This window comes from Manihot esculenta, chromosome 11 (assembly GCF_001659605.2).
Source record: "Manihot esculenta cultivar AM560-2 chromosome 11, M.esculenta_v8, whole genome shotgun sequence".
In the NCBI taxonomy this organism is placed as follows: Eukaryota; Viridiplantae; Streptophyta; class Magnoliopsida; order Malpighiales; family Euphorbiaceae; genus Manihot; species Manihot esculenta.
Genome location: NC_035171.2, coordinates 32952748 through 33024384, shown reverse-complemented (window position 1 = coordinate 33024384; position 71637 = coordinate 32952748). Strand labels below are relative to the sequence as shown.

General features: G+C 39.4%; 5 protein-coding genes across 7 annotated transcripts; 4 read left to right on the top strand and 1 right to left on the bottom strand.

The window, feature by feature from the left end:
• The first annotated feature begins 218 nt into the window (after positions 1–218).
• On the top strand, positions 219–1320 carry LOC110625988 (uncharacterized protein At1g08160). The gene has a single exon (XM_021771703.2). The coding sequence runs from the start codon at positions 353–355 to the stop codon at positions 1079–1081; it is 729 nt and encodes a 242-aa protein (XP_021627395.1). The 5' UTR covers positions 219–352; the 3' UTR covers positions 1082–1320.
• Positions 1321–28757: 27437 nt separating this feature from the next.
• LOC110626299 (NDR1/HIN1-like protein 1) lies at positions 28758–29612 on the top strand. The gene has a single exon (XM_021772121.2). It carries the CDS (start codon positions 28862–28864, stop codon positions 29492–29494), a length of 633 nt encoding a protein of 210 aa, XP_021627813.1. The 5' UTR covers positions 28758–28861; the 3' UTR covers positions 29495–29612.
• A 17405-nt stretch (positions 29613–47017) lies between these two features.
• Positions 47018–54229, top strand: LOC110626568 (transcription factor E2FB). Of its 2 annotated transcripts, none has more exons than XM_021772551.2 (14): positions 47018–47594; positions 50556–50748; positions 50949–51005; positions 51148–51233; positions 51306–51394; positions 51538–51592; positions 52075–52127; positions 52217–52267; positions 52368–52416; positions 52543–52608; positions 52695–52771; positions 53360–53585; positions 53688–53754; positions 53834–54229. In XM_021772551.2, exons 1-14 carry the CDS (start codon positions 47400–47402, stop codon positions 53965–53967), a joined length of 1398 nt encoding a protein of 465 aa, XP_021628243.1. In that variant the 5' UTR covers positions 47018–47399; the 3' UTR covers positions 53968–54229. The 2 variants fall into 2 exon arrangements, with proteins under 2 accessions (XP_021628243.1, XP_021628242.1); XM_021772550.2 differs by having other exon boundaries at positions 52692–52771.
• A 222-nt stretch (positions 54230–54451) lies between these two features.
• Positions 54452–55728, bottom strand: LOC110626569. 2 transcript variants are annotated; one of them, XM_021772552.2, is made up of 3 exons: positions 55339–55728; positions 54897–55091; positions 54452–54804 (listed from the first exon to the last, which is right to left on the bottom strand). In XM_021772552.2, the coding sequence occupies exons 1-3, from the start codon at positions 55558–55560 to the stop codon at positions 54646–54648; spliced, it is 576 nt and encodes a 191-aa protein (XP_021628244.1). In that variant the 5' UTR covers positions 55561–55728; the 3' UTR covers positions 54452–54645. The 2 variants fall into 2 exon arrangements, with proteins under 2 accessions (XP_021628244.1, XP_021628246.1); XM_021772554.2 differs by having other exon boundaries at positions 55212–55438.
• A 2172-nt stretch (positions 55729–57900) lies between these two features.
• On the top strand, positions 57901–58813 carry LOC110627142 (transcription repressor OFP8). The gene has a single exon (XM_021773387.2). The coding sequence runs from the start codon at positions 58004–58006 to the stop codon at positions 58553–58555; it is 552 nt and encodes a 183-aa protein (XP_021629079.1). The 5' UTR covers positions 57901–58003; the 3' UTR covers positions 58556–58813.
• The last annotated feature ends 12824 nt before the right edge of the window (positions 58814–71637 follow it).

The following is a 71637-nucleotide window of genomic DNA, read 5'->3' as shown; positions in this document are numbered from 1 at the left end:
AGGTTTAGAATTTTGTATTCTATTAGATAAGTTATTTTTAAAATCGGTTATAATTATAATAAATTTAAATTTTAGTTTTTTTATTAACTGAAATTAAAAATTTTAAGTATAACTGCAGTGAAACCTAAAATTTTAGTAAAAAATAAATGTCATATCAGGAAATATGAAGAAGATTCCAAATTAAAATTCTTTCATACTCGTTTATTTATTTCCTTGGCAGTCAACAACACCAAGAAACTTCCTACGACACAAGACCCAAATCGAAGGTCTCTCCTGCCAAGAAACCCATACTCTCTCTCCTCTCTCTCTACTGTCAATTCAACTCCGCCTCCCTTTCTCTTTAACATCCATCATGGCAGACCCTTCTCGACCCGCTACAGGCTACCCTGTTCCCCCGGCCCAACATCCTAACGGCTACCCTCCGCCTCAATCTGCCACCGCTTATGCACCACCGCCTACAAACCCCTACTATTACAATCAACCGCCACCATATCCCAACCCTCGCACTGCCCTGCTCCGCCGCTTAATCGCAGCTCTAATTGTCATCACCGTCCTATTTTTAACTATTCTCTTCATTTGCTGGCTCGTCATCCGCCCCCACCGCCCCCAATTCCATGTAACCTCACTTTCTGTCACCAACTTGAACGTTTCCACATCCTCGCAGAGGCTGACAGGCTACTGGAACGCCCGCCTCCAGGTTTATAACCCGAACAAGAAATTGAAGATCTCCTACGATGAAATCGCGTCCTCGATTCTTTACAAATCGGAGATTTTATCACAGACACGAATCCCACCCTTCAAACAGGATACAAAGCATCTGACTACTATTGATGCCGAGTTCTCGGCGGTGGATTCTTACGTGGACGAGAGGGTGGTGAATGGTATCAACGGGGACAGGGCACGTGGTTCTGTCGGTTTCAATCTGAGGGTGGTGGCTGATGTTGGATTTAAGGTAGGTCGGTTCAGAGCGCGGCGGCGGTTACTAAGAGTTTGGTGCGACAACGTAGACATTGGGCTTTCGGCGAATGGTGGATCAGGGAACTTGACCGCTGGATCAAAGGAATGCAAGGTTTTTGCGTGAGTAAAAATTTAGAGCCGTTAGTTTGATATTGTTGTCTTGCTGACTAACTTGGAAGTATAATATCCTTTTTTAGATTAGGAAAAGTTATGTCTTTTGATGCTAGTGTCTGATGAGTTTGTATATGATTTAGGCTTTTGAGGCTACTGAACATCTATTTTTATTGTTTGTGTAATGGTTTTAATTGATGTTAATTTGATTTATGCAGTTTAATTGCATATTGCTACTAAAATTGATCTTAATTTCCATGATATCTTTTCTGTACCGATGAAAATTGGAGTGTAAGCAGCGCAAGCAATGAATTTTGGAATCGATGTGGTTGTTTCTTTCCCCTTTTTTCCTTCCTACCTTTGCTTAATAAGCATACAAGATCCTTTTTTGCTTCCATCTAAAGTATGTTATGGTCTTATAGAAGCATATTTGCATTATAACAAGGCAAAGCATTGCTTTTAGACTTGATGTTAGGTGATTAGTTCCAGCTTGAGGGTATTGTTCATTTCTACAAGGAGGTTGAACTTGACGCGTGATCCGAGTTTAGAACGTAGGATGACATTATAGTTACACTTTGGAGAAAGTTTGGAGTAATTTGCTTATAATGCATGTGGATGGAGTTTTATTGTTGTCAATTTTCAGTGATCTTTCCTATGGATCTTGCTCATTGCATGATACGAGTTTACTGCCTCTGACGACCATGCCTCAGCTGTCGGACCTCCTTTTTCGACTGCTCCGCTTTTACATAGATAGTATTAAGAATTCTAAGCAAACTTAAAATTGCGATATTGCTTTTGTTCTCTTCCCTATTTCTTAACCAACCTATCTCCCAACTCATGGGGAAAAGAAAAGAAAGGGTTGGGGTGGGGAGGGGAAGGGGGAATGAGAAGTGGAGGGAGTAGAGTTGCTGAACGTCCTGTTTGTTGTGGTTTTTGCTGGGCCTCATCCCCCTGGACAAGGTTAGGTCCAAGTGAACTAGCTGGCCCAAAACCCACAAAACCTCTTAGGCTAACCAACTCAGCATCTCAGGCTTCGACCCAGATACGTCGGGCCGGATAGGTTATCTGCGAGCCCAGATCCAATAGAAAGAAGTCTAGCTCGGTGATGTGATGCGAGGGAGAGAAGCTGGTACAGTCACTTCGTACCACTGTCCACACGCTCGCCAGAAAATTAAATGGCCGCATGGCATAGAGAGGAGGTCTGACACGTCCGTACGTATGGGTCTAAGTGACATAGACAGGTAGCATAATAGCAGGGGGCCGAGAGTCACTGGGAGAAAAAAAGGAGGGGATATTCTTTTGAGGAGGTCTTCTTCTTCCTTCGGTTTTATGGGCTCCAGGATTTATTTTTTCTCTGCAACTCTTGCCTATCCATACTATTATAATTCATTAGTCTGACTTGAACGTCGGAGGGTTTCCACTGGAGCATCCCCGGTGGACCCTTGACCATCTTTCCTTATTTTGCAGATCATTTTCTCAAATCGAGCATTGATGGACCCATACGATGGAGTAAGAGGAAAGCCAGATTTATCAATTGGAGTCGTTTGTGGAAAACGAAGGAGATCTTTTCGTCACTGGAGTTTCCATTTCCATAACACCCACTGAGATCCACATGGCCAATTACGGTGAATATTACACCGAAGCCATCCCATACGATCTAAGCTCTGCTCGGGAAAGAACGCAGTTTTTATTCTCTAATTCCGTGGTGTCACGAGACGGGAAAAGACCCGAGAATTACCACATATATCAAAAGTCACACGGCAAAAGTTGGACAGAGGAATATGCCGATATGAAAAGAAGTGCAACGCCGGGGTGATTCATAAATCGTGGAAGAAAGGCATCATAACTAAGTCGCACGGTCACTTCTTTAGCCCAAAATATTTTCATTATCATGATTAGTTATAAAATTAAGATTGTAAGCGAAAGCCCTATGTGTATGAGACTGAACCTGATGGTATACTAAAGTAGCGTAAAGACGTGCTGTTGAGAAAAAATTGTAAAATGAGTCAAGCATGAGAATTATTATTTAATGAATTCTTTAAATCACATAAAAAGAGAGGGTTGGTCAAAATTAATATTTATATTCACTTGTAATATACTCTATGCAAGCTTATATTTTGCAGGAAAATATTAAAAAAAGAGGAAGAAGTCCTCAGTGAGGTAGCTAACCGGTTTCGGAGCATGACCGATGGCACCACAAAACTGGCTGAAAGGAAGAAGCCCTCAGTGAGGTAGGTGACCGGTCTCGGAAAATGATCGCCGGCACTACAAAACTGGCTGAGGAGAAGAAGCCCTCTGTGAGGTAGGTGACCGGTCTCGAAGCATGACCGCCGGCACCACAAAATCGGCTGAGAGGAAGAAGCCCTCAGTGAAGTAGGTGACCGATCTCAGAAAATGACCGCCGGCACCACAAAACCGGCTGAGATGAAGAAGCCCTCAGCAAGGTAGGTGACCGGTCTCAGAAAATGACCACTGGCACCACAAAACCGGCTGAGGAGAAGAAGCCCTTAGTGAGGTAGGTGACCGGCCTCAGAAAATGATCCCGGTACTACAAAACCGGCTGAGATGATGAAGCGACAGTAAGGCTAAAGAGTCCGAATCTTGAGCAAGGCGTCAGTGAAGTAGGTGACCGGCCTCGGAAAATGACCTCTGGCACCACAAAATCGATTGAGATGATGAAGCGACAGTAAGGCCAAAGAGCTTGAATTTTGCATAAGACCTTAGTGAGGTAGGTGACTGGCCTCGAAAAAAGATCCGAGCACCACAAAACCGAGCTGAGAAGACGAAGCGACAATAAAGCTTATGAACCTGAATCCTAAGAGAAGCTCTCAGTGAGGTGGGTGACTGGCATCGGAAATTGACCCCAGCACCAAAAAAACCGAGCTGAGAGAATGACGAAGCGACAGTAAGGCCAAAGAGCATGAATCTTGAGCAAAACTTTAGTGAGGTGGGTGAGCGGCCTCGAAAAATGACCCCTGGCACCACAAAACCGAGCTGAGAAGACGAAGGTCAACAAAGGTCTGACTCCGGCCTCACATAAAAAAGCTTGAACAGCACAAAAACAACATGTAAGAACACAGTTCCGACCTTACATAAAAAGATTGGGGCACAGGACCATAAATGAAAAGTTAAAATGCGACCCTCCAACGGAGTGCGGGTCGCAAGGTAAAGAGACTTCGATCTCGCACAATAGCCAAAAGTGCTAAAGCGCCATGTTGACCTTAGGAGGGTGTTGGAACAAAAATAAAAAATTTGGATCCAACCTCTCAAAAGAACTCGAATCACAGGATAATAAGACCTCGATCTTGCCAAACAGCCAACGTATAAAAAAAAAATTAAACTAGGGCACCCCAACGCCTGTTTCATGTAGTCATGCGGCTTACTAAAAGCCAATTTAAGGCTCACGGAGCCAAAGCACCAAAGCGTCATGCCGATCTCAAGAAAATGAGCTCAGTACTGGTAAAGCTAATAGGCAGACCAAATTAAGGCGAAGCGAATCCTAAGCGAAATGCATACCGAGATAGAGAACCAAGCAAAGGACCAGGGGCAATCATAAGAGGCACTGACCTTGAGAATTAGCCGTTGGTACTAAACTAGCTCGGCTGGCCTAGAGAAAGGTCTAAGCAGCAAAGAGTCTACGAAACGCTTGAGGGTGGACAGCCCGGAGAGCACTCGGGGCAAAAAATCCAAACAACCGAGACATGCCCGAGAATCAAATACTCAAATAAAGATCAAGGGGACAGAGCAATGTAAAAGGCCAAGTGAACCATTCTAAATGATCGGACGGGGCAGTAGAAAGCCTTGACTCATTGGATACAAAAGAATTGAACCCAGTGATAGCGGTTGTCGAAGCCGTCAAAAATAAATCTATTATCAACCAACAAAATAAATTGCAGATAGTGGTAATAGGGTCGAACCACAGGGATTTGACACTACGAATTTTTCTATTAATGACTTGGACAAGTAAATAATAAATAATTAAAAGAGGGGGTTTTGATTTGATGAGTAATATTAAATAGTAAAAGAAAGCAATAATTTAAAAGGATAAGAATTTCAATGGGAAAAGGATTCTAGTTGAAGCATGGATGAATTTCAGTTTGTTTAGAATTGATCATTGACTTTTTGATACCCTTATTTATTTCAATAAGTTAGTTTAGGACGTGGAAGACGCTTCTCACAATCAAAATTCCTCCTTAGTTTTAGTTTGATTAGGAAACGTTCACTAATCAAACTCTAGTTAACAAGTTGCCAAGGAACGTCCTTGGGGCTTTTAGCATCGAACAATTGTTAACTGCATTAGGATTTAGAGAAACTCAACTCTAACATTGCCAATCGCGTGGTCAAGTTTAGATTATGCAACTGATTGTACTTGTGTTTAAACAATTTAAACAATTACGGACCTAAATCATTTAAACAATTTATTACTCATGCAATTAAAAACAACAAGTCTTAATTAATTCTAAAAGCAAAGCAATAATTTATAGAAAGATCAAGTTGCATAAATATTGAAAATAAACAAAAGTTTAATAATGGAATATTAAATCTCCCAATTCATCACAAATCTGAAATTTCCAACTTCAACTAGAAAGGAGAATTGTTTAGTCATTCATGGTGGACAAAAACACAAAAAGAAGAGAAGAAAGGAAGAAAAGCTGTTGTGCTTCTGCAGAATTTTCGAAGGTGCTGAGATGCCCTGGTGGTCTAGATGCTGTCCTCTTTATAGGTGGAGAGTCCAAATTCAATTAGGGTTAGGAGATCCCAATTTTGACTTGGTTTTTGTGGTCTTGAATTTCTCTTTTGTCTTTGAATTTTATTGTGGATAGAATTCCTTTGGTGAAAGATATTCCCGTGGCTCTTGGGACTGGTATGGTGGTGTTTGAAATGGATTTGGACTTCTTTGCTTTTGAATTTCAGTTTTCTGCACTTTTCCCGCTTCTGTTGTATCTCTGCGTCAATGTGATTTGGGCGGGTGATTTGGACAGATCACTTGCTCAAATCGTTTCTGTGTGTTGCCTCCAGATTCCTGCCTTAGCTTTCTGCTTCTGATTTCTGCGGGTGATTTGGCCAAATCACTTTGACCCAATCACTTTTTCAGCTTTTTCTGCATTTTTTCTCAAACTTTCAATTTTCTTCTTTTTCTACAAAAACATAACAAAAATATAAATTAAGCTAGAAAAATGTGTAATTAATCAGTGATAAATATAATAAAAATGTGGCTAAATTATGCTTGATCACCCAGTATAGTCAAGTTCAAAACAGATAGTCCAATCTCTTCGATCCGGAGTCGATCTCCCCAAAAGCCTAGAGGGGCCAGACATACCTCCCTGTTGAGCCTTATGTCTGTACCGGCGAGGCTATAAGCCTATAAAAGAAAAGTTAAAGTTGAACCAATAAGCAAGTAGGCTGAAACATAGCCTGTATAAGGCTAGACAAGAAAGTAAGAAATTAAGTCCAAATTCACAAAAGAGCTCAGGGCACCAAAGTGAAGAAAGCGAAATCCCGAACTCCCGAGCTCGTGGCATCACAAGCTATAGGCATAAAAGCCTAAGTGACTCGCGGTTGTCGAAGTCGGTCAAAAATAACATTTCCGGTTATCAACAATCTTACATCTGTAGATAGTGGTGAAATGATCGAATCAACAGGGAATTGAGAACTTACATATTTTCCTTATCAAGATCAAGAGAATTAACTGAAACAAAAATAAACTGAAAGAGAAATAAACTGAAACGAGATAAACGGAAAGCAAAACAAACTGAAAGCGAAATAAACTGAAAGAGAAATAAATGGAAAGCAAAATAAACTGAAAACGAGATAAACTGAAAGCAAAACAAACTAAAACGAGATAAAATTGAAACCAACTAAATGCAAAGCAAAATGGGGGGTTTTGAGATTGATCTAATTAATCTAAAACTGAAAGCAATAAAAATAAAGAGAAATCAATAATAAGAAAGATCTAGTTGAAGAGTTGGATCCACTTCAGTTGTTGGGATTGATCATTGACACTTAATTTTCCTTGATAGATTCAATAGATTAGTTATGGAGATGGAAGACGTTTCTCACCACCATGTCTCTCCTTAATCGTAAACTAATTAGGGAACGTCCTCTAATTAATTACTAATCAATAAGTTGCCAAGGAACATCCTTGGGTCTTAGGCATCAAAACAACTGTCAATTGCATTAAGAAATAGACAGATCCAATCCTAGCTACCCAAACGCATGGAGATGTTGCTAGATCATACAATTTCCTTAGTTTTTACACCAAGTGTTCTTGTGTTTGAACAATCTAAGCAATTACGGACTCAAAATTATTCAAACTAATAATATATTACCTTGCAATCAAAAATCAAGTAGCCACATTGATCATAATAACAAAGCAATAATGAAATCAAGCATGAAATTGTATAAATATTGAATAATCAAAAGATAAACAATATGTGTTCAGATCTCACAATCCATAAAACAACTCAAGTTTCAACCAATCTTCAACTAGAATAAAAGGTTTCAGCCTCTCATAGCTGAAACAAAAACTAAAAACAAAAAAGAAAAAGAAAGAAGATGAACCGAATGGTGGAGATGGAGCTTGGTGCGGCTGCCCTTCTTGGCCGAATGGGAGTGGAATTGCTCAAGGGGCTGTGCGGCAGCCTTGGAGATGAATTTATAAGGTTCTTGTGATGCCCTAGTGGCTGTTCAAGCTGCTGCCCAAGTGCTGCCCATATTTTGCACATTAATGAGGTGGAGCCTCTCTTTTGAATTTTAAATTTTGAATGTGCAAGGCATGTGTGGCATGTGTGATTCTTTTGCTTCTTTGACTAACATCAATGCCTCCACTCGAACTAACCAAATTCAGTTCATTGATTTTACATTTTCTTCGATTGAGTTGATAATAGTAAAATAAAAGTCAATAAATTATGGATAAAACTATTTGAATTCAGAGGAGTACAACATATTTAATACTAGAGTTATTTGCTTTCAGTTTTAGTTTTAGTATGATTTTTGTTAAAAATCAAAATTAAAATTAAATTTTAAATTCTTTAATTTTTAGAAATTATATTTGAAATTAAATTTTAATATGATACTAGTCCTTGTTTTATTTTTTTTTTTAATTTTAATTTTAATTCAATTTACATTTTGATTTTTACAAATAAAATTATGATATTTTTATGTTTAATTATTTAACTCAAAATAATAATACTAATATTTAAATAATAATAATTTTAATATTAATGTTTATTATATACAATTCTCAATAAAATTATTATACTATTTTATATATAATTATTAAGTATATAACTTTAATTAAATGATGCATGTGTAATTAATATATAAAAATATATTATAATAATAATATGTGCTTTATATAATTATTAATTATAAATTAATTAATATATTTATGGCTAAAATAATAAATACATACATATATACATGATAGAATAAATTATAATTCATTAATTATTAAATTATTAAATTATATTATTAAAAACCTTTTATAATTAATTAAAATATATAATTACTTATGATGATCTGAGATCCAATAGAATAGGGTTTTACAAGGGTTTTTGTTAAGAAGAAAAGCTTATTCTATCTCTCCCAAGGGATACCCCTTTTATCCTTTCTTTCTGCTTGCTGGTGACGTATAACGGCTCTCTTCTGATTGGGCCACGCGTCTCTGCCATACAGATATGGGCGTACGAGGGTATCAGGCGCCTGCTCCATGCGTAACGGCCTCTGATTCTCCTCCGTGCGTACGCTCGAGCGGATCTGCCAGGCTGTATGACGAGTCTCGTTCTGGATCCTGGGCTGGGCCGAGAGCTGGGCTGGACGCGGAGCCCAGGAGGGGAAGGAATCCGTAGGGAGGTTATACGGGCTGGGCCGATCTTGATGAGGGAGAATCTGGTGGAGTCCGGCCTCAGGGGTCTGATGATCCAGGCTTGTTTTGAGAGGGCGTGCGGACCTTCCTTTCATGGGCCGTGGCCGTAATCTAGGCCCAGGATTGGGGGTAGGGAAATCCAGCGGTCATCAATTGCCCCTTCACCTTCTTGGCAGTTATTGCTCTGACTGCCGAGGGGGTGAATATCGAGAACCATTATGACCGCGTCTGTTCGCGTACAAATGCCTTTATAACTCCCTTTCATCTTTTTGTCATTCCGCATTTTTTGAATCATATCTGCCTCTTTCCCTTTCTGACCTTTCCTGTAATACCCGGCTAGACTCTGGTATCAGAATTCCTACCGTCCGGTGGAATCTCGGATGTCGGAGACCTCTAGAAGGGTAAAACCACGTTTTCATGAAATGTTTTAATGTTTTTGATGTTTTTAAGTAAAGAGGATATGAGTTTTGAATGAAAACAACCTTAAGGAAAAACTCAGGTTCGGCCGCCGAAACTCGAAGTTCGGCCGCCGAACATGCATGCGTTTCGGGTGTGCCTTAGGCCCCCAAAGGCATAAGTGAGGGAAATCCAGGTTCGGCCGCCAAACCTCAAGTTCGGCCGCCGAACATGGCATGCATGCGGAGGCACTTTCGGCCCCCGAACGTGGCCTGGTCAGCCACTATAAAAGGGTCCCTTAGCCGAAAACGGGCGAGCTTTTCCCCATTTTCGGCCAAGGTGAGTCCTTCCGCCATTCCTCACCATCCTTGAGTTCCTTCCTTCCAATCTCTCTTGATTTTCACAAGTTTTTACGTGGTTTTGAAGATTTTCGAGTTTAAAGCAAGTTTTGGAGCTTTGAGGTTCAAGAACTCAAAATCTCCCACCTCCGAGTTTAGGACGTCTCTCTCTCGATCTTCAAGAGGTAAGAGCCGATCTTAAGCTCATTTCATGTTTAAAGTAAGTTTTATGCAAGATCTATGGGGTAGAATGCATGTTTAGCTCATAGTTAGGTTTTTGAGTTAATGTTATGTTTTGAGCAATGTATGTTGGATTTGTGTTGTAGTTGGGGTTTAAGTTAGTTTGAAGCCCCTAGGAGCCAATGTATGTATATTTGCATGTTTTGGTTGAGCTAAATGCATGATTGGAAGTTTTGGAGGCAAATGTGCTTGAAGGAGCCAAGTTTCTGCCCTTTGGCAGAAACCAGGTTCGGCAGCCGAAGGAACTTTCGGCCGCCGAACATGGCTGGGGAGGCAGGCCTTTCGGCTGCCGAAGTTGCCCCCGAAAAGAGACTTTCGTCTCTGTCTAGGACTTTCGGCCGCTGAACCTGCCTGGGTTTCGGCTCTGGAGGGACTTTCGGCCGCCGAAGGTGCCGCCGAACCTGCCCTGTTCTGCCTTCCTTTGCATGTTTTTGCATGATCATTTGAGGTGTTTTAGGGGGTTTTTGGGAGATATTTTTAGAGTTATGTTCTAGTTGTTTGGTCCCTCATTTGAGTCCACCTGTGTAGGTTCGGACCCGAGGAACCGAGGACCCCAGCAGTGAGTTCAGCTGCTTCTGAGTCGGTAGAGCTTCAGCCAGAGGTGAGTGGAATGACTTTTATGCTTTAAATAAATAAACCAGTTTTAGCATGATTCACGCATCATGAATGCCATGAGATATAATAGGATGTTTGCATTAGAATCACGAATATGTTGCATTGCATATTATGTTTGATGATGTGGATGAATGTTGAATGATCTTTTAGTCCCCATATGTTATGATGATGATGATACGGCACGGAAGACCAGTGAGGCCCATTCTACGCCCCTGGCACCATGTAAGAGAAAGACCAGTGAGGCCCATTCTACGCCCTTGGCACAGTTGGTCCATGCTATGTTATGTTATGTAAGATAAAGACCAGTGAGGCCCATTCTACGCCCCTGGCACAGTTGGACCATGTAGGGGGCTATTGGTGACAAATTCATCCTTGATGTGATTAGCTGTGATGTGATGCATTTCATGTTATCATGTGTTTTAAATGTTTTTATTATTCTGCTCACTGGGCTCTTGTAGCTCACCCCTCTCCCTTAATCCCCAGGCTTGCAGGTACAGGGTAGACCAGGAGGTCAGCAAGAGTAAAGAAGTCTTGTGTATGTAATAGTTAGAATGTGGACATGACAAATTGTATAATGATGTATAGATATGTAATGTAACGATGTTGAGGTTAGAAGTGTGCTTGACCATAGTTATTGTAATCCATTTTTGATACATGATCTTAATGTTTATGGATGTCCATGTTTTGCCAACTCAACATATGTTATGCCACCCATTGGGGGCATTGATGAGATCTCACAGAGGGGTCAAGTTTATGTTTATGTATATGTTCAGTGCATGCACAGGTTGAGTTTGGCGTATGATAGAATGCTTGAAAGAGAAGTTTTAATTTTTATGTATGTTCTTGATCATGTATGGGATTAAACAGGTTTCCAGGATGTATGTTTGGCTTGCTACAGGTCCCGGCGGCCTTAAGTCGACCCGGATCCTAGCGCCGGTAGCGGTCCGATTTTCGGGTCGTTACATTTCCTTACCTTTCAGACACTCTGTTCTTCTTTACTTCCTTGTCGTTGTCGCCTGAACATGCTTCTCTTTCTTCTTCCGTGAATATCTTTTAAAGATCCTGACATCGTGGGCTTAGAGTCTAGAGTTACTTTGCGCCAAGACTTCGGATTTTGAGTATATATCAGTGTCGACTCCTCTTCACTTCTAGGTCCCTTGTCGGAGAAAGGGAGTCTTTCCTTCTAGCGAGGTTCTCCTGTTTTTTCTGCAAAGGATCTACTTGATGCCTTCTTCAAACGGATTGAGGTGAGCCTGGGGCTTCATTGCATTGTTGCCCCAGGGGTTTGCTTTAATCTTGCTTTCACTACCTTGACAAAAGGTTGACTTGTCTCTGTTTGGAACTTTTTGCAGTACCTGAGATAAAGATGGGTCAGTCCAAACCTCTTGAAAACTTGATATTACCTCGAGAGAGTCTGAAGGTTGCTTCTGAGGTCCTTCCAGTAGGGCGGTTGATGGGTGGAGTCATTTGGCAGGTCGTTGAAACTGTTTTACCCAGATCATCTGGCTGGCCTCCTCCTCTGGTTGTTGTTCGAGCTCCAAAGAGGCTATGGGCTGTTGGAGGGTCTGCTTTGACTCTACCTTCCTTCGAAAAGGAAATTTCCCCGATGTCCATGTTGTCTGCTTTTGATATAAATGGAAGTGGCGAAAATGATCAATTTATTGTCCCCTTTGGTGTGAAGTACCAGTATTATAAGAGGCTGAGATCTGCTGTACTCAGTCAAGCTTCCGTCGATGCCTTCGAATATATGCTCTGTGATCTTCCTGAAGCTGTAACTCGAAGACTTATGTTTTTCATGCGTGACATACGAACAGCATATAATATCTGAGCTTGTTCGAATGTACCGTGCATCACATTTGGGCAACCGAATGTTTGTCCATAGGGGAACAGTGAGAAATGCTTATGGGAATCAACTTGTTCAGTTCTCCTATAATAACGAAGCAGGGTTCGGCCGACCTACTGAGCTCGTTTCCCATATTCAAGAGTTCCTCTGTATCGAAAACTAGGATAATGATAGGTGATAGTGATGTAAACGTAGACGATGTATCTGGTCATGTAAATCCTCTAAGGATAGCTTTTTGTTCTGTAATGTGGGTATTTGTAACGCGCTGTAATGAAACTTTCATTTTTTCGTTCATATCCAAACTGTTCTTTATTATGCATGAGATGAGACTCTTTTCTTCGTGGTTTTCTCTGAGAAGTCTACGATATTGTTTTTTCCTTCTTACTTTTTAATTGATCCGACCTGGAATCCATTTAGCCCGTCCGAGTTTTTAGTTTACTCTTTCCGAGCTGTGCCGACTGACCTGCGAGTTTGCTTTCGGTTTACTTTGTCCAAGCGAGACTAATCCGACCTCCGAGCTCTGCTTTTAACCAAAGGGTTGAGCTTCTGATCCATAACTCACTTTTCTGTTTTTGAGCTGGACTATCCGGCCTGTGAGCTCTGTCTGTGTTCAATGATCCGAGCTCTAAGTTTCCTTAGCTTTCGATTTTACTTTTTCCGAGTTGAACTGACCGACCTATGAGCTTTGCTTTTAATCAATGGGTTGAGCTTCTGACCCATAACTTTGTAAGATTCTGAGGTGTCTTCATCGCTTCGTTCTGGGCTCCTGGCCTTTGCTTAATGATGATCCTTCTTAGGTGATATGCCGGTCTGACCTTTATCATGCTTCCCCCTGTTTGTCTCCTTGGGTCTTTCTGTGACTCTCTTTTTCCTTAGTTTTTACTGCCTGAGTGGTGATGATGTGCATTTTGCGTGTCAGGTCGTCCTGAGTGAGAGATTCAATTGGAGCTCGGTCTCAAGGTTTCGACAATTTGGGTTTATCTTATGCAGATAGCGTGTGGGCCTTCGGCTGATGGGCTATTGTCATGGGCCTGGCCCTTTGTAGGGGTGGAGAAGCCCAGCGGTCATCTCCTTGCCCCTTTACATTCTCGCCGGTTATTATCTAACCGTTGAGAGGGTAAACTTTGAGAGCAATTAATGATCGCGCCGCTCCAAGACAAAACTGCTCAGAACAACGTTTCATCTCATTATTGTCTTTCACTTCGAATTCTCCCTGTCTCCTGAAGAAACTCGCTCTCTTCTACTCTCTATTTTTCTGCAACTTCTTCTGTTTCTTCCATCTTATTGTGCTTTCAGGTACGCTTCTTTGCTCTTCCATGGAGAGTCCAAGGCTCCCGGATGTCGCTAATCTTAGGTCGCATATCACTTCTTCTACCATAAATAAACATATTTCTCGGAGGTATCTAGATACTCCATTGTATCTTATTCGAGCGCCTTTCCAAAATGAGAGGATAGTTCTTCCAAACCCTCCCTCCCTGGTTTGATGGATCCCCAGAGGGGGCGTTGTATAATCTTTTTTCTCAAACAGAGGGATTTCGGTCTACCTTTTCCTTTTACTCCTTTTTTTATAGAGGTTTTTCGATACTTCGGAGTAACCCCTCGGATGTTATCCCCAAATTCCATTATGTTCATGAGTTGTTTCGAATCCATCTGTCGAAGCTGGGGTTTTACACCCACGGCCTGTCTATTCGTCACTTTCTTCCGTCTCGTTAGGGCGGTTCAGAATTTCTATTATTTTTCCCCCCGTAGTGGGTTGTCTCTTTTCACGGGCTACAAGGATTCTATAAAGGGATGGGTTGAGAATTTCCTTGTGGCGGAGCTGAAATTAGAATCCGCCTTAGCATGGGGAGTGGATCTAAATTGGGAGGATGTTCCTCCGGGTTGCAATGACCTGCCCCGGTTGAGCCTTATTGAGCAGGTGGGATTGCTTCGACTGACTTCTGTTGAAAAGAAGTATGACGTCGAGAAGTGTATGTTCGTGTCTAATCTTAGGGATATCCGGGACACGGGTATAGTGCCTCGTCCAATGACTCTGTTTCTTCGTTGTAAATGATATTATAAAATGCGCTAATTCTTTATAGTTTCGTGTTTTTTGCAGCTTCTGTCGTTGAAATGGAAGAGATCAGGCATCCGAAGAATTTAGTCCTGTCTCGGGATAATATGCATGCAATTTTTGATGCCCTTCGGGCTGGGCGTTCTGTGCCTGAGGTCGCTGCAGAGGTGGCTCAAGTTGCTTCTTCCAAGAAAGTTAGCCGACCTCCTACCAAGGCTTCCTCTCGAGAGCCTAAGCTGAGCTCTCGAGGTTCTAAGTCGTCTCGGCCCTCTAGCCGTGGCAAGTCGGCCCTGACTATTAAGCCTGTTGAGGAGTCTAAGTCTGCTCAAGGTTCTTCAGAGGGTGTGAGAGGAGTCTCTCTAACTATTGTGGAGCAGGCCGAGGTCGTTGAACAGGCACAGTTGGGTCTTGCCCGTTCTTCTGAAGAGGTGTCAGGGGGAAAATTTAAGTCCCCCATTACCGAGGAAGAGGAGGCCCCTGGGAAGGGAAAAGAGATCGTCCTTGTGGAGGATGACGTTTTGGAGGCACCTGCCAAAGATGCCCCTGCCCCTGTGGGGGTCAGGTCTGAGTCTGGAGACTCCGTAGGGAAAACCGGGGACAAGCGTCCAGCGCCTCATGGAACACCTGCCCCTCCTCCTGCCCAGAAGAAGCCCAGGGTTTCCAAAGGATCTTCTCCTGCCCTTCCTCCTATTGGGAAGGGAAAAAATGTTCCTGTTGTACCTCCATTGTCTTCTACTGACGACATTCTGAACGTAGCGGACATCACTTCTCAATCTCCGGCTAATGCCGTCACCGAATTTCTTAGAGAACGGATGTTCGGCGGAGCTACAGAGGCCTCGGATCCACGCCTGCTTGCCCTTACTGGATTTTTAGCCAGTTTTACCAAGGAGCAAGCGTCCTTCCGATCCCGATCTCGTGAAGAGCTCGGGAATACAATCAGGGAGATGCTTTTGATGGTAAATTATTTTTCTCTCTCTCTCGGTCTTCTTTATTTCTTTCTTTTGATGGTTGTCCTTTCTTACTAGGTGACGGGTCTTTTTATGGAGGTGGATGCTCGCGACCACTCCCTCCGGGAATCCGTGGATCGCCGGATTGAAGAGGCGCGCCTGGAGGAGAATATATCTGCCACCAATGACGCCAGAGGCAATCTTATAGCTGCCCGGGAACGTTCCCAGTCTCTCCAGGCGGAGTTGCACTCTGCGTTGGAGGCCCTTAAAAGAGCTGACGTCAGAGCGGCTGAGGCAGCAGAGCACACCAAATCCCTGGAAGCAGAGTTGTCTCGTACTCGCAGGGTTCTCCAGGAGTCTGATGAGAGGACAGCTGAGGTGGAAGATCGTTGTGTAGAAGTTTTAAAGCAGCTGTCCTCTATGACAACGGCTCTTCAGGAGAGAGATGAGGCTGTAAGTCAGAGGAATGAAGTCCAGTGCCAATATGAAGCCTTAAAGGCTGATTTTGAAGGACTTCAAGTTCGCCTGAATGAGGTGAATGCTCAAAAGGAGAAGGCCTTAGCTCGAGTGGAAGTCCTGGAGCAGGAGCTGAGCACGAGCTCTGAACGTATCAGAGTCCTGGCTTCATCGGCGGAGGAGTCCCAACTTCGCCATCAACAGCTTAACCATGAAGTCAGGACTTTGGAACGTAAATATTCAGCCCTGCTCGAGGTGGTGAAACATGCTGAAGGCAAGGTCTGGCTAGAACGCGAGAGGTGTCTAGCAGAATATCAGGAGTCGGAGGAGCTAAAAAGAAAGATTGAGCAGGCCTATGAAGCTCACCTTCAGGACTACAAGGATTCTTCTGAGTTGAAGGCATTTATAGCTGAGGCCTGTGAAACACGTCTTGACGAATATCTAGCCTCTACAGACATGAAAGCTACTGTTCTTCGGAAAGCTTTCCGCATGTATGTAACTGGTTATAATCGCGGTATAAGAGAGGCTAGGCATGCTCCTGATACTCCTCTGGCGAAGCTTCGTATGGCTGAAGTGGACTCTGATGGTGAGCCAGTGTTGTATGGAGAAGATGATTTCCCTATGCCTAGAGGGGACTGTCGTATTGGAGGCCCGTCAGCCGTATCTTCCGAAGAAGAATCTGAGCCGGATGGGGAGGACATGGGAGCCCTTGAATCTGAAGGAGGCGACCCCAAATCTGAAGGGGAGGACCTCAATCCAGGGTTGGAGATTGCTCCTGTTGTGGATACTGGGATATCTGACCCAAAAGATGCCGAGCTTCCTCCAGATACAGTTGTAAATAAACATAATGTAGGCGAGGATGTTCTTACAAATGTAAGTCCTTTAAGGACTATCTTTCCTTCGACCTCGTCCGAAAAGTAGATTGTAACAGCCCAGTACGCTTAATGAAATTTTAACTGCTTTTTACTTGAACTATTTTTCGCTTTATAATTTATCTCTCATTCTCGTAACTGTAATGCTTACATTGTATATTTTTATTCATAAGCTTTTTCTGGACTAGATTAGCCTTTAGTCATGAGCTCGATTTTTAGCTGACTGTGAAATAGGTCAGATCGCATACATTCTAATGGTGATTGGCAAGGCTACTTTTTTGCTTTTAGTTCTATCTTGTCAGGAAATGAAGCTGAAGTCCTTTCTTCCCAAATTGCCCCCTTGACCTCCTCAACTTTTCATTACGTAAGTGTTGGGGGGGAAAGAATTTTTTCCTGCTTCCTTGGTTATGAGCTCGGATGTCTATTTGGATTTTTTTTTTTTTTTTTGTCCGAGCTGAGAGCTTGGCTCTTTACTCTTCACTTAGGCTTTTACACCTATGGCTTGTGATGCTCCGTATATCCCTGGGTATCTTCCAGGCTACTTGCTGTCTAGACCTCTTTGTAGGCTGAGCTTAGCGTCAGTGAGCACATTTTAAGTTTAGTACTTTTTGGCCATGGTGCTCCGAGCTCCTTTGGGAGATCGGAGTTTGGCCTGCCTTTGAGGCCTTTGGACGCATCTTTTTGTGAGGTCGGAACTGTATTTTTATGCGTTGTCCCTGCATATGACATGGGGAATTTTTTGCTTAAAGATGGCCTTAAGGCCGTCTCCAGCTGTTTTTTACTTTATTTCCCCGGGAGTTCTTAGGGGATCCCGGTCTTCTTTGTGTTTCCGGGACGACCTCGGGGTCTCTTGGTTATAGTGTTCCGAACTCCTTTGGGAGGTCGGAATTTGGCCTTTCTTCGGTAGCCTTTGGACTCATCTTTCTTGTGAGGTCGGAATTGTATTTTTATGAATTGTCTGAGCACATGATGGGGGAATTTTTGCTTAAAGATGGTCTTAAGGCCTTCTTCAGCTGTTTTTTACTTTATTTTCCCGGGAGTTCTTAGGGGATCCCGGTCTTCTTTGTGTTTTCGGGACGACCTCGGGGCCTCGCCGGTTGTTTTTGCTCTAGGAGATCTTACGGGATCCTGGTCATTTTTGTTCCGGGATGACCTCGGGGCCCCGCCGGCTGTTTGTGCTTCAGGAGATCTTACGGGATCCTGGTCATTTTTGTTCCGGGGTGACCTCGGGGGCCTCGCCGGTTGTTTTTGTTCCAGGAGATCTTACGGGATCCTGGTCATTTTTGTATTTCCGGGATGACCTCGGGGCCTCGCCGGTCTTCTTTGTGCTCCAGGAGATCTTACGGGATCCTGGTCGTTTTTGTATTTCCGGGATGACCTCGGGGCCTCGCCGATTGTTTTTGTTCCAGGAGATCTTACGGGATCCTGGTCATTTTTGTATTTCCGGGATGACCTCGGGGCCTCGCCGGTCTTCTTTGTGTCAGGAGATCTTATGGGATCCTGGTCATTTTTGTTCCGGGGTGACCTCGGGGCCCCGCCAGCTGTTTGTGCTCCAGGAGATCTTATAGGATCCTGGTCGTTTTTGTATTTTCGGGATGACCTCGGGGCCTCTCCGGTTGTTTTTTGTTCCAGGAGATCTTACAGGATGCTGTACATTTTTGTATTTCCGGGATGACCTCGGAGCCTCGCCGGTCTTCTTTGTTCCGGGGTGACCTCGGGGCCCCGCCGGCTGTTTTTTGTTCTCAATTTGGTTTGTGGTGTTAGGAAATCTAGGGGATCCTGTACACCTACCTTCAGTGGCGGAGCCAGGAGCTACCAAAAGGTAGGGCACCATTGACTTAGCGCGACATTAATAATTTACCGAAATTTTAGCAAAATATCCCTAAAATATGGACATTTTCCAAATAATTTAACATGTTTATCTAACACAATAGATCCAATATAATTTTATAGATAATAAATTCAATATTTTTCACCGAACAAAATAAATTTATTATTTATACATCTAACAAGAATTTGATCGACGAATTTTTAGTGGTCGCAACAACATTGGATCAAAATTTGCAATAAGCGGACATGATCAAAATTTGCAAAAGAATTTGAAGGATCCAAACACATCACACATCTAAGTAGCTCTGTATTTGGCTCAGTGAAATGTTTATTCATTTCCATTGAAATAACATCAATTATCATCTCATTTCATTCAAAAATTTTTTTTTATAATTTTATTTACAAAATTATAGGTTTTAACTTTAATATTATAACTCAATTAATCAAATTTTATTTCTCATACTCAAATTTAATTTAATATAATATATGAAATACTCAAGTTTACTTAATTATAGCTGAAAATATAAATATATGAAAAATTATCAATATTTGATCTTTTGAAATTAATTATTTAATCTCTTTATTTTTAAAAATATTTAGTTAGTCTACGTCTTTCTTAACAAATAAGAGTATTTCAGTCTTTGAAAAAAAAAATATTTTTATTGATTTAATTCATAAGTTAATTTTTTAAAACTCTATTGTTATCTAATATAAGAATTTTAAAATTAAATCAATAAACAAAAAGTTATAGAGTAAAATTATATAAAAAAAATACACTGATAAGAGAGAGAGAAAGAAAAAGAAGCAAGGAATCCAATCTCTTACTGAGTAGTAAGAGAAGAAGCATTTCCAGTAGTAGAAGTAGTAGAAGAAGAAGAAGAATTCTTATGATTATGCATCCAAACTTTAAAAACTTGTCTACTAATTCCAACTCCTCTACAAAATCTCTCTACTTCATCTTCTTCATCTTTCCTCTGCAACTTCTACCCTAACTTCTCTGCAAATCCCAACATCTTCTCCTTCTGCTCCGCCGTAAACTTTGTCCTGAATCTCTTCGTCTTTCCACTGCTTCTTTCTCCCGGCAACCTACTACCCACATCCACATATTCCATCATTTCCATCACAGTCGACTGATCAGGCCGGCTGCTGCTGCTGCTATACGTTACTTTCCGGTGGAAATTGCGGTGGCAGCCACAAGCGGCGCATTTTCCGGTCGCCGGTACGGCACGTGCCCCCCCTTGCCGTACCGTCCCTCCGCCCCTGCCTACCTTTCTTCTTCATGGAGGAATATTATTCATGAAAATAAGGGTAATCTCATTGTGTAAATAACTTGTTTCTTCCATATTTATCAGAATACAATGTTTTTCTTTACAACTATATCAAGGGAAATACCTCTTGAGGTGTTGAATGTTCCAAGCGTGGGGCTCCTGGTTCCCTTGCATATCTTCAATCTGGTATACTCCTGGCCGGACTACTTTTGTTACTTTGAATGGGCCCTCCCAGGTCGGTGCCAGTTTACCAGCTGCCGCCCTTTTTCCTGTGGCTTCCAGGTTTCTTAAGGCCAGGTCTCCCACCTTCAAGCTTCTTTCTCTGACCTTTTGGTTGTAGTATCGTGCTGCCCGTTGTTGATAGGCGGCAGTTCGGATTTGAGCTTCTTCCCTGATTTCCTCAAGGGCATCCAGGTTGCTTCTTAGCTTGTCATCGTTAGTGCTTTCACTAGCAAATTGGACTTGATGAGTAGGAATCTGCAACTCGACTGGGACTACGGCCTCTGTAACATAGGCAAGTGCGAAGGGCGTTTCTTTAGTGGGTGCTCTAGGGGTGGTTCGGAATGCCCACAGGATGCTGTTGAGTTCTTCTGCCCAATTTGTCTTTGCCCCATCTAGTCGCTTTTTTAATCCTTGTAGGATGGCTCTGTTGGTGACCTCTGTTTGGCCGTTAGTTTGAGGATGAGCCACAGAGGAGAATTTATGCCAGATACCCATGTTCGTTGTGAAAGCTCTGAAGGTGCTGCAATCAAACTGTCTGCCATTATCTGAAATAAGCACTCTGGGTACACCAAATCTGCAGATGATATGTCCCCACACAAAATCTATCATCTTTCGAGCTGTGATTGTGGCTATTGCTTCCGCCTCTGGCCACTTCGAGAAGTACTCTACAGCCACCACTACAAATTTCCTTTGTCCCGTAGTTTTGGGGAAAGGTCCCAGGATGTCAATTCCCCATTGCGAGAAAGGCCATGGACTGGATATGCTGGCTTGAGGAGTGGCTGGAGTTTTGATGGCATTAGCAAATCTCTGGCATACGTCGCATCTTCGGACGAACTCTTCTGCGTCTTTTTTAACAGTGGGCCAATAATACCCTTGCCTGAATACTTTATTAGCTAATGTCCCTCCTCCCTCGTGGGCTCCACACATGCCTCTATGTATTTCTTCCATCACCTTCATAGCCTCTTCCGAGCTCACATATCGAAGCCACGGACTGGACTTTCCTCTTCTGTACAAGGTCCCCCTTATCGCTTGATAGTTAGCGGCACGAGCTGCTATCTTTTTGGCTTCATCTTTATCCTCGGGGAGTTTACCTTTCTCCAGGTATTCTAAGTAAGGGGTCATCCAAGTCGGGCTCTGTTCTACCTGCAATGTTGTGTTAGTTTTATTAAAAGCAGGTATATGGACATGTTGTATGTACACTTCATCGGGGAGCTGTTCCAATTCTTCCTTGGATAATCGGCTAAGCAGATCTGCTTCCTCATTTTCTTCTCGGGGTATTCTTTGAAACCTGATGGTTACTCCTCGACTTGTGAGCTCGGCTTCTAAAATTTTTACTTTAGCCAGGTAACTCTGCATAAGGGGGTCTCTAGCCTGATACATCCCTGTTACTTGGTTGATCACCAGCTGAGAGTCGTTGTTTATCTCGAGGTCAGTTACCCCCACTTCCAGCGCCACCAACATCCCATTTATCAGGGCTTCATATTCTGCCACATTATTCGAGGCTTTGAACTCCAGACGTAAGGCGTAACAGACCTTAAAATCCTCTGGCCCCTTAAGCATTATTCCGGCACCACTGCCTTCAGTGCCTGACGCTCCATCTACATACAACTTCCAGTTAAATTCTGGATGAGGCTCCCCCTCACGTTCCTGTCCTGCTATCCCTGAGGATGATCCTCCCTGCTCCTCATTGAATGAACATTCTGCTATGAAGTCAGCCAAAGCTTGAGATTTTATAGCTGTCCTGGGTCGATATTCTAGACAGTAAGGGCTGATCTCTACGGACCAAGCCAACATCCGACCTGAAGTTTCCGGCCTGCGCAGAATCTTCTTTAAGGGTTGGTCTGTCATCACAACTCCTTGGTGGCCTTCCAAGTAAACTTTGAATTTCCGGACTGCTAGCAATAGGGCGTAAGCCATTTTTTCAATGTTCGAATATCTGACCTCGGTATCTCTGAGTACCTTGCTGATGTAAAAAACGGGTTTCTGCTCCCCTTCTTCCACCCTTACTAACACTGCGCTGACTGCTTGTTCTGAGCTTGCCAAATATATCAGGAGTTCTTCCCCTTTCACGGGACTACTGAGCACGTGGGGCGAGCTGAGATAGCTTTTAAGCTCTGCGAAGGCCTTTTGGCAGTCTTCTGTCCATTCAAAGTTTGGCACCTTCCTCAATTTTTTGAAAAATGGCAAGCATTTTTCTGCTGATCTTGACATGAATCGGTTGAGTGCTACTACTCTTCCGGTTAGTCTTTGGACGTCCCTTACGCAGGTCGGCTCTGGCATTTTCAATATGGCTTCTACGTTCTCCGGGTTGGGCTCGATGCCTTTTCCGCTCACCATGAATCCCAAGAATTTTCCTCCTCTAATAAAGAAAGCACATTTTGCTGGGTTCAACTTCATCCTGTACTGGTTTAATACCCCGAATACCTCCTTCAAGTCTGCTATGTGCTGCTGGAAATTTGGGCTTTTTACCACTATATCATCCACATAAACTTCTACATTTCTGCCAATCTGGTTTTTGAAGATTTTATTCATCAATCTTTGGTAAGTTGCCCCGGCATTCCTCAATCCGAATGGCATAGCTCTGTAGCAATAAGTTCCATCTTCAGTGATAAACGAGGTCTTTTCCTCATCCGACCTTTCCATTGGGATTTGATGGTAACCAGACATAGCGTCCAAAGAAGACATATAATCGAAACCGGCCGTAGAGTCGACCATTTTATTAATATCAGGAAGTGGATAACAATCTTTAGGGCAGGCCTTATTTAGGTCAGTAAAATCTATGCACATCCTATATTTGCCATTGGCTTTTTTGACTAATACAGGATTTGCTAACCACTGTGGGTACATAACTTCCCTAATAAAACCTGCCTCTTCGAGTTTCTATACCTCTTCCCTGGTGGCCTGCTGCTTCTCTCTTCCCACTACTCTCTTCTTCTGTTTTACTGGCTTGGCCTCGGGGAGTACATTCAGTTTGTGTGTCATTACTCTGGGGTCAATTCCAGGCATGTCGGAGGGCTTCCAGGCGAAACTAGACGCATGACCTCGGACCAGGGCCATGACTTCAGCTTTTTGTTCTTCAGTGAGGCCGGCGTTGAGACTGAAGACTTTTTCTGCCTCTGCTTCTAATAAAGGGAAGATCTCCAACTCCCCCACTGGTTCTGTCCTGTCCTCTGTTTTCTCATCCCGAACCTCTAGAACCTCCGAGTCAAGAGCTTTTTCAGCGGAGCTCGGCTCTGCTACTGTAGCTAAGTATACTGCTCTTGCCTCTTCCTGGCTGCCCCGGACTATTCCTACTGCTTCTTCTGTTGGAAATTTAAGCGCCAAGTACCTGATGCTGGTGACAGCTTCGAAGTTGAACAGCGCAGGCCTCCCCAGTATCACATTATAGCTCAACGGGAGTTTGACCACTAAAAATACCTCGTGGTGAGTTCGAGTCCTGGGTGCTTCACCTAAGGTGAGAGCCAACTTTACCTTCCCTTCTACGACCACCGGTACTCCCCCGATCCCCTTGATTGGTGCCTGGTCTCGGACCAACTGTTCTTCAGGAATTCCCATCTGTTGAAAGACCCGGTATGGTAGCAAGTTGACTTTACTCCCATCATCCACTAAGACCTTCTTTACCCGATAATTGTGAATGACGGCTTCAATGACGAGCTCGTCATCATGGGGCATCTGAATACCCTGAGCATCTTCTGAAGAGAAGGTGATGGTCATGGGAGAGTGGTCAACGATTTGCATGACCTCGGTGCTGCTGGTCTCTCCTTCCCGATTTCTCTTCTTCCCTCGGCGGCCCATCCGACCTCCCGTTCCTCCAACAATCATGTTGATGGTTCCACTGGATCCATCGTTTACTGGTCCAGCTCCTGCTCTCCTCGGCATCTGAACCGCCGGACTGGATTGAGGCCTTTGTCCCTCTGATTTCTTCACGAAGTTCTTGAGGTGCCCCCTCTTTATTAACCTCTCGATCTCTGCTATCAACTGGAAGCAGTTGTTGGTATCGTGGCCATGCGTCCGATGATACTGACAATATTTGTCAGGGTTTCGTTGGTCTACTTCCGACTTCATAGGTTTGGGCCACTGGAGGAACTCTTTATCCTGGACAGCCATGAGCACCTCGGCTCTGGACGCATTTAGTGGAGTCGATTTTTCAGGGACCCAAGGGGGAGGCAATCTTGACTCAGGGACCCGTGGGGGGGGAGGCCTTTGATCCCTTCGTTCCCAGGCCTGCTTGTACGGCTCGGGCCTCTTGCCGTGTTTCTTTTCATGTTTCTCCGGCCTCCTTTCTTCTGAGGCTTTTTCTTTTCCTGTCATCCTTTTGGCAAATCGGCTTGTTACTAAGGCGTCATCCTGCCTTATATACTTCTCCGCTCTCTGCATCAGCTCGGCCAGGGAGGTCAGAGGCTTCCTGCTTAAGGAACCGAAGAACTCGGCAGAGGTCATTCCCTTTTGCATTGCTTCTACCGCCCTTCCTTCATCGAGATCGGGAATCTGCAGGGCCTCCGTATTGAAACGAGCGACATACTCTCTGAGTGATTCACCCTCTCTCTGCCTTACTGTCTCCAAGTAGCTCGTCTTCCTCTCTGCTGGCACCCCGGCTATGAATCGACTGATGAAGCGAATGGCTAGGTCTCCGAAACTCCTGATACTTCCGGCCTCAAGGCTGTTGAACCACGCCCGCGCTGGTCCCGAGAGCGTCGTTGGAAACACTTTACACATTAAGGCATCTGACAAAGTTTGCAACTCCATGAAGGTCTTATAGTTCATGACGTGCTCCCTCGGGTTACCAGTTCCATCGTAAGCCGCCATTGATGGCATCATAAACTTCTTAGGGACAGTCTCTTGCTGCACCCACTTTGAGAAAGGGGAAGAAGTAGGCAAAGAGGTTTGGCTTTGGTCTTTCTTACCTAGCTCGGCGAGGAGCTGTTCTTTCAATTTCTTCAATTTTTGGTCCACCTTCTCGTCTTCCAGGCAGGGTTTTTTCTCCAGGTGGTACTCCTCTTCCTCTACTTCAGTTCCCGTCCATCCGGTTATTTCGGCAGAATAGTTATCCACCTCCTCATTTTCTATCATCTCTCTTGCCCTCCTCGCATGGATTCGGGCCTCCGGTCCTTCCTCTTCGCCGGTTTTTCTTCCTCTTTCTTCAGTATCGCGGCTGCTGGTTTGAAGACGGTCAGGTGCGGGTCGGGGGTCATTGGTCTGAGGTTCCTCTACAACCGGGAGTGTATTTACTGGGGTGTTGAGGCCTCTTTGTTGCATTATCTGCCCCAACCAGTGGGCGGTATTCTGCAGCTGGAAAGCCATGTTTTGAAGATCTTGGTTAGACAAGGTAACAGCGGGAGTATTCCCTGCCAGACTTGGCAAGGGATTAAGAGGAACAGGCGTTTGGTTGTTTAATGTCGTAGGACTAGAAAAGGAGAATTGTTGCCCCTCTTGGGCAGAGCTTAGGTCATTTGGGACGTTAAGGTTACTTTCTTGGTGATTAGCCATCGTGGATCTCAGTGGGTTTTGTTAAGAGTGAAAACTCCGGTGATGAAAAGATCTCCGTCGTTTCCCACAGACGGCGCCAATTAATGATCTGAGATCCAATAGAATAGGGTTTTACAAGGGTTTTTGTTAAGAAGAAAAGCTTATTCTATCTCTCCCAAGGGATACCCCTTTTATCCTTTCTTTCTGCTTGCTGGTGACGTATAACGGCTCTCCCCTGATTGGGCCACGCGTCTCTGCCATACAGATATGGGCGTACGAGGGTATCAGGCGCCTGCTCCATGCGTAACGGCCTCTGATTCTCCTCCGTGCGTACGCTCGAGCGGATCTGCCAGGCTGTATGACGAGTCTCGTTCTGGATCCTGGGCTGGGCCGAGAGCTGAACTGGACGCGGAGCCCAGGAGGGGAAGGAATCCGTAGGGAGGTTATACGGGCTGGGCCGATCTTGATGAGGGAGAATCTGGTGGAGTCCGGCCTCAAGGGTCTGATGATCCGGGCTTGTTTTGAGAGGGCGTGCGGGCCTTCCTTTCATGGGCCGTGGCCGTAATCTAGGCCCAGGATTGGAGATAGGGAAATCCAGCGTTCATCAACTTATAATATTATTAATAACCATTTAAAAGTTGAGAAAAAGTTATATTTAAATCTCATAAATAATTTCATTTATAAAAGTAATTAAATAATATTAAATATAAAAATAATAAAAAGGAGCATATATACATATACACAATAAACTAAATATTTATTAAATTAAGTTTTGAATAAATTATAATTAATTATTTTATTTGTATCTTATTTATAGTTTTTTACTATATATTATTTAAAAATTTATAAAATTAAATATCTATTTTTCATTATGAAACTCCCAATAACGACAGCCCTACTGATTAGGAGCCTGCAATTTCGATTCAAGGTCTATCTAGGAATTAGAAATGAGCAGAAATGGCAATACGGTTGTGGTTCCTTGCTATTCAGGTAATTTTTAGTGTATTTAAAAAAAATGATGAATCATGTTTATCTTATTATTTAAGTTTTTAAATTAATTATTAATACAAATTATATATACATAAGTCATATTTACACTATTTATTAATTATATAATCTCTAATTATATGCAATTACGCATGAAAAAATATGAGTGTAAAGATATCATTTAATATATAATTTAGTTATTTAAAAATTATATAGTCTTTAATTATAGGTATAAATATGTAATAAATAAATTAAATATATTATAAACATAGTAATATACTTAAAATTAAAAATAATTTAATATATTTATAATGTGGCCGAAAATAATACTAAATTATGATCGGTCAATTTATAAAAAATAATATATAAGGTGATTTTTTATATATAAGTATTTAAATCAGTAAATTAATAAAATGTATGCATGTAATAGATTGTTTTTTTTTTTTGGCTTGTTTTGATATATAGATTAGCTATTTCCAACTCTTTTTGAGCTGCTGCAGAGAATTATGATTGTAGAGTAGTAGGTTCTGATTTCTGATTGGAGGGCAGCTCAGTGATTGTGAAGTTGGCGCTAAAAGCGGTCCAATCCCAAACTAATAACAGGGCCTACGTTTCTAAACTGCTATACATGATCTCCTTTCTCATGGGCTCAATTGAAGCTTCTTTTGGCGTTTAATTAATGTAAGAGGCGAGGCAGAAAGGTTTTAATTTTTGTAACCAAAGTTTCTTACTAGAAAGGAAATAAGCCACCCTTATAATATTTGGTTATATTATAAATGCTACATACTAAAAATATAATCGTAATTGTTTGTTTTGATTTTGTATCATTAAGTGTAAAATGAAATGACAATTACATTGAGATATAAAATTCTTTTTATTACATAGTAAATTACATGAAAAATTAAGTAATTTGATTAAAAAAGTAAAAAAGAAAAAGGAAAATATATCATCTCGGTGAAGTTGGGTGATAATGAGATTTAGGAATTAGGAAGATTTGTTTGGTCATAAAGACAAGATTGCAGATGTCCTCCGTACTTGTTTCCTTAGAAGCAAGGCAAACACATGAGATTTGTCTCCCACCTCTATAATTCAAAATCTTGGGTTATACCGTTAAGACCTGTACAATTCTGACTCTCGACAATGACCATGGTTTCTGCAATGCAAGCTGGGGGACCAAGGAATTCAAATTTGGAAATGCCCCTCACTTCAATCTCTAACCAAAACTACCTATAATGTGTATTCTATTTTTGTTTTAATTATGACGTGATATAAATAAAATATATATTTATATTATATGAGAATTAATCTATTAAATGGATATAATTTATTTAAAAAGTTAGAAATGAATACATCTATTATTGTAATTTTATTGTTTGTAGTTTAGATTTTTATAAAATAATAAATTTGTTAATTAGTATTTATAAAAACTTAGAATTAATGTAATTAGCAATGCATTTTACTTTTTATTGGCAAATAATTGATAATATGACTAATTATGCTTAATTATTATATTTTATAAGTTTAGGTATCTAAATGTGATATGATTTTAGTTTAAAAGTTTAATATATTGATTTCAAATAGTACAATATGTATTCAACTAAATATTTTATGATATTTATTATATATTTTTAATAGAATATTACCACAAAAAGTATAATTTATAATTAAATTACATAAAACTTTGTGTTTTCATCTACCTTCTAACTTTCTCAAGTATCATGTTTAGGATTGTGTGCATTTGTGATATTCTAAAACACATGCATGCCATTATATAAGCAGGCCAAGCGGATCCGAGAAGATGCTAAAAAAAAAAATTAGCAATAAAATTGACTTAGTCTACACGTTGACTCTAAATCTCGGATGCTTTGTGCATAAACTGATTTTGGGAGAAGTGTTCGACTGTTTCCCATTTCCCACTAAAGATGAACACCAAATTAAACAAATAAACGTTGAATTAATTTGGCAAAAAAAAAAAAAAGTTAGCTGTGTCTTCTTTACGTATACATGAACTTCAACAAGTGCCATCTCAAAATGCAATTAATTAAATACGAAAGCAACTGCAAACACTTCCAATGCTTAACTACATTGAAATATATGAAGTTATGATTATATAACTTTAGGTTGAGAGATGGATAAAGGCGAGTTTGTTAGATGGAGACCCATTTTAATTTATACATCTCACCAACAAGGAAATCATTGTAGCTTAATTTATTCAATTTTTAAAATAAGAACAATTGTCAAATTAAATCTCATTATCTATTAGGTTATAAATAACGCCCACTCATCTCGCTTCATCAACCATGTCTATAATTTCTTAACTTCTCCGTCTCTCCATCTTATTTTGTTTCGGTGTGACAACTAGGAACTATACTGAAGCCCCCACTTCAATTACCATGTGTGAAAAGAGCTGCAGCCACCACCATGAAAGGAAGAAGCTCTACCTCCGGATATTCTGGTCGGTGATAGCTATATTTGTCATCATCGCCTTGGTTATCTTGCTGGTATGGGCCATTCTCCAGCCCAAAAAGCCTACTTTCATTCTCCAGGATGCGACCGTGAATGCCTTGAGTCTTTCAGGCTCAAATTTCCTTACCAGTAACATTCAGGTCACTATATCCGCCAAAAACCCCAATGAGAGGATTGGCATTTACTATGAAAAGCTCGATATCTATGCTTCCTACCGTAACCAACAAATAACCCTTGCAACTGAGCTGCCAAGGAGTTACCAGGGCCACAAAGATATCACCATTTGGTCACCCTTTTTATATGCTAATTCAGTGCCTGTGTCCCCATATCTTGCTGCTGCTCTGGGCCAAGACCTGAATGCTGGGGCCGTTCTTGTCAATATCAAGGTCGATGGGACTCTCAAATGGAAGGTTGGCTCCTGGATTTCAGGTACGTATCGTCTCAACGTCAATTGTCCGGCCTATATGACTTTTGGCAATCGGTTCCATGGCATTGTCGACGGGGTAGGGATCAAGTATCAGTTTGTGCAAGGTTGCTCCGTGGAAGTTGCTCCTAGCTAAAGCTACTAATTATCTACTATCGTTCATGCTTTTCTTTGCTAATATATAGCAGGTTGTTCCCTTTAATTTTCTGTTCCATCAAGTTAATTTTATGATAATTGAGCTCAAATCGGGATTATATGATTCTTTTCTCTTTTAGTGATTTTTTTTCTAATGAATTCTTGATACATTAGACGATTTGCTCTATTATCCAGAATTAATACAGAAAGATAAAGAATCAGGGAAAATTAAGGACTTCAATTTAGAGCAAAGAGATATGGCCTGAATTTTGTTCTTTCTTTGTTCCATTTTCTTTTATCTGTTGTATATATTGCGCGACGAGATCCAGAAGACTTCGATCCTGAAATGAATCATTTACCTGTTGCGTTATCTCTATGATCAGTTGGTATAGCTGAAGAGTAATTGTAAATGGTACTCAGATCTCCTTAATTTGCAAATATAATAATTGAAATTCAACAAATTTGTCCCCAAGCATTGGCACCTTTCTGTGGATCCTGTTGCATAGAAGAGAAACACAAAGTAGCATCGTTTTGCATTCTCTAGAACTAGTTGCAGCAATATAGAAGTACAAGGTCATGCTGTTCCCGACTTGCCATTTGCTATGAACAAATGTAATATTCATATATATATTTATATAAATAATATTATTGTTGAAGAATAAATTAAGGCACAAGGGATAGTTCATGTTTCCGCTTAGCCCTTCAATGGATGTACAAATTTTGTTCTTCCGATTGTAATAAATGGTCAATGAAAATAAAATATATATTTAAAAAATTTATAAAAATTAATAAAATAATATAATTAAATTATAATTTATCTATTTTTTATTAATAACATATTTATTTTTTACGTTTATGATTATATCTTTCTTAACAATTAACTGATGAATAGTCTATTTTTTATTCTATTATTAAATTAATTTTTAATAATATTTATTATAAAAGAGTTTATGTTTGTAACATGCAGATCTATAAAAAAAAAAATAATACTGTTAGAGTAACATAATAATTTAATATAATATTTTTTTAAAAATTATTTTTAGAAAAATTAAATTATCTAATCTATTAGTTATAAAAATAATATTTTTATTTTATTTTTTTTCAATTTAAATAATTTAAAATATTATATATAAAAATAATACTTGATTTATATTTAAGTATTTTTAAATTTAAATTATCTAATTTATTATCTATTAAATTTATATATTTTAAAATTAAATTATTTTTTAAATTTAAATAGTCCACGAAAGTCATGCTTAATAAAACATTATTTATAAACACTTTTATTTATAAAAAATTTTAAAATTTATTTCTCTATATTTAAATAATTTAATAAATAATTTTAATTATATAAATAAATTAGAAATTAATTAAGTGAGATAATTACTTTTTAATAATAAAATTATATTATAAAATTAAATTACACAATGAATTGATAATTTTAAACGTATTAGAATTGAAAATTTAAAGATAAAAATAAATTTTTTGAATTGAAAAAAATAGAGAATGAGAAAAATAAAATAAAATGAACAATTAAAAGTAGGTAAAAATTTATTTGATAAAAAATTAAAGAATTTAATTTTATAAATTACAAAATATTTTAATAGAATATTTTTAAAATAAAAATTAATTAATAAATTTTTAAATATGTAAAAATTTGATAATTATTTTTACTGCTATAGATAAAACTACATAAATATTCTTACATAATTTAAAAAATTTCAAAAGACTATGGACCTTGACACAAACGTGGATGCGTCCATGCCTTCAATTCAGTGCGATAATTATGATATAATTAAAAGGAAATTTCCTTTTTATCATTGTTATCCACAATGTGTATATGTAAATATTAGGTGAAGTGTTGAGATATTAGGTGAAATGGAGATTGTAAGCCACGTGAGTGAAGTCATGAAAAACATTATTTTGCTATGACATGTAATAAATTAATGAGTCTTAAATGGAGGGATATCATAATGAGACTTGCCTTGTACTTTACTAAGATTGGGTGACACATAATAATATTTCCAAAACTGCGCTGATATTCTCACCACAAGGAAAAAAAAACTGGCTGATTTATTGTTAACTACTTCACTTGACAATTTGCATCTTTTGATTCCTTAATCTCAAGTCATCTTCCTGCCTGCATGTTTCTCTGTTGGGAAAGGTCAATTAGTCACCGATAGAGTTTGTTGAAACTTACTGCCAATTTTACATTAATGGACCTTAATTGGGTAGTGCTTTTAGTCTCGATTACGCTTTTTGATTTAATTTAATCTGACTCTACTATATTTAAAATAAAAAAATATTATTTATAAATATATTATGCAATAGGGTGCGGAGCAATTAATTTTTAAATTTTATAATAGATTTATACTGAATTTAATTTTTATTGTTGATATTGATTGGAGGCTTACGATAACCTTTCGAAAAGAAAATTTGAGATGCACGACTTTCAAAAATATGACGAGAGTCATAGACATGCACAAAATTTAAGATAAAATTTTCATCGTTTAAGAGGTCAATTTTACATTTTTATTAAATTTTTTTAGATTTTTCCATAATTTTTCATATTAAATTTTTGCTATTATAAATAGCCATTTTCTTGCCTTTTTGAGACACTTTCAAATTTTAAAAAGTCAATAAGAGATTTCAGCTTCTAGTTTTTTGTTTTCTAAATTTCATTTTAATCAAACGTTATTGGTTAAAACTCCTGGCGGAATCTAATCTGTCCTATTTCAATTGGTATCAAAATCAAACGTTTTTTGTTAAAACTCCTAACAAAATCTAATCTGTCCTATTTCAATTGGTATCAAAGTAAAGTTCATCCATGGCTGACAATCAAGAGGCACGACTTGTTGCAATTGAGTCATCCTTAGCAGGATTGAAAGAGATGATCAGACATCTAGCCCTATAACAGAGTAACAACCAACCTACCGCAACCAAATGCCCACAGCTAATTCCAAATCATGTAGTCTCAAATCTTATAGTCGCAAATCTCCAACAGGATTATCACAAAGGTTACAAGATAAAGATAAACTTTCAAAACTTTTACAGATCGTTAGATGTCGACTTTATCCTTGATTGGTTAGTGGAGATTGATCGATTCTTTAAAGTTATGAACATGGAAGAGAATCGAAAGGTTCCGATTGTGTCTTATAAATTAAAGGGTGGTACAACAGCATGATGAAATTTTGTTCAAAACGAACGCTATCACAGAAGGCTGGAACCCATACGAAACTGGCTGTTGATGAAGCAGATGATTGAACAATGATTCTTACCTAGTGATCACGCTCAGGTTTTGTATAACCGGTATTATGACTGTATTCAAGGGAGTCGAATGGTGGATGAATATACAGATGAGTTTTTAAGGTTGTAGGCGAGGTATGAAAACTGTGAGAACAAAACCCTGCAGGTTGCTCATTATCAAAGGGGTCTGAATCACAAAAGTCGTTGTATGATGGGAGTAGCTGTGATTTTCACTTTGACAGATGCCATTGAGATGGCAAAAAGAGCGAAAGGACGTGTTGATTGACAGCCTCAACATCAGCCTAATCAAAATTTTAATTATAAAAATTTTAGTTCGACACGCGGACAACCTTTTAGGGTTGTAAATTCTGGCAATCCTCATAATACTGTGGAAGAAAGGAAAGATAGTAAGAAAAAACAGTCACCACTACAGTAGACAAATGAGGTAAAACCAATCCTTATCAGAAATCAATGAGATACATATGTTTTCGCTTCAGGCAACCTGGTCATTGATAGAATAATTGTAACGATCCGGAAATCGGACCGCTACCGGCGCTAGGATCCAGATCGACTTAAGGTCGCCGGGACCCGTAGCAAGCCAACATACATCCTGTACACCTGTTAAATCCCATACATGATCAAACATATACATAAAAATTTTGAACTTTCTCATTCATTTACCAAACTTAACCTGTGCATGCACAACTCATAAGTAAAAACATCAAACCCCACACTGGAGTCCTCATCAAATGCTCCAATGGGGTAACATAACATATCTTAAGTTTGGTTTACATAAACAGTGATAGAACATTTTATAGAACATGTACAAAGGGATTAACCATACATACTAGGGTCAAGCACAACTCTAAACTCCCATAAACATCATTATATTACATTATTATAATATACTTTACATTACATTGTTCTCATGTCCACATCTAGCTATTACATAAAACATAACTTTATTCTTGTTGACTTTCTAATCTATCCCGTACCTGCAAACCTGGGGGATTAAGGAATGGGGTGAGCTACTAGAGCCCAGTGAGCAGAATAATAAAACATTATATTTAAAGTTCATGCTCTCATGGAATGCATCACATCACAAACAAATCACATTAAGGATGGACTTGTCACCAATAGTCCTCTACATAACCCAATCATGCCAGGGGCGTAGTGCAGGCCACACCTAGTCTTTCTCTTACACACATCATATCATACATATCCAATCGTGCCGGGGGCGTAATGCAGGCCACACCCGGACTTTCTCTTACATTGTGCCAGGGGCGTAGTGCAGGCCACACCTGGACTTCCACACTATACTATACCATATCATGTCATATCATTTTAAGGACTAAAGGATCATCCAATACCCATCCACATCAACATCAAGATATGCAATGCAACATATTCGTGGATTCTAATACGAACAACCTAATACATATCACATGGCATTTATGATGCATGAATATGCTCAAAATTAATTTATCTTTGAAACATAAAGATTCATTCTACTCACCTCAGGCTAGCTTTGAAAAGACTCGGAAGCAGCTATCTCACTGTTGGGGTTCTCGGTTCCTCGGGTCCGAACCTACACAGGTGGACTTAAATGAGGGACCAAACATACTAACATGACTCTAAAAATACTCCCTAAAAACTCCCTAAAATACCTTAAAACAATCATAGAAAACATGCAAAGGAAGGCTGAACAGGGCTGTAACAGCCCGGGAATCCGGACCGCTACCGGCGCTAGGATCCAGATCGGCATAAGGCCGCCGGGAACCGTAGCAAGCCTGACATAACCTGCAATCCTGTTTAATCCCATACATGATCAACAATACTCATAAACCTGTAAACATTTTCATATAACAACCAAGCTCAACCTGTACATAAACATAAACATAACATAAACCTCCACTGGAGCCCTCATCCAATGCTCCAATGGGGTATCTCATCATACATAAGTTTGGTTGAAACATAACCTCATATCTCATATCATAAAGACCATGTACATACAAGTGGGATTAACAATCTGTATTGGTCAAGCACAACTCTATCCTCAATATTCAAATTACATAACATAACTTAAAACACTTTTACAATACATCATAATACAATTGTCATGTCCACAATCTAACTTATTACATAAACATGCTTCAGAATTCTGGCTAACCTCCTGGTCTACCCTGAACCTGCACATCTGGGGTTAGGGGAGAGGGGTGAGCTAAAAAGCCCAGTGAGCAGAATAGAGAAAACATATATTAAAATATTTCATGCTTCCATGAAATGCAACACATCACAAACATATCACATAAGGATGGTATTGTCACCTATAGTCCTCAACATAGTCCAATCGTGCCAGGGGCGTAGAATGGGCCTCACTGGTCTTTCTCTTACATACATAACATAACATAACATTCCAATATGCCAGGGGCGTAGAATGGGCCTCACTGGTCTTTCTCTTAACATAGTCCAGGGGCGTAGAATGGGCCTCACTGGCAATCCATACCGTATCCTCATCATATCATATCATAGGAGGACTAGAGGATCATCCAATAGCCAATCCGCATCCACATCATATTATGCAATGCAACATATTCGTGATTATTAATGCAAACACCCTATAATATCACATGGCATATATGATGCATGAACATGCTCAAAAAGTTATATTTCATTTATTTAAAAACTTAAGGTTTAATTCCACTCACCTCTGGCTGAAGCTCTACAGACTCTGAAGCAGCTATCTCACTGCTGGGGTCCTCGGTTCCTCGGGTCCGAACCTACACAGGTGGACTCAAATGAGGGACCTGACATTATGAACATAACTCTAATCTACTCCCCAAAAACCCCCTAAAACATCATGAAATAATCATAGAAACACATGCATGAAATGGTTGGACAGGGCACTTTCGGCGGCAGGTTCGGCGGCCGAAAGTCCTTCCAGAGCCGAAAGTCAGGCACTTTCGGCGGCCGAAAGTCCCAAACAGAGACGAAAGTCTCTTTTCGGGGGCAACTTCGGCAGCCGAAAGCTGCCTCCACAAAGGGGGTTCGGCGGCCGAAAGTCCCTTCGACGGCCGAACCTGAGCTTCTCCCGAAGGGCAGAAACTCAGCTCCTCTATGCACATTTCGCCTCCCAAGCTCAAATCATGCAAAAACTAGTTCTAAAACATGCATACATATCATACATTACACCTAGGGGTCTCAAACTAGCATATACCCCAACTACAACACTTCAAACACACAAAAACCAACATACATTGTTCAAAATCATAACATAAACCCAAATATTCAAATAACCCTAACATGCATTTCTACCCCATAAATCTACTTAAAACTTGTTAAAAACATACATTGAGCTCAAGATCGGCTCTTACCTCTTGAAGATCGAGAGAGAGACGACCTAAACTCGGAGATCTAAGCAAATGGGCTCCTGAGTCTCCCAAGCTCCAAAACTTGTTTTAAAAGCTCAAAACCTTCAATGCAAGCTCAAAACTTAAGAAAAATGGTGGGGATTTGGAGGAAGAACAAAAGATTTGGGAGAGGGAGGTTGGAAGCTAGCTGTGGCCGAAAATGGGAGAAAACTCACCCATTTCGGCTAAGTTCCCTTTTTATAGGTGGCTGGCCAGGCCACGTTCGGGGGCCGAATGTGCCTCCGAATCCATGCAATGTTCGGCGGCCGAACTTGACTTTCGGCGGCCGAACCTGGACTTCCCTCACTCATGCTTTCGGGGGCCTAACGTGCCTCCAAAACTCATGCATGTTCGGCGGCCGAACTTGACTTTCGGCGGCCGAACCTGGGTTTTCCTCCAAAGATTATTCATGCAAAAGCTCATTTAATTTCATGCTTAAAACATTAAAATACATGAAAACATTTTATAAAAACCTGGTTTTACCCTTCAGAGGTTTCCGACATCCGAGATTCCACCGGACGGTTGAAATTCCGATATCGGAGTCTAGCCGGGTATTACAAGGGCACTTTCGGCGGCAGGTTCGACGGCCGAAAGTCCCTCCAGAGCCGAAACTCAGCCACTTTCGGTGGCACCTTCGGCGGCTGAAAGTGTAATACCCGGCTAGACTCCGGTATCGGAATTCCTACCGTCCGGTGGGATCTCGGATGTCGGAGACCTCTAGAAGGGTAAAACCATGTTTTTATAAAATATTTTAATGTATTTTATGTTTTCAAGTACAAAGGAAATTGAGTTTTGAATGAAAGGTGACCAAGGAGGTATTTCCAGGTTCGGCCGCCGAACGTGGGATGGTTTAGGGGGGCAAGTTAGGCTTCCGCAAGTCTCAAAGGTTCGGCCGCCGAACCTCATGTTCGGCCGCCGAACTTGCATGAGATGTGGGGGCACATTCGGCTGCCGAAAGGTGGTCTGCCAGCCCTATATAAGAGCTCCATGACCGAAACGGGCGAGTTTTCTCCCCATTTTCGGCCACGGTGAGTTCATGCTCTTCTTTGGTTCATTTTTTATGTTTTTCCTCCAATCTTTCATGTTTTAACAAGTTTTATGTTGATTTGAAGAGATTTGAGCAAAAAGAGCAAGTTTGGAAGCTTGGAGACCAAAGAGTAGATTTCTCCCTACCTCCAAGCTAGGATCGTCTTTCCTCTCGATCTTCAAGAGGTAAGCTTAGATCCAACCTTTTTTGCATGTTTTAAACTAGTTTTATGAAGATCTATGGGGTAGAAATGCATGATAGGTTATTGTTATGTTTATGGGTTTATGTATGTTTATGAACAATGTGGGTTGTTTGATGTGTTGTAGATGGGGTTTAGGATAGTTTGAAGCCCCTAGGAGCTTGTATGCTTGAGTATGCATGTTGTAGAATAGAAAAGTGCATGATTGAATGAGTTGGGAGGCATTTGTGCATGTTGGAGCTGAGTTTCTGCCCTTTTGGGAGAAACCAGGTTCGGCAGCCGATGGTTCTTTCTGCCGCCGAACCTGCCTGTGGTAGCATGAATCGGCTGTCGAACCCTGCCCCCGAAAGATGACTTTCGGCTCTGGAAGGGACTTTCAGCCACCGAAGGTGCCACCGAACATGCATGAGTTTCGTCTCTGGAGGGAACCTTCGGCCGCCGAAAGTGCCGCCGAAGGTGCATGACTTTCGGCTCTGGAGGGCCTTTCGGCCGCCGAACCTACCGCCGAAAGTGCCCTGTTCAACCCTCCTTTGCATGTCTTTTATGAATGTTTTAAGGTGTTTTAGGGGGTTTTTGGGGAGTATTTTAGAGTCATGTTCATGGATGTTAGGTCCCTCATTTGAGTCCACCTGTGTAGGTTCGGACCCGAGGAACCGAGGACCCCAGCAGTGAGATAGCTGCTTTCGAGTCTTGTCAGAGCTAGCCAGAGGTGAGTGGAATAACTCTCTATATTTTCAAAGTAAATAATGCATGTTTTAGCATGATACACGCATCATGAATGCCATGAGATATATTAGGGTGCTTGCATTAGAATTCACGAATATGTCGCATTGCACATTATGTTGTTGATGTGGATGAATGTTGAATGATCCATTAGCCCTTATATGGTATGACAGACTATGGAAGTCCGGGTGAGCCTGCACTATGCCCCCGGCATGACTGAATATGTATGTTATGCTATGGAAGTCTAGGTGTGCCTGCACTACGCCCCTGGCATGATTAGACTGTATGGAGGGCTAAGTGGTGACAAGTTCATCCTTGATGTGAAATGTTTGTGCTGTGATGCATTCCATGATATCATATGTTTTAAATGCTATGTTTTATTATTCTGCTCACTGGGCTCTAGTAGCTCACCCCTCTCCCTTAACCCCCAGGTTTGCAGGTACAGGGTAGACCAGGAGGTCCGCAAGAGTAATGAAGTCATGGTCATGTAATAGCTAGTGTGGACATGATAAATGTTGTTATGTCATGTTGAGTACAGTCATGTAAAAGTATGATATAGAAATGTTATGTAATAATGCTTATGAAGGTTTAGAGTTGTGCTTGACCATAGTATTATGTAAATCCCTTCTAGTACATGATCTTAATGATTATTGATGTTTATTGTAAACCAAACTCAATACATATTATGTCACCCCAGTGGGGCAATGATGAGGCTCCAAAGAGGAGTAAATGCTTATGACTATGTTTATGTATAGTGCATGCACAGGTTGAGTTTGGTGAATGAATGAATGGAAAGAAAAGTTTAATATCATTATGTATGTGTTGATCATGTATGGGATTAAACAGGTTTACAGGATGAATGTTAGGCTTGCTACGGGTCTCGGCGGCCTTATGCCGACCTGGATCCTAACGCCGGTAGCGGTCCGGATTTTCGGGTCGTTACAGAAAGTCTCTTCCATAGACAAAACTCATGCATGTTCGACGGCACCTTCGGCGGCCGAAACTCCCCTCCAGAGCCGAAAGTCCAACTTTCGGGGGCAGGGTTAGACAGCCAAAGGCTTGCCTCCACAGGCAGGTTCGGCGGCCGAAAGTCCTTCGGCTGGCGAACCTGAGTTCTTCCAAAGGGCAGAACTCAGCCTCCTCATGCACATTTTGCCTCCCAAACCATTCAAACATGCATTTGGCTATTCTACAACATGCATACACAAGCAAATAAACATTTAGGGGTCTCACACTATCTTAAACCCCAACACAAACACATAAAGCAACTCAAACAACAAACATTACTTAAAAACTCAACATTTACCCTAACAACATTCAACTAACCTAAACATGCATTTCTACCCCCAAAAACTTTCATAAAACTTGTTTAAAACATGAAATGAGTTAAGGATCTACTCTTACCTCTTAGAGATCGAGAGGGGAGGCGATCTAAACTTGAAGATGGGAGAAATCTAGCTCCTTGGGTCTCCAAGCTCCAAAACTTGATCTTAGCTCCAAAACTCTTCAAAACCAAGTTAGAACTCGTTAAAACTTGAAAGGTTGAGGGAAAATCATCAAAAATCAACCATGGGAGAGCATGGACTCACCGTTGGCCGAAAATAGAGGAGAAAGCTCGCCTGTTTCGGTCATAGAGCCCTTTTATAGGGGCTGGCCAGACCACCTTCGGAAGGCTAAAGTGCCTCCAAAACTCATGCAAGTTCGGCGGCCGAACCTGGGCCACTTTCGGAAGCCTAACTTGCCCCCCCTAAACTATCCCATGTTCGGCGGCCGAACCTAGAAATGCCTCCATGGTCTTTTTCATTCAAAACTCAGTTTCTTTCTTACTTAAAACCATATAATACATGAAAACATTTTATGAAAACATGATTTTGCCCTTCTAGAGGTTTCCGACATCCGAAATTCTACCGGACGGTAGGAATTCTGATGTCGGAGTCTAGCCGGGTATTACAATAATTATCCAGAACGCAGAGGAGTTAATAATGATCGCCGACAGGTTAATGTGGTTGAGCAAGTAGTTGAATCTGAGGAGGAAGTGAATGACGACAATGGATCTATCGCTGGTTCTGAAGATAGAGAGGTCACTTATGTGGTGAAGAAAATTTTATACTCGATGAAACAGGAGGATGAGACGCAAAGGAGGAAGATTTTTCAGGAGAAGTGTCAAGTAGCAGAAGCGATTTGCAGGCTAATTATCAATAGTTACAGTTGTGAGAATATGATAGCTAAGCAATTGGTGGAGAAGCTGCAGTTGCCTACACAACCTCACTCTTCGCCATACAAAATTGGGTGAATTAAAGAAGGTTCGACAATTAAAGTCAACATATTTTGCAACGTGCCTATTTTGATCGGTAAATCTTATAATGAATTTGTTAATTGCGATATTGTGCATGTGGATTGCTGTGAAATTTTGTTAGGTCGATCTTGACAGTTTGATGTTGATGCATTGCATAAGGGGAAAGTGAATTCATACATGTTTAAATAGAATTGGAAGAAGATTATCATGTTGCCTTTTGGTTCTGTGAAATATTCTAAAGTGAAAGGGAAAACTGCTGTTGTTATTTCTACGGGGTGTAAAGGCTATCAGGCGCAGTTGAGAAATCTAAAGGTACACTAGCTTTATTGGTGAGAGCAAAAGGTGAAGTGGAAGATATACCATCTTTACCACCATCCGTCAAAGAGCTGTTGAAGGAGTTTTCTAAGGTAGTGGAGGAAACCTTAAAACTTCCAGCTTTGCGGGACATTCAATATCGGATTGATCTCATTCCTAGATCAAAATTACTGAATCTGCCTCATTACAAGATGAGTCTAAAGGAAAGTAAAATCCTCCAGGAACAGGTTGAAGAGCTATTGAAGAAGGGGCATATTTAGGAGAGTATTAGCCCGTGTGGAGTCCCTGTCTTATTAGTTATAAAAAAAGATGAAATTTGAAGAATGTGCGTGGATAGCAGAGCCATCAGTAAAATTACGGTTCAATATCGATTTTCTATTCCTCGGCTGGATGACATGTTGGATAAGTTATCAGGGTCTAAAGTTTTCTCTAAGATAGACATTAAAAGTGATTACCAACAAGTTCAGATTAAAGAAGGAGACGAATGGAAGACAACCTTCAAAACTAAAGAAGGCTTGTACGAGTGGCTGATTATGCCGTTTGGTTTGACGAATGCACATAGCACATTCGTGCGACTTATGAACAAGATTTTGTGTCATTTCTTGCGCAAATTTGTGGTTGTTTATTTTGATGACATCTTGATTGTTAGTCGCAACAAAGAAGAATATTTACAGTACCCCCGTCAAGTCATAATAGCCTTGCAAGAAAGTAAGCTGGTTATTAATTTAAAAAAATGCATCTATATGACGGAGCACATCTGTTTCTTGGATTTGTTATTAGTGTAGAAGTGATACATGTTAATGAGAATAAGGTAGAATTAATACGGAACTGGTCCATTCCCAAAACTATTTTAGAAGTTTACAACTTTCATGGATTTGCTACTTTCTATTGGCGGTTTATAAAAAATTTCAGCAGCATCATTGTCCTTATCACATATTGTTTGAAGAAAGAGAGGGTGCAGAAATTTCCTTGGACTGACACTGCCAATCAGAGCTCTGAAGAGATTAAAGATAAGCTTACTTCTACCCCTATTCTTGCTCTACCCGATTTTGATAAACTGTTTGAGGTTGAATGTAGTGCTTGTAGAGTTGGGATTGACGGTGTGTTATCGCAGTCTAATAGGCCTATTGCCTTCTTTAGTAAGAAATTGAATGATGCCAAGAAGTGGTTTACTTATGAGCAGGAATTATATGTAGTATTCCGAGACTTTAAAACTTGAGAACAGTATCTGATGGGGTGGGAGTTTATTATTCACATGGATCATCAATCTTTGATTCATTTTAACACTCAAAAACATGTAAATAAGATGTATACTTGATGGACAACTTATTTTGGAGTTTTTCATTATATTATAAAATGTAAGGCTGACTATAGTAATAAGGTAATATATGCTTTGAGTAGGAGGACTGCTCTATTGATTATAGTTAGTCAGGAGGTCATGAATTTTAAATTTCTAAAAGATTTGCATACCGTAGATGATGATTTTGCTGATATATGGGCAAAGGTCCATGCTCACCAACCTGTTGATGGGTTCTTGATACATGATGGTTTTCTTTTTAAAGAGAATAGGTTATGCATTCCTCGCTCTTCTTTGTGAGAAAAATTAATTCGAGAGGTTCATAGAGGAGGTTTTAATGGTCATTTGGGATGTGATAAGACTATTGCTGGTTCAAAGGAGCATTTTTATTGACCATAATTAAAAAAGGATACAGGTCAGATGATTTAGAAGTGCCCAGTTTCTCAAACTCAGAAGGGTCATTCGCAGAATACGGGCTTAGACACTTTATTGCCTATTTCAGAATATCCTTAGGAGGAATTTTCTATGGATCTTGTTCTTGGTCTTCCATATATTCAACATGGATCTGATTCCATTTTTGTTGTTGTTGACAGGTTCTCCAAAATGGCACATTTCATTCCTTACAAAAAAAACTAATGATACTTCTCATATTACAAAACTGTTTTTCCAGGAGGTTGTTTGTCTATATGACATTATGACATTCCTAAGACCATTATTTCTGACAGAGATGTGAAATTTATAGCTCACTTTTGGGTGACTTTATGAAAGCGTTTTGAAATTAAACTTCGATACAATAGTGCTGCCAATCCCTAAACTGATGGCCAAACTGAAGTGGTGAACCGCACTCTTGGCAATCTTATGCGTTGTATCTACAGCGATAAGAAAACTGCTTGGGATCTTTTTATTGCGCAAGCAAAATTTGCTTACAACAGTTCTATCTACAGCTCTATAAAGGTGTCACTCTATGCAATTATGTACAGGAAAATTTCTGCCCATACAGTTAATCTTTTTGTCCTTTCTACAGGTTTTCATAACAGTATTGCAGCAAATAACTTGGCAAATCAACATTTGGACGTTTTCAAACAGGTACAACAATGCATTTGGAAGGCAATAATAAGTATAAAACTGCAGGTGATAAATATAGGCGTTTCAAGTCCTTCAATGTCGGTGATCAAGTTATGGTATATTTGCACAAGGAGCGTGGTGGAGGACAGAAAAAGTTTAGCCCAAAAAAAGAAGATTAGTCCATTTCGAATTATGCAAAAGATTAATGACAATACCTATATTCTTGACCTCTCAGATTATATCAAAATTTTCAAAACGTTTAACGTGACAGATCTATTTCAGTATTATCCTACTGATTACAACTCGAGGTCGAGTTTTTTACAAGTGGAAGAGAATGATACGAAGCAATTAGTCTTAGATTTTATGGTAGATTTGAATCGGACTTAACTTCTGCTGGGACATCGGCCCATGATAGCTTTTTGAAAAGAAAATTTTGAGACGTATGACTTTTAAAAATGTGACTAGAGTAGCAGACTTATTATAAAATTCGAGATAAAAAATCTATCGTTTAGGGATCAATTTTGCATTTTTATTATCTTTTAAATTTTTTTTGTATTAGGATTTTTCTATTATAAATAGCACGTTTGCTATTTGAGATACTTTTTAAATTTTTAATAAGTTATTTCCAATATTTTATTTTTTAAATTTAATTTTAATTAAATATTATTGATTAAAATTTCTTATAGAATCTAATTTATTTTATTTTTCTAAATTTTATTTTAACTAAATATTTTTTATTAAAATTTTTGATAGAGTAGAATCTGCCTTATTTCATAATAATAATAATAATAATAATAATAATAATAATAATAATAATGCAGTAGAAAGGACATAGAGTTTTTTTAAAATAAAAAATAAAAAATTAGGGCATATGGTTATTCTTTTTCAAAAATAAAATAATAAAAAAAGTATAGAAGTTGCCAAGATGGGCCTCGAAATTGACAAGTTCAATGGGATTGGAGTTCAAATATATATACTTTTTCAAAAGGTGGAGAAGCTGTATTGGTGGAAAAATGGCCTAGCGGGCCGGTACATCATCCATTATATTGGAAAAGAGACCCAAGTCACAAGGTGAGGTCCAGCCTACTATCCAGATTACAAAAAAGTCCCAAAGTCGAAAAAAAACACAAGTCTAATCTTAGATAGAATGCAATTAATGGTCAGCACTTGCCGTTGTTAACGATCCTTCTCCAGAATCAAACAAAGATGTGAACCGAAATCCGGGAGCCACACTCAGAAAACCTTAAGCTCAAAGGTACTAAAAAGCTCAAAAACAAATCAAGTAGGGTAGAAAAGTCATATGAGAACCAATTACTATACGGTAGAGAAAATATGACTCTTCAACTATTTTTAAAAATAAACTCAATTACCACTAAACTAACTACAAGCATCTTGACATGTGATGAAGCAAAATATTTAGTTCTCTAAAAATTCAAGTATATGGGCAAAAAGGTAAGTTTATGAAGGAAATTAAATTAATAATGCTCAAATCTACGTATGTAATTAACATAAAACATAAATTACCTTAAAAATAAATAAAATAACATTAGAAAGGTAAATTCAAAAAATGATTATCTAATAATCATTAGATTTGTCAAAAAATCTACGAAAAGAGTATTTATAACTTTATCTTAAAGTATGGAGGAAGAGACTTCACTCTCTCAGTAACGATGGAAAAACACCAATATTCAAAATAAGCATAAAAAATCACTAAATGGCAGCAATAAGAGATGCCTCCTACACAAAATGAAAAAAACCAGATAATTTCTTATTTTTCAAAAATAGTTTAAAATTTAAAAAAATTGTTAAATTCGATATATTCCATCTCCAATATATTTAACGGAATGATATTTCAAGTTTCAATATGACCTTTTCCTCTTGCTATGAAGAGAGATTACTTTGATGATCCAGCTCATGAAAATTGTTAAGTGTATATCTAATTTTCCACCGTGTTGGCCTTCAAACATGAAGTTGTTTCAATTGTCCTGTAAAAGCAAATATGCAAGGTCATTACTGCTAACAGAAAAAGCCACCCAACCAATTGTGGGATTAACAATAATTAAAGTGAATCAATTCAAATTATACTATATTATACTATAATATCTTTTACCAAAAATAAAGAAATCAATTCGGTTACAGCAGCCTCACATCCTCACCAATCTCCATTCTATTCATTTTCTTCTCATGAACATTTTCAATCTTATAATCTCTCTTTTCCTCCCGTCGTTGGCACCGTTAATTCTCGTCGCCCGTCTTCCTCGTTGATCATGCCTTAGAGACTGCCTGATTGAATCTAACTCCTCCTTTTGTGGCATGTGGCTTTATTGTATCACTGATCGAGTCATGACCTACAGCTCAACCAAAGCCACCCGAGCTGAAGCTGGTCCAGGGGACTCGTTATTGTGTATAATCTCAAAATAAAAGGTATAAAGTAATATATTTATTTTTTTTATATTATTAATTAATTTTAATTTAATAATTCTACAAATATGATTTCTAAAAAATAGAAATGTATAGATATCAAAGTGAAATTCCAATCACTTTTTCAACGAATAAAACAAAATTTTTATATTTATATATGATATTATATTAATTTAACTTTTAATAATGAGACTGATATTAAGAATACACAATGAAATTATACTTTCATATATTATTAAAAAAATATCATATAATACAAAGAAATGAGTTGATTTTTCAATTTTTAAAAATGCATGAAATTTTAAAAATTTTATTAATTAATTTTTTTTAAAGATTGAACAGTATAAAAAATTTATTAATAATCGATATTCATTTTAAAAAATATATTAAAATATTTTTTAAAAAAATTATTATTTAATAATTTTGTATTGAAATATTTTAAAATTAATACATTATTTAATAATTAAAAGTAATTAAATTTTAATTTAGTATATCTTTTAAAATTTTAAAATATATTAATATATTTTTTAAAATACAATAATTAATTAATAAAATTTTTAATGTCATATAAATTAAATAGTAGTTTTCCTTGCATCGGTGGAAACAAGCCCAGCCCAGCCCAGCCCAGCCCAAGACACGTGAGAAGAGTCCCAGAGCAAGTGGATGAAGTGGCTGGCTACCCAAGGTCTATGGATTTGGTTGGTGAGGGGTGAGTGGAACTCTCCGGAAACGCGCGCAAATAATCGTCTTTCTCTTTACTCTACAAAAGGCGCGCATCGCCGATTCGAAACTTTTCTTTTTGTTATGCGCCTCCCTTCCCTCTAAATATCACATCCTATAATATTTTTGGTAATTTTTTTCCCTTTTAATCGTATCATAATTAATACTTTTATATTTATTAATTTAACCATTACTTAAAAAAATTTAAATAACAAGTCTCAATAATGATAAATTTAGAAAAAATAGTATTTATACTATAAAAAAAGAAATGATAATTTATGTCGAATGGCATTATGATATTTTACTTTTAATATTTTTAATATATGAATTAAAATATTGATTACGGGATAATTTATAGACAAAAAGAAAAACGAAAATTTTCCACTCTAGCTCCCACGATCTCCACTAGTCTACAGCCTTATATTCTGGTCTGATTCCATTTTCCCAATCTCATCACTCCACGTCATCAAGGTAAAACAAAACATTACCTCTAATTTCACGATCAAGATAATGAAGCTAATTATCACACTTTTTTCAACAAAATTACCAGATTAAAAACCAATCTTATGGAGTAATATATTATATTTTTTTTTATATTTATTTTCGACAACGTATATCTTTCTTCCCTTCATCTTAGATAAAGCCAAAAATTGGCTGGATTATTGGCTTTTCATTTCTTTATTCTATAATACTCTCTATATACATTGTTATAGTTATATTTATTTTATCAAATAGTATGTTACGCCCAAATCAACTCAAAAATTTTAATCTCGAGTTGCGATGAAAATCATAGATACTTCAAATAGACCAAACTGTATGCAATTTTAACCTTCGATCAAACGGTTGATTATTATTATTATTATCATTATTTTCAATTATTTTAGAGGAGCTTCCCTCCACATCTTATATCCGAACCAAATTCCCTCCTTCCTTCTTTCCCTCGTTTTCTGATCCCTTTCTCTCTCCCGCTTTTTTTTTTTTTTTTTTTTTTTTCCAATACCAAATTCACAGATCTCTCTTTCAATTCTCAACCAATTCTTCTCCAATTCCATGAATCCTTTTCTTGCGACATCTCACGACAGCTCTTTCTGTAGTTCCTCTCTTTCTACCTGAAGTCGCCAAAAACCCTTGAAGAGGATTTCCATATTTCTTCTTTTATTCTGCTTTTCTGTTTCCTTTTTCTCCCGATGTCGAATTCCCAACCGCCAAACTCATCGACAAGGCTTCCGCAGCAAAACGTCACCCAGAATCCCTTAAAACGGCAGCTCCCTTTTTCTTCTATGAAGCCGCCATTTTCGGCCCCTGGTGACTATCATCGGTTCAGTTCTGAACCACGCCGAGTTGCCGATCATGATGTTGAGGCCATCGTTGTTAAACCTCCTGTGAGTATATCATTTCAAGGTTTCTTTTTCTTTTGTATAAATATTTTTCTATTTTCTATTTTTCTGGATATCTACTTAGTTTATGCTTTTGATCACTTTTTGCCAGTTTGTTCCCTCGAGATTAACGATTGGTGTTGAACTTAAGTGGAATTTAGTTTATTTACTTATTTATTTATTGTTGATTTTGGTGTGATTTAATAGATTTTCGCTGTGGGTTTCATAATTTTTTTGCGTATTATATGCTACTGAGGCCTTTTTCTAGTTGAATTGGTACATTTCACCTCAATTTATGCGTTCATTTTAAAACTTTTTTACTTTATGAATTATCTGTATTCTGTGATTGTCGTTGATTTGCAAGTAAATCTGCTGTGCTAATTGCAATTGTATGACCCAATTACTCGTTCCAATTTGAGATATTTATGCATGTAAGAGGTTAGTCAGGGGTAGTCAAGATAAAAGCATTTCTTTTCAAGAAACTAGATCGGCCTTTTGTGTATTATGACTTAACTTCGGGTGTTTGTTCCTCTTGGTAGTTGTAACCCCTTACCTTTGGCAATAAAGTTTAGCCATCTGCGAAGTTAAATGCTGCTTTCAGCAACCATTGTCCTGTATATACACCAATCATAATGTTGAGATACTGAATATGAGTCCTGTTAAAAACTAAACATCCCATATGATTACACCTACTAAGAAGCATTAAACTTAGGCCTTGTTTGGTTCAAATTGCTGCCTACTTCCTGGGAGGTGAACTTGCTGGAAAGTAATTTAATTGTGCTAGGGGAGTAACTAATAAAGGAGACTAGTACTTTGACTTTCTAGAAAGTTAAGAAAAATGACCAACCAATCAAGCAAAATTTTAGCACTTTTTTGAACTTGAAGTTCATGAGTTGAGTTACCTCCCAACTAAACAAGGAGTTGAAACTTTTCAAAACAAATTGTATTATAAAGTTATTTCAAGATGCAAAAGGGTAAAGCTTACAATCCATAAATTTACTAGGTCTAATCTTTCAATGGACTGAAACTCAAAATCTAATCTCATGTTCCATGTTGATTTTAGTTATAAAGTTTGTCTTACATAAGTTTCCCAATTGTGGTACCATGGTGAGCAAACAAGCTCACATGGACATTCACATTGTAAATGCTCAAACTTTCTCTACATATGTGCATTGGGATGTCTAGTAGTTACCTTTGCACCCTTACTCTAACCATATATTCCACATGCCTGCATTAGGATGTTTAGAGTACTATACCAAGCCCTAATCATTTTTCATGTTTCTGGCTATGGCATCTTTATGAACCTTTATTATTATTGTTATTTTAAATATTTGAGTCTTAAGTTCAACCCTTATCCCCACTTACTATTTCACCTCTAAATGCTCACATGCCCACATCTAAATTACTCCTTAGATACTTTGAATTTATGGCATCTAATAGTATGGTCATGACTCATGAGTAATAGAGGACACTTTGATGTCCTTGTTTAGATTAGTTGTTAAATCCAAATTGATATCATTTTCTTTGGTGCTTAAGTGTTCTGAGATCCATGTTTCGCTCGAGTGAAATGCCATTTTCCATGCATGACAGAGTTAAGTGAGGGAAGGGGGAGGGAGAGGTGGCCAGAGGGAGAAAAATTTTATTTTTGGTTCACTGCTTAGATTGATAAGATACACTAGTGGAGTGGTACTTGGAGTGGTGTTAACCGAAAAACCACTGATTTAATTGGTTCAATTTGGTATAAGATCTTAGATAACTTTGGTTCAAGTTTTGGCGGAAAACTGGTAATTAATCAAATAGACCAAAATAAGGCTTTCACAATTATTCCTCTAGATAGGCCTGTGTATATTTATATAACTATTTGATGTGGGATATGACGTGGCACTTTTGTTTTTCTTCCTTTAAGTTGTTCTTGTTTACTGAGGTAAGGTTGGGCATCAGGGTCAGCTCTCAAAAGTTGTATAAGAGATGTCTGTGCATTCCTCAGTGGGAAGCAAAAAGTCAGGAATTTACCTGTTCTGCATTGTTGAGAGCATAAGATGATTTAGTGTAGTCTCTGTTTCTGAATGTCTTACAAGGGTTGTTACCGGCAGATGTACTGTGCTCAAACCACTTTGATGGGAGAAAACTTTGGATTGCCTCAACTGACTGCTTTGCACTGTTAAAATTTCACATTTAGGACAGAAGTGGTTGTAGTGCTCCTAGTAATTACTAGTTACTGTGATTCTTCTGTAAGCAAAATTATTTCAGGTCAAACCAATCACTGGTACTTGGTAAGATACAGGATCTATAACGAGCGGGCATAAAAGATATATCTATAGGCAACATCTCCAGGTTTTAATTGTATGGCAGTGTTGTTATTCGGTTGTACTAGGTCTTTTTTCCAATCATTTAAAAGATTTGTTTTACAAGGAAAAAGGAAAGAGATGGTAATTATGATGTTATTATCAAGAAAAATAGCTCCAGGCATATGCTTGGTTGGATGGTTTCCTTTTTTGAAACTTGAAAGTTGGTATCATTGTATCAGGATTTCTACACTGCCTTAATAACTGTACGAATTTAACTTGACTTCTATTTTTTTCAATGGATATCCCGGCTAGCACATGCGGATAACTTTGTGTCCTTTTTCATAGATCTGCTGATAACTTATTGTAATAATAAGTTCTCATTTCAGAGTACTTTTCCCCTTCCCTCCCTCATCCCCACCCCACCCCACAGCATACACAAGACAACCACAAAAAATGGAAAAAAGTTGCGTAGGTTAGCACCTTTATGTTGCCAGGTGTATATGCATGAACACTCAATTGAAGTTGGTGAACATGTAAATTGTTGTTCTAAAGCTTGACTGGAGTTCTAACTTCTAATTTGTTATCTTCTTTTTCTTTTTCTTCTTTTTAAAAATCTTATTTATACAGTGCATATGTAACTAATTGTGGTTTAGAAAAAAAATTAAATGGTGTGTATCAGCCATTTAAGCGGAAGAGTGATGCAGCAGATCATGAAGCTGAATCCAGTGAGTGGAACACTAGTACTGGCTTCACAGAAGTAGTCAACAGCCCCCTCCAGACACCCGTATCTGGAAAAGGTGGAAAGGCACCCAAAACATCTAGGCTTTCAAAGAGCAGTAAATCTGGACCCCAGAATGCTGCTTCACATCTTGGTGAGCATTATATAATAAATTTTCTCTGGAATATTGGCTCTTCTAATGGTCGGGTCAGTATGGACTAACAATTGAGCCGTATTTTGGATTTCTTTCTGATTCTGGAAAGATTCTCTCCTCTTCTCGCACCAAAAATGTTAAAGAAAAGGAAAATGAAAATGAAAAAATAATGAGAAGAATATATTTTTTTTAATTGACAGGTTCTCCTGGAAGTAATCTTACCCTGACTGGTCCCTGTCGTTATGACAGTTCCCTAGGTAAACTCTATTTCTTTCATGCATTTGTGATCTTATATTGAAGCCAAGTTGTTGGCATCATTAGGGGGCACTATCTCAAATGGCTTTTTGAGTAGAGAGTCTATCTTGGAAACAGTAAAATATTATGTGATTGTGCCTTCAGGTCTCTTGACAAAAAAGTTCATCAATCTGATCAAACATGCTGAAGATGGTATTCTAGATCTTAACAAAGCCGCAGACACTTTGGAGGTGACAGTTAATTATTCCCATCTAATCAATTTTGCAATATAAAGTTCATTCGAGAGGTTTCTATGACTACAGGTGCAAAAGCGGAGGATATATGACATAACAAATGTCCTAGAAGGAATTGGTCTGATAGAAAAGAAGCTCAAGAATAGAATACAGTGGAAGTATGTACATATCGCTTTCTCCTTTTCCTTTTCCCATTATTTTCCCCATTTGATGTCATTTAGTGTCTAGAATGGTGTTGGTTCTTGAGTAGTTATCAATAATGTTGCATTTTATAAGTCATTGAATATTTTATTGATGTCAGGGGACTCGATGTCTCAAGGCCAGGGGAAGCAGATGAGAATGTCTCTAGTTTGCAGGTATGCATTATTTGACAGTTTGCTTCTTGACTTGTACTTTTGGATTAGCACAGGTTCTCTTCTTTTTGACATAGGATGTTTCTTTGTTCTATTTTGGTATGTCTTTTGTTTTTATTTTTCAATGACTGAAATGTTTTAAGAACTACTTTGACGGTATTTTTGGTGCCATCTGGAAGTAACATGCTTTCTTATTGGAAAACTAATTATAAGTATTTGATAGTTAGCCGCAGAGAAGTGCCCCTAATTTAGATTTATTAAGGGGTGCTTTCCAGCATTGGCAATGTTGCGATTACAATGAATAAGTTTGAATTAGAAATATCCAGATCTGCTGAATGGATATTATTGAAGATTTTAGTTTCATTGAATTAATTAGTATCACTTTGAATAACAAATTCTTGCACTGGACAGAACTTGGAATGACAAAAGCCTTCCTAAGATATAGGTTTTAGCTTTATTTCTTGATGGGTTTTTCTCCCTTGCAGGCAGAAGTTGAAAACCTTAACATTGAGGAACACAGATTAGATGATCGAATAAGGTTATGTGTTTTTCCCCTGTGTACATGCAACTCCCACAAGTTGCTAATTTGCATCTTTTGGTTTGTGCTGATTTTCAAATTTATTGCAGAGAAGTGCAAGAAAGATTAAGGGACCTCAGTGAAGAAGAAACTAACCAGAAGTAAATTTTTCTGCCAACGTTTGCATTAAATTACAGTCTTTTACACAACATTATTATTTTAACTGATGAAATTTTGCCAATTTGTGTTTCACCATTTTAGGTGGCTTTTTGTCACTGAGGAAGATATCAAGAGCTTACCCTGCTTTCAGGTTTGTTCTTCTCTTTGCTTCATTATTACTTGAGGTTTTATACTTGGTTCTTGGTCTGTCCCTGGACTTCTAATACATTTTTTCATCTTGTTACTAGCCGAACATCTAATTTCTTGCCTTTAACAGAATGAAACCTTAATAGCAATTAAAGCTCCTCATGGCACTACTTTGGAAGTCCCAGATCCCGATGAGGTAATCCCATAAGCAGTCCATCGAGGAAAAAGTGCAAAATTTATTTGTGCATTCTTGCTCATTGTGGGCCTCCTCTTCTGCAGCAGGCTGTTGACTATCCCCAGAGAAGATACAGGATCGTGCTTAGAAGTACAATGGGTCCCATAGATGTTTATCTTGTCAGGTACTGTTGCTTCTAATATGTTTTATATGGCTGGTGAGTAAGAATGGCAATGGTTGGGTATTTTCTGGTATCTCATCCAACTGACCCATTAGGACGAGTTTAGGCAGTATATAATTGGATTTGGGAAGGGTTTGAGTTTAGAAATTAGTATCCATGACAGGTTCAGGTTGAATTTGGATTTTATATATTAGATGCCCATTATCCAAACCTGTTTATATAATGTATAATGTATTCTTTATAATAACATATACATCTTTTCTATATCTAATTTTTAAATAAAGTTTATTAATGAAAGATATATTTTGTAGAGATTAAAAGATATGAAACTAAAAGGGTGTTGGTATTCTTCGAGTTATAATACTCGAGTTTAGGATGGATTGAGATAGTTTAAGATAAATTTTAAGTTGGTTTAGTATGGGTTTAAGTATTGAAAATATTAATCAGGCTGGGTAGGGTGATTTTTGTGTATACCTACTGTCGCCATTCTTAGTGAGACACAACCTTCACTTTAGTGGATTAGTTGCCATTGAATTTTTTGACTTCTAATGAACTGTCCTGATAGCTCTCCCTCATGCCCTGTTATCTTAGTCAATTTGAAGAGAAATTTGAGGAGATTCATGGTGTTGAGCCACCCAAAAGTTATCCATCAACTTCAGGCTTTAATGAAAATCTAGCGACTACGATGGTCCCTGGGGAGAGCAGGGAAAAGGAGATTGAAATGCTGGGACAAGACGATCATAGAATGTGCTCAGATCTCAACACCTCACAGGACTTTGTGAGTGGGATCATGAAGATTGTTCCCACAGATGTAGATGTATGTCTTCCTTTTGGTTTTATTGCTTTTATGTATGCAAGAAATGAACTATTTTTCACATTTTGCATATATTTATAATTTTGTATATTTGCTTGTTGGCAGAGTGATGCGGATTACTGGCTTTTATCAGATGCTGGTGTTAGCATCACAGACATGTGGCGCACTGAACGTATCCTTCTTAAAGTATTGCATTCTGTTTGCCTAATATAGATTGAGCTTTGTATTCTTAATTCCCTAACTCGCTAAAGCTGGGGTTGAGTGGAGTGAATTTGGTACACTTCATGATGACTATAGCATGGCAAATATCAGCATACCTCGACCCCAGACTCCACCATCAAATCCAACAGAAGTGCCTTCTGGTGCTAATACTACTGCAGGTTGAAATAAAGACATCAAAGATACAGGAGCTTGTTTTTGGTTGGAAAACAGGTGATGCCTGCATCTAATGCATCTCCCTTCAGCCTTGCAACTGCTATGGGGGGCTTGGATGAGTGGTTCCTTGGATTTGGATCATAATGTTCTTGAAGTCATACTGAGGAACCAAAGAATAGGAAATAGCTCTTGCATTGTACAGCACATTGTAATATTGCAATCCATGTAATCCTGACGGAAATAAAGTCACTAATGTTTTTTTTCTTCTTGAATTCATTCTTGTACATTGCTCTAACTTTGGTTTTCTTGAATTCGATAGCTTGCCAACATGTAAGATATTATGTGACTGGGAAAAATTTTATCTGACTAGAAGTGGAAATGAATTTGTTTAGGATCTTGAACCCACCCCTCTTCCTCTTTACAATGTTATTTTTAAACCACTCAACACGAGCACAAATGAAAAGCGAGGATGACTTGATAGTATGAAAATTATATGGAAAAGTGACTGCAATCACCTAGATCACTTGGATTGATTCAAAATGCTAACCTTAGTTGTCTGTGAGACATCAATGCCAAGTATCTGTGGTCTTATATATTAGCTGGGTTCATTTCAGAGAGTTCTAAAATGAAATTCTGAGACTCGAGATCATGTAGAACAAGAACATAACGCGCACAATTCACATATGAGTTACTTCTCGTTATCTACTTTCTTGCCAATCCAACTGGCAACAATGGGAGTGAGAGCTACAGTAGGGGGAAACCTTATTGGAGATGCAGCCTTGTGTGCAGCATATGCCAAAGCAAAGGTCCCAACCTTTTCCCCTGTCTCATCAGTAGAAATTCCCACCTGAAAATTTGCAAGCTCAATCAGTCGTTGTATGTAGGACTTAAAAAGTAGTAAAAGCTGGCTTCATATGAAATTTGATTGCTTGATCTCACCTTCTGCAGCAAAGCTTGGACATCGACTCCTGCACTAATGAGTGCATAACAGAGAGAGAAGGAGATCAAGGACAGTGTAATGGAGGTGGCCAGGTATGCTCCTCCATATTTTGCTAGAAGCTCCTTAGCTTGCTCTCCCTTTGATTTCTTTTCCTCGCCATCATCTTCCCTTCTCCCCTCTTTTGAACTGAATATCTTCATCATCATGCACATGTGAAAATAGTTATATACATGAGATATCAGTTTCTCAAAAGCAATTAAATATAATCGACTAAACATCGAATTTCAGGGATAATTATTCTAATAATCACTAACCGTGTCGCTTAAAAATTCCCAGTAGCAAACACATACGGATGAACCAGTAGAAAAATTGACATTAAGCAAGTGCAAGAGGAAAAGAAGAAGAAGAAGGAGCGAAGCAGAGATTTGGATAATTGGGTACCTTCCAAAGACCAGCTTCGAGACCATATTTTTGGGTAATTTCCTCAGGTGAAGGAGATGGGATATTTGTTTCTTCTCTTGTCTGTTTTATGGCTTTGGGGATAAAGTGCTTAAAACTGGATTTGGGAGGTTGAACGGAGCCAAAATAGTAATCGTTGAAGTTTCTCCTACTGATGAGAGAAGTAGCAGAAAAAAGAGGAGAGGCTTGCATAACTATGGCCATCGCTATTAGTAAGCTCCAGCCAGGGAAAAAGGTTCTCAATCTATCTATCAATCAATCTATCTCCAGAACATGAAACTGTTGGATTTTAATATCTGCTAAACAAAATAGAGAAAATGAAAAAGGAGAAACGGGGGGAGCTTGTATGCCAAAACTTCCCTAATGGGAAGACTAAGATGGGTGGTGCAGATAAGAACTTGAATTAGTCGGACGAGGACATTTCGGTCATTTGCGCTTTCACGAGTCAGTTGTGAAACCTATGGTCCCCTGAGAGGCCAAGTATATAGCAACTTTATCACAGCGACACCTTGAAGAAGAGGATAACCTTTCACTTGCCTTGCCAATGGAAGAGGATATGAGTTGCGGTGGATCAAATAAAATGAAATACCGGTAATTGGCTCACTTATTTTTAATTCTCGCTTTTCTTTACTTTTTATACAAGATGTAAAATTGTATTAATTTTAATAGCTAATTAAAATTTAATCTTTAAAATACCCAACTATTATAAACATAGATTTCTAATAAAATTCCTTTATAAATATATAGAAGTAAAAAGATAATAATTAAACATTTATAACAACACAAAAATTAATTAATTAAAAATAATGCAAGGAGAAAAAAAAATTGAAATACTCATAGTTTTAATTGTAAAATTATAATTTTGAGTTTCATTGTTGTAACATATGTTATATTATTTTAAATGCTTAAAAAATAAAAATAGTAAATGGGGTAGCGTTATCTATTGTATTTGTGGGAATCTTAAGACACGGATAGCTAAATCCTAACCATATTAATTAGGAACACATAAATTATAATTAATTTATAATTTTTGTCTTATGAATTTGAGTTATTTTATATTACTCTCTATAATTACTCTATTTTATTATTTTAATAATCTTACCTCAATATTTTGGTTTTTCCTGAGCAATATATATAATTTATAATTTTATTTTTTTTTATTTTTGATGTATGTCCATAGTTTAAATATTTATTTATTAAATTTAAATAATATTATATAACGCTCACATTGATATTTATTTTATTATCTTATAAATTTAAATATCTTATTTAATAATTGATATTATAATAATTATTTTAATATTTAATATTAATACTAAAAGTTGAATTGTCATTATCAAATGACTGAATCATATTATCATTAATTATCCTACGATTAATTTTTTTTTAATTTTATTTTAATAATCTGATCTCCATTTACTTATTTTTTTATTAATATATATTCCAAAATTCAAATATACTTTAAAATATAAATATAATCAAGAACATATTATCAAATAATTTAATATCATCAAGTTATTTATATTCATTTTCCTAATCTTTAATTTAGAATTTAAATATATTTGTCAATAATTCAAAAAACCACTTATTATCAAATTATCATTTTGCGTTATTTAAATAATTTTATCTTAAAAAATTATTTTTAGTGTTTATGTATATCTAAAATTCAAACTTTTTAATTTTAAATAATAAAATTTTATCCGCTTAAATTTTAAATTCAATTACAAAATCTTCCTATTTTCCTATAATATTGGTATACAAGTATTGATAAATTGTGAGATTTTAATTTCAAAATTCAGTAGGAATTGTAGTAATGGATAGATAGATGAGTTCATGTCTTGGCATGCAACAAATTTTAAAACTTATTATGTATTTATTTTCAATTATATGTCTTAGGAAAAGTAGAACCCACGGATTTATTATTATTTTTAAATTTCTTTTAATAATCCTTCAAATTAATTAATAATCAGTAATCACAATAGAGAATATATTGATTAAGGTATCAATTAACACAAAATGCTACTAATTATTAGTTTATAGTTAGAAATTATAAAGATATCTTAAGAAAACATTTGTCTGCATTACAAGACATCAAATCCACTTAATTATATTATTGCCACAATTAAATCCTAAAACCTTCTGTTAATTATTTCTTTTTGGTAAACCATGATGCTCAATGAAGCTATAATTATTATTAACTCTACTTTATACATTGTTTTTTTCTTTTTTCTTTTTTTTAAAGAAAAAAATACTCTACTTAATTTATATAAAAATAATAATTTTTGAATCGAATATTTATATTTAGCTTTTCATATTTATTATTAGATTAGGGTATATAATAACACACTATTCAATAATTACGTACTAAATTCATTTTCCAATAATAAGGTGCGAAGGCTCGAAATCATATTAGATTAGGGTAATGTGTTCTGGGAAGTTTCAGATTAGGTAAGAGATAAGGTTTATCGTGAAAATGATCAATCTCTCTAACCCCTACGTTAAGTCAAATGCCTTAAAGACCTGTCTTCCTCAGCAATTATGTAGAAAATGTCTCCCACCCAAATACACCATCTCTCATTCCACGACTGAATCCTCACAACGACTCCTACCAATAAAGCCTTCTTTATGTTCCACAAATCTATTTTATATGATATTATTGTTCTCTCTCTCTCTAAATTATACTCTCCCCCCAACCGCCCCCTCTGCAATGCCCTCCACCAAGAAAAAGTTTCTTAGTAAAACAGTGCTCACAGCAGCAAATTCAGGCTGCGGCTGTCGCAGGTCAAAACCTTCAGATGTACATGAGCCTAGTGCAGTGCCCAGATCAGCCGTTTCTCATCAGACGGATCCTCCCACTTGTATTTCTTCTTCAAGCACTCGTCACAAAAGCGGAGGCAATGAAGAAAGCTGCACTTCCACTATAACAACGTCCGTCTCTGATGAAAACGATCCAAAAGATTCCAAAATCATCAACAGCATTGCTGTGGTGAAGGATTCTAATGATCCATATCAAGATTTCAGGCATTCCATGTTGCAAATGATATTTGAGAAAGAAATCTACTCCAAAGATGATCTTCAGGAGCTTCTGAATTGCTTCTTAGAGCTGAATTCTCCTTACCACCATGGCCTCATCATTCAAGCATTCACTGAGATCTGGAATGATGTCATCTCCAAGAAGCTCAATAAGTCGCAGAATTAAGACACGTGACTCACAGCTGTGCATGCACAATCGCACGTGTGGTTTGTATCCCAGTTATTAACAAGTAGGAAACTTCCTGGGAGGTTGATCGAGAAGCAAAGCAAAAGCAATTGGTTGTGGCGGATAATAATATAGTAATATATAATAATTATTATTTTTTTCCCTTTGATAACATAATGGATAGAGGCAACTCTTCTAATTTTTTGTTTGTTTGTTTGTTTATTTATTATATGAGTTAAATGGGAGTTGTTGGCTCCTTTTTAAAAAAGAAAATTCATTCAATAACTCATTGTAATTATACATTGCAATGTCATTTTATTTCATTTGATTTTCTTCTCAAGGCACACGCCCACAAACTTACTTTCCTCTGGGCCATCCTCATGTCCATCATCCGTAGTTTTGGTTGAGAATCGACGAGTTTGGTTATTTTCCATAATTCATAACCCATATCCATCATCACAGCTAAAACTAGCCCTTGGTAATCTTTTGTTACAAAATACTGCTTTAATCACCAACCCTATTCTCATCCAAATTACTTAGGCAAGCCTTTCTTGAATCCATCTAACTTATTTACACGGTACAACTTGCTAAACATAAGGTTCAAATTATATAAAAGAATGGTGATTTACGATTTTGCTTACAACTCATAAAAATGAATCACAAATTTCAGTTTAGTGACAATTTTATGGACATAACATGTTTAAATTTAAATTTAATTTGCTTAATTACATGGAGAAAAACTAACCCAACCTCTCGACAAAGGGGAATTGGAGGTTGGGTTAAGACAATCGAAAAAGAGAATAGAAATGGATTGAGGGCAAGGTCGAGAGAAATGTCCAAGTGATTAAGAAAAGTTGTTGCACTTGGGTCTTAGGTTGCTGGTGCTGAAGTGAAGTTCGAAAGCGGTGGTGTTAATTATTGACTGACCCTGAATCTTAGAAAGAGACGATCCTTATCTAGGATTTTGAATTTTTTTTTTAGTTATTTCAAATTTCACATTTGAAATAGTTTATGTATTTGAGACGAGGTGTAAAGATGTGGACAACAATTAGGACATGGACATGCCGATAGATGAGGTATGGATGATCAGATGAGGTGTAGATCTGAGGATCTGGATGAAGTGTACACTTACGATTTGGATGACTGACCTGGTGGATGATGGTGTAGGCCCAACGATTTGGATGAGATGTACACTTGAATAAGGTGTACACTTGAACTTGATGAATTACATGATATAAATTAAAGTAAAACTAAGAGAACAGTTATAAAATGTGCTCGGTTAATTAAATAATCGGGTAGGGAGTGTTACATAGTGAACCTGGACGAGGTGTATACTTATCGATCTAGATTTGATGATCTAGACGAGGTATAGACCTGATGATCTAGACGAGGTATAGACCTGATGATCTAGATGAGGCGTACACTTAAATGATGTAACATTCCAAAAATAAAATAAAATAAATAATAAATAAAAAAAGAATAAGAATAAAAAAAGAAAGGAAAAAAAAAAGAGAGAAAAAAAATAATAAAATAAATTTTAATTTAAAGACAAGTGACACCTTGCTAGCCACTTAACTAAGTAATTTAAAAAAAAAAAAGAAAAAAAGAAGAAAAAAAGACTAGAAAAGAAGAAAAAGAACCCCTCTTCTTCAATTCTCCTTCCTCTGGTGTGAACAAAAAAAAAAATTTCCATTCTCTATCTTTTTTTTTCTACACCAAATTTCTTCAAATTTCCGCATCCAATCAATTACCCATTTTCTCCCAACAACTTTTCAAAGTAGAATTTGAAGAAAATAAGAGAAATTAAAGAGAAAATTCAAGGTTGAGGGAAAATGAATAATAACAAAGTGTTGAAAAATTTAAAGGTATTTTAGGGGTTTTAATGTAAGAATATTTCTTATCATTTTTATGTGAATATTTATGAAGAATATTGCATTAATATGATTTATTTGTTTATTTTTTTCATGAAGAAGAAGTGGAAGGAAAGAGTGGAAACTCTAAAGGGAAAGGAAAGGAAGATTAGAAAACTTTAAGCTTATGGAAGATTTAAGGTCTGTGATCAACTTTATTTGAATAAATTCAATAATTTGTTAATTAGGTTTATTTGAAAATTTTACTACCTTAATAGAACTAGATCAAGTGAATAATATTTTAGTTATATAGTATGATTAAAGTTTGAAGAAATGATAAATTTAATAAATAGAAAATTTTGAAATTAATATATAATTTGAGTAAAACTCAAGTTATGGAGCAAGTGGAATGTCTCTACTTTCTTTGATAGGGATGTAATTTGGCTAAGATATAGTAATAATAAAAAAAATAATTATTAGTCTAAATAAGGAATACTATATTAAACATTGTAAATTAGTTAAATTAGGGTTGGAAGAAAGTTGTTGGATAGAAATAAAAATTAAAAGAAAAATGAGAAATGGTATATCATGATAAATAGAAAAAATATTAGATTAGTGTAATACCCGGCTAAACTCCGGTATCGGAATTCCTACCGTCCGGTGGAATCTCGGATGTCGGAAGCCTCTAGTAGGGTAGAAACATGTTTTCATAAAATGTTTTAATGTATTCCATGGTTTTAAGTAAAAATGAAATGAGTTTTTGCATGAAATCAATCTTGGAGGAAAACCCAGGTTCGGCCGCCGAATCTCAAGTTCGGCCGCCGAACATGCCTGCATTTCGGGTGTGCCTTAGGCCCCTGAAGGCATAAGTGAGGGAAGCTCAGGTTCGGCCGCCGAACCTCAAGTTCGGCTGCCGAACATGGCATGCATGCGGAGGCACGTTCGGCCCCCGAATGTGGCCTGGCCAGCCACTATAAAAGGGTCCCTTAGCCGAAAACGGGCGAGCTTTTCTCCCCATTGTCGGCCAAGGTGAGTTCTCCGCCGTCCCTCATCAATCTTGAGTCTTTTCCTCCAGATCTTCCAAGATTTTCACAAGTTTTTACTTTCTTTTGAAGATTTTCAAGTTTTGAGCAAGTTTTGAACTTGGAGACCCAAGGAGCTAAATCTCTCCCAACTCCAATTTAGATCGCCTCTACTCTCGATCTTCAAGAGGTAAGAGTCGATCTCTAGCTTACATTATGTTTTAAGCAAGTTTTATGCAAGTTCATGGGGTAGAAAATGCATGAGAAAGCATATGTTGAGTTTATGGGTTTTGATGAGTTTTTGAGCAATGAGGCTTGTAAATGTATGTTTGATGTGTTGTAGTTGGGGTTTAAGGTAGTTTGAGACCCCTAGGAGCTTGTATGCATGTTTTGGTTGAGCTAAATGCATGATGGTATGAGTTTGGAGGCATTTGTGCATGTTTGAACCAAGTTTCTGCCCTTTGGAAGAAACCAGGTTCGGCAGCCGAAAGGACTTTCGGCCGCCGAACCCTCTTGTGGAAGCAGCCTTCGGCTGCCGAAGCTTACCCCCGAAAGGAGACTTTCGTCTCTGTCTGGGAGTTTCGGCCGTCGAAGGTGCTGCCGAACCTGCCTGACTTTCGGCTCTGGAGGGACTTTCGGCCGCCGAACCTGCCGCCGAAAGTGCCCTGTCCAGCCTTCCTTTGCATGTTCTTGCATGGATGTTTTGAGATGTTTTAGGGGGTTTTTGGGGGATGTTTTTAGAGTTATGTTCTAGTTGTTTGGTCCCTCATTTGAGTCCACCTGTGTAAGTACGGACCCGAGGAACCGAGGACCTCAGCAGTGAGTCAGCTGCTTCAGTCAATGTCAGAGCTAGCCAGAGGTGAGTAGAATAACTCCTTATGTTTCAAGTAAATAAATCAGTTTTGAGCATCTTCATGCATCACGGATGCAATGTGATATTTTAGGTTGTTTGCATTAGAAATCACGAGTATGTTGCATTGCATAATATGTTGTTGATGTGGATGAATGTTGAATGATCCATTAGCCCTCATATGTTATGACATGATGATATGATATGGAAGTCCAGGTGTGGCCTGCACTACGCCCCTGGCACTATGTAAGAGAAAGACCGGACGTGACCTGCACTATGCCCCCGGCACCATGGATTATGTATGTTATGTTATGTATAAGGGAAAGACCAGGTGTGGCCTGCACTACGCCCCTGGCATGATTGGAATATGTAGAGGGCTAAATGGTGACAAGTTCATCCTTGATATGATTAGTTGTGATGTGATGCATTTCATGATAGCATGCGTTTTAAATGCTTTATTATTCTGCTTACTGGGCTCTAGTAGCTCACCCCTCTCCCAAATTCCCCAGGTTTGTAGGTACAGGTGTAACGCCCCGGAAATCCGGACCGCTACCGGCGCTAGGATTCAGGTCGGCTTAAGGCCGCCGGAACCCGTAGCAAGCCTACATACATCCTGTTTACCTGTTTAATCCCATACATGATCAACAAACATACATAAGAATTAAAAACTTTTCTTTTTCTTCATACACCAAACTCAACCTGTGCATGCACTGTGTTCATCATATACATAAACATTAATCCCTCTGTGGGATTTCATCAAAGCCTCAATGGCAATATATACTGTGTTGAGTTGGTTCACATATACATCATAAAATAAGATCATGTACATACCAAGGGATTAACACATACTATGGTCAAGCACAACTCTATCCTCAATAACATAGTTACATAAACATAACTGTTCAAAACTTTACATTACATTCTTATCATTTGTCATGTCCACATACTCTAGCTATTACATACATATGACTTTTCTCTTCTTTTCTTCTCTATCAATCCCGTACCTGCAAACCTGGGGGTTAGGGGAGAGGGGTGAGCTAAAAGCCCAGTGAGCAGAAACTAAAAAAACATTATATCAAAGTTCATGCTTTCATGAAATGCATCATATCACAGACAATTCACATCAAGGGTGAATCTGTCACCAATTAGTCTCAATATAGTCTCGTGCCAGGCCGTAGCATGGGGTCCTGGTCTTCCTGTCATATCATATATTAAGTCTCGTGCCAGGCCGTAGCATGGGGTCCTGGTCTTCCTGTCATATCATATATTAAGTCTCGTGCCAGGCCGTAGCATGGGGTCCTGGTCTTCCTGTCATATCATATATTAAGTCTCGTGGACTAATTGGATCATACAGCATTCACCCACAACCACAAAATAAAATGCAATGCGACATATTCGTGAACTAATGCAATCTGCCTATTACATGTCATCATGATGCATGAAACATGCTCAAAACATTTAATTGCTTGATTTAAAACATTAAGCTTGTTTCCACTCACCCCTGGCTAGCTCTGACCAGACACTGAAGCAGCTCACTCACTGCTGGGGTCCTCGGTTCCTCGGGTCCGAACCTACACAGGTGGACTCCAATGAGGGACCAAACATAAACAAACATAACGCTAATATATCCCCCAAAAACCCCTTAAAACATCATGAAAACATCACAGAAAATATGCATGAAATGGCTGAACAGGGCACCTTCGGCGGCACCTTCGGCGGCCGAAAGTCCTGGACAGAGACGAAACTCAGCTAGGTTCGGCGGCACCTTCGGCGGCCGAAAGTGCCAGACAGAGACGAAAGTCTCTTTTCGGGGGCACCTTCGGCAGCCGAAAGCTGCCTCCACAAGAGGGGTTCGGCGGCCGAAACTCCCTTCGGCTGCCGAACCTGGTTTCTGCCAAACGGCAGAAACTTGGTTCAAATGAACCTCCTGCCTCCCAAAACCATAAATCATGCATATTTCTCAACCAAAGCATGCATACACGTTCCTAGGGGCCTCAAACATGCATATACCCCATCTACAACACTTCATTCATACACAATCAAGCTACATTGCTCAAAATCACAACATAAACCCATAAACCTACACATGAACTAAACATGCCTTTAATCCCATGAATCTTGCATGAAACTTATTTAAAACATTACAAGAGTTCAAGATCGACTCTTACCTCTTGAAGATCGAGAATAGAGGCGATCTAACTTGGAGTTTGGGAGAAATCTAGCTCCTTAGGCCTCCAAGCTCAAAACTTGCTCAAAACTCGATTCAAAAGCTCAAAAACTTCAAAGCAAGATGAAACCTTGTTAAAACCATGAAAGATCTAGAGGAAACACTCAAGATCGAGGGAGGAACGGTGGAGACTCACCTTGGCCGACAATGGGAGAGAAAAAGCTCGCCCGTGCGGACCAAGGGGACCCTTTTATAGTGGCTGGCCAGGCCACGTTCGGGGGCCGAATGTGCCTCCGCATCCATGCAATGTTCGGCGGCCGAACATAAGGTTCGGCGGCCGAACCTGCACTTCCCTCACTTAGACTTTCGGGGGCCTAACGTGCCTCCCAAAGTCCATGCAAGTTCGGCGGCCGAAAGTGAGTTTCGGCGGCCGAACCTGGGTTTTTCCTTAAAGAATTTTCATGCAACAACTTATTTAAAATCATACTTAACACATTAAAATACATGAAAACATTTTGTAAAAACATGCTTTTACCCTTCTAGTGGTTTCCGACACCCAAATTCCACCGGACGGTAGGAATTTCGATACCGGAGTCTAGCCGGGTATTACATTCTCCCCCCCTTAAGAACATTCGTCCCCGAATGTTCTTCAACTAATACATGCATAGCATAAACATAACACACACACATATAGCACATGGAACGCATCTCAACTAACCTTAGAAGAGGTGGGGGTACTGCTGGAGCATGGACTCCCGGGTCTCCCAAGTGCATTCTTCCAGATTGTGGTGGTTCCAAAGGACTTTCACCATCGGGATTTCCTTGTTCCTCAACTTTCTGATCTGAGTGTCAAGAATCCGCACTGGCTGTTCAACATAAGTGAGATCCTCTTGGATTTCCACATCAGGCTCGCTAAGAACCTTGCCCGGATCTGACACGAACTTCCTCAACATGGAAACATGAAAAACCGGATGGATTCTCTCCATAGAAGCAGGCAAGTCCAGCTTGTACGATACATTCCCAACTTTTTGCAAGACCTCAAAGGGTCCGATGTACCGCGGAGCTAGCTTACCCTTCTTACCAAACCGAACCACCCCTTTCATCGGAGACACCTTGAGCAATACTAGATCCCCCTCTTGAAACTCTACCTGTTTCCTGCGGATGTCTGCATAGCTTTTCTGCCTGCTGGTGGCAGTCTTTATCCTTTCTCTGATCATGGGCACCATCCTGCTGGTGATCTCTACTAGCTCAGGCCCTGCCAAGGCCCTTTCTCCAATTTCCTCCCAGCAAACGGGTGACCTGCACTTCCTTCCATATAAAGCTTCATATGGAGCCATCCCTATGCTAGCATGATAGCTGTTATTGTAGGCAAACTCCACCAAAGGTAGATGTTGCTTCCAAGAACCGCCAAAATCTAGCACACACATTCTGAGCATATCTTCTATGGTCTGGATGGTCCTCTCTGACTGTCCGTCTGTCTGTGGATGGAAGGCAGTGCTGAAATCCAACCTAGTACCCATAGCACTCTGCAGACTCCGCCAAAACCTGGATGTGAACTGGGGCCCTCTATCTGACACTATAGATACCGGGACCCCATGTAGTCTGACAATCTCCTCAACATACACCTGCGCTAATTTATCCACAGAGTAGTTGCTCCTAACAGGAATGAAGTGAGCAGATTTGGTGAGTCTGTCCACAATTACCCATATGGAGTCTAGTCTGTTGGATGTTGCCGGTAACCCCACTACAAAGTCCATAGCTGTGTTCTCCCATTTCCATTCTGGAATAGGTAGCGGGTTAAGCATTCCAGCCGGCTTCTGATGTTCCAGCTTCACCCTCTGACATACTTCGCAGGCTGACACAAACTGTGCCACTTCTCTCTTCATAGCCGGCCACCAATAAACCTTCTTCAGATCTTGATACATCTTGGTGGCTCCGGGGTGAATGCTGTATCTCGCATTATGAGCCTCTCTCATAATGTCTCCTTTCAGCCCTATGTCATCTGGTACACACAATCGACTCCCATAGCGGAGGATCCCCCTATTGTCAAATCTGAACTCACTGTCTTTGCCTGACTGAACAGTCCCGGCAATCTTCACTAACTCTGGGTCCTCATGCTGTTTCTGAGCCACCTGCTCCAGAAACACGGGTGTCACTTTCATCTGAGCAACCAAGGCACCTGTACCAGACAACTCCAACTGTAGACCTTCCTCAATGAGCTTATAAAATTCCTTCACCACCGGTCTTCTCTCTGCCGTGATGTGGGATAGACTGCCAAGTGATTTCCGGCTTAGGGCGTCTGCCACGACATTCGCCTTACCCGGATGATACTGGATCTTGCAATCGTAGTCACTGAGCAGTTCTACCCATCTTCTCTGTCTCAAATTCAAATCTCTCTGACTCAAGATGTGCTGCAGGCTCTTATGATCTGTGAAGATCTCACATTTTACCCCATAGAGGTAGTGCCTCCACATCTTGAGTGCAAAGATAACTGCTGCCATTTCTAGATCGTGTGTGGGGTAATTCATCTCATGCCTCTTTAGCTGTCTAGAAGCATAAGCGATCACCCTACCATTCTGCATCAACACACAACCCAAGCCTACTCTGGATGCATCACAGAACACTGTGAAGTCCTCATTGCTGGTTGGCAGAGCTAACACTGGTGCTGAAGTCAACCTCTCCTTGAGCTCCTCAAAGCTTTCTTCACACCGATCGGTCCACTCGAACCTCTGATTCTTTCTGGTCAATCTGGTTAAAGGAGCTGCAATCTTAGAGAAGTCCTGTACGAACCTCCTGTAATAACCAGCCAAACCCAAGAAACTTCTGATCTCTGTCACTGTAGTGGGTCTAGGCCAGTTAGTCACAGCCTCTACCTTCTTGGGGTCTACCTCTATTCCATTCTCTGACACTACATGCCCCAAGAAAGAGATGCTCCTCAACCAGAACTCACACTTGGAGAACTTGGCATACAAGCCATGTTCTCTCAAGGTCTGCAGAATTATCCTCAGATGATGGGCATGCTCCTCTGCATTCCTGGAATACACTAGGATATCATCTATGAAGACAATAACGAAGTGATCCAGGTATGGTCTGAATACTCTGTTCATGAGGTCCATGAATGCTGCAGGGGCGTTAGTTAACCCAAACGGCATTACAAGGAACTCATAGTGCCCATATCTGGTCCTGAATGCTGTCTTTGGTACGTCCTCTTCCCTTATCCTCAGCTGATGGTACCCTGATCTCAGATCTATCTTGGAGAAACAACCCGCTCCTGCTAGTTGGTCGAATAGATCGTCGATCCTTGGCAATGGGTACTTATTCTTGATGGTGACTTTGTTCAACTGCCTGTAGTCGATACAAAGCCTGAGGGATCCATCCTTTTTCTTCACAAAGAGTACTGGAGCACCCCAAGGTGAGGTACTTGGTCGGATGAAACCCTTGTCTACCAGTTCCTGCAACTGTTCTTTCAACTCTTTCATCTCAGCTGGTGCCATCCTGTAGGGAGGGATAGAGATAGGCCTAGTTCCAGGCATCAGCTCTATTTCAAACTCTATCTCCCTTGCAGGTGGTAGTCCTGGAAGCTCGTCTGGGAAAACATCTAAAAACTCATTGACCACTGGTACTGAGGCGGGCTCTCTAACCTGACTGTCCAACTCCCTCACATGGGCTAGAAACCCCTGACATCCCCTCCTAAGCAACCTACGAGCCTGAAGAGCTGAGATTAGACCTCTAGGTGTACCCCTCTTGTCTCCTCTGAAGACGACCTCTGACCCATCCCGATCTCTGAATCTGACTACCTTGTCTCTACAGTCCAAGGTAGCACCATGGGTCGATAACCAATCCATCCCTAGAATGACGTCAAAATCTGTCAAATCTAAAACCACAAGGTCGGCGGAAAGGCATCTTCCCTCTATGAAAACTGGACTACATTGGCAGACGGCCTCTGCCACTGACGGGTCACACTTGGGTCCACTGACCCATAGGGGACACTCTAACCCAGAGACCATCAATCCTAACCTCTGAACGGCTCTCGGTGCAATAAAAGAGTGAGATGCACCCGGGTCCATTAATGCATACACATCAGAACACCCAATGATGAGATTACCTGACACCACGGTGTTGGACGTGTTAGCCTCCTGCTGCGTCATGGTGAAGATCCTGGCTGTAGCTGACGGACCTTCACCTCTGAACCCTGCTGAAGAAGAGGCTGACCCTCTCCCTCTGCCTCTGCCACTGGCCTGGGTAGCAGCTGGAGCTACTGGCTGTGCCACACTTCCTGAAGCTGTCTGCTGTGTCTGTGCCATAGGAACTGTTTTAGGGCATTGCCATGACATATGCCCCTCTTGCCCGCATCTGTAGCAGGTCGTCGTCCCATACCGGCATAAACCCCTGTGTGGCCTACCACACTTCGCACAAGCTGCATTATCTGCCCCAGAACTAGAACCACTGCCAAATCCCAGACTAGACTTGACCTTGTTCCAGAACTTATTCTTCTTACCCTTGGGCTTACCCCATCTCTTACTGCCTGAAGCTGCTGCACTCAAGGTAGAGGGGTCTAACCTTCCCCCACCCGAAGTTTTAGAACCAGAAGCTTGTGCCACTGTCTGTTTGACTGTCCCCTGAACGATGGCACTGGCCTCCATTCTCCTAGCCATGTCTACTATGGCGTGAAAACTCTCTCTATCTGCTGACTGTACCAAGGAGGAATACCTGGGATGGAGCTTCATGATATACCTCCTCGACTTCTTCTGGTCTGTGCTAAGGTCTTGCCCAGCAAATGGCAGCAACTCCATAAACCTGTCAGTATATTCATCTACACTCATGTCATCAGTTTGCCTCAACTGCTCGAATTCTATCATCTTCAATTCCCTTGAACTATCAGGAAAAGCCCATCCTGCAAATTCATTAGCGAACTCCTCCCATGATAGGCTATCCACCCTCGGCTTCACATAGTTTTTGAACCACTCACGGGCCTTTTTGCATTTCAAGGTGAAACCAGCCATCTGAATGGCTCTACTATCATCAGCCCCAATCTCCTCTGTGATCATCTTGACCTTCTCCAAATATACAAACGGGTCATCACCTGACTCAAACTGGGGAGCACCCAACTTCATGTAATCTGTCATTTTAGCCTTACTTCCCCCAGATGAGCTAGGCTGAGGTATCTGGGTATCTGGGCATGTAGGTGCTGGTGGTGGTGGAGGTACAGCATCCCCAGGGGTAGGGTTTGCTGGATTTGGATAGTATGGTGGAGGTGGATACATTGGGTACTGAGAGTACGGTGGGTAGTATGGTGGGTATGGCATCTGTGTGGGATAAGGGGTGAAACTAGGGTAATCCGATGTACCTCCTATCGAATACCCGGGATTTTGTGAGAAATGTGGGTAGTGAGGCGGCTGTACAAATCCCGAGGCCTGAGTGCCTCCTTGGGACTCCCCCATTCCTTCTTCTGGCATACTGACTCCCAAACTGCCATCCCTCCTTTGATCAACATCCATCTGATCCCCCATATCCTCTGACATACCTCCCTGTACTGTTCCTCTGACTGATCTGCTTCTTCCCAGATCTAAAGACCTTCTAGGGTCTCTCACTGCTCGGTCCCTGTTGGACCTACTTGACATTGCCCTGGGCAATGTTGAAGGACGGGCATCAGTGCCCTCGTCCTGAGGTGGCATTCCAGTCAATCGCGCAGATCGACGGGTTCCTCTCATCCTGTTTTCTGAAAACAGCACATAGCACAGCAAATATAAGCATCATATGATTCATGTGGGCACACATGAACCCTCGTCACATACATATCACATCATTTATGCACATGCATTTTATCATGGCATATCACATCATCATAGCAAGACAGGACTCTACATCCTATCCTAGTGGACATGACTTTTTCCTATTGTGCTTGACCTTCTATAACCTCTATGAGCCCGACACTCTAGGTCCGACCATATGAAACCAGGCTCTGATACCACTCTGTAACGCCCCGGAAATCCGGACCGCTACCGGCGCTAGGATTCAGGTCGGCTTAAGGCCGCCGGAACCCGTAGCAAGCCTACATACATCCTGTTTACCTGTTTAATCCCATACATGATCAACAAACATACATAAGAATTAAAAACTTTTCTTTTTCTTCATACACCAAACTCAACCTGTGCATGCACTGTGTTCATCATATACATAAACATTAATCCCTCTGTGGGATTTCATCAAAGCCTCAATGGCAATATATACTGTGTTGAGTTGGTTCACATATACATCATAAAATAAGATCATGTACATACCAAGGGATTAACACATACTATGGTCAAGCACAACTCTATCCTCAATAACATAGTTACATAAACATAACTGTTCAAAACTTTACATTACATTCTTATCATTTGTCATGTCCACATACTCTAGCTATTACATACATATGACTTTTCTCTTCTTTTCTTCTCTATCAATCCCGTACCTGCAAACCTGGGGGTTAGGGGAGAGGGGTGAGCTAAAAGCCCAGTGAGCAGAAACTAAAAAAAACATTATATCAAAGTTCATGCTTTCATGAAATGCATCATATCACAGACAATTCACATCAAGGGTGAATCTGTCACCAATTAGTCTCAATATAGTCTCGTGCCAGGCCGTAGCATGGGGTCCTGGTCTTCCTGTCATATCATATATTAAGTCTCGTGCCAGGCCGTAGCATGGGGTCCTGGTCTTCCTGTCATATCATATATTAAGTCTCGTGCCAGGCCGTAGCATGGGGTCCTGGTCTTCCTGTCATATCATATATTAAGTCTCGTGGACTAATTGGATCATACAGCATTCACCCACAACCACAAAATAAAATGCAATGCGACATATTCGTGAACTAATGCAATCTGCCTATTACATGTCATCATGATGCATGAAACATGCTCAAAACATTTAATTGCTTGATTTAAAACATTAAGCTTGTTTCCACTCACCCCTGGCTAGCTCTGACCAGACACTGAAGCAGCTCACTCACTGCTGGGGTCCTCGGTTCCTCGGGTCCGAACCTACACAGGTGGACTCCAATGAGGGACCAAACATAAACAAACATAACGCTAATATATCCCCCAAAAACCCCTTAAAACATCATGAAAACATCACAGAAAATATGCATGAAATGGCTGAACAGGGCACCTTCGGCGGCACCTTCGGCGGCCGAAAGTCCTGGACAGAGACGA

What these genes read in the sequence shown, in the direction of transcription:
- LOC110627142 (XM_021773387.2), top strand. Translation starts at nt 58,004, where the DNA reads ATGATATTATTGTTCTCTCTCTCTCTAAATTATACTCTCCCCCCAACC.
- LOC110626569 (XM_021772552.2), bottom strand. Translation starts at nt 55,560, where the DNA reads ATGGCCATAGTTATGCAAGCCTCTCCTCTTTTTTCTGCTACTTCTCTC. An exon ending in TCGAAGCTGGTCTTTGGAAG is followed by an intron (nt 55,092 to 55,338) that starts GTACCCAATTAT and finishes ATGATGATGAAG; the next exon opens with ATATTCAGTTCAAAAGAGGG. An exon ending in TCCAAGCTTTGCTGCAGAAG is followed by an intron (nt 54,805 to 54,896) that starts GTGAGATCAAGC and finishes GCAAATTTTCAG; the next exon opens with GTGGGAATTTCTACTGATGA.
- LOC110625988 (XM_021771703.2), top strand. Translation starts at nt 353, where the DNA reads ATGGCAGACCCTTCTCGACCCGCTACAGGCTACCCTGTTCCCCCGGCC.
- LOC110626568 (XM_021772550.2), top strand. Translation starts at nt 47,400, where the DNA reads ATGTCGAATTCCCAACCGCCAAACTCATCGACAAGGCTTCCGCAGCAA. An exon ending in TCGTTATGACAGTTCCCTAG is followed by an intron (nt 51,006 to 51,147) that starts GTAAACTCTATT and finishes TTGTGCCTTCAG; the next exon opens with GTCTCTTGACAAAAAAGTTC. An exon ending in TTGTTCCCACAGATGTAGAT is followed by an intron (nt 53,586 to 53,687) that starts GTATGTCTTCCT and finishes GCTTGTTGGCAG; the next exon opens with AGTGATGCGGATTACTGGCT.
- LOC110626299 (XM_021772121.2), top strand. Translation starts at nt 28,862, where the DNA reads ATGTGTGAAAAGAGCTGCAGCCACCACCATGAAAGGAAGAAGCTCTAC.